This window comes from Lolium perenne, chromosome 4 (assembly GCF_019359855.2).
Source record: "Lolium perenne isolate Kyuss_39 chromosome 4, Kyuss_2.0, whole genome shotgun sequence".
NCBI classification, from domain to species: Eukaryota; Viridiplantae; Streptophyta; class Magnoliopsida; order Poales; family Poaceae; genus Lolium; species Lolium perenne.
In genome coordinates this window covers 107,668,328-107,738,455 of record NC_067247.2, presented here as the reverse complement: position 1 = coordinate 107,738,455, position 70,128 = coordinate 107,668,328, and the positions used below count along the sequence as shown (strand labels likewise).

At 44.9% G+C, this 70,128-nt stretch overlaps 6 protein-coding genes across 7 annotated transcripts; 4 read left to right on the top strand and 2 right to left on the bottom strand.

Annotated features, from left to right (window-relative positions):
• The first annotated feature begins 27,402 nt into the window (after positions 1–27,402).
• LOC127293586 (ferredoxin C 1, chloroplastic) lies at positions 27,403–28,058 on the top strand. The gene has a single exon (XM_051323229.2). It carries the CDS (start codon positions 27,483–27,485, stop codon positions 27,936–27,938), a length of 456 nt encoding a protein of 151 aa, XP_051179189.1. The 5' UTR covers positions 27,403–27,482; the 3' UTR covers positions 27,939–28,058.
• A 112-nt stretch (positions 28,059–28,170) lies between these two features.
• Positions 28,171–31,063, bottom strand: LOC127293587 (uncharacterized). The gene is made up of 3 exons (XM_051323230.1): positions 30,598–31,063; positions 28,623–28,712; positions 28,171–28,400 (listed from the first exon to the last, which is right to left on the bottom strand). Exons 1-2 carry the CDS (start codon positions 30,974–30,976, stop codon positions 28,669–28,671), a joined length of 423 nt encoding a protein of 140 aa, XP_051179190.1. The 5' UTR covers positions 30,977–31,063; the 3' UTR covers positions 28,171–28,400; positions 28,623–28,668.
• Positions 31,064–32,911: 1,848 nt separating this feature from the next.
• LOC127293585 (uncharacterized) lies at positions 32,912–38,382 on the bottom strand. Of its 2 annotated transcripts, XM_051323227.2 has the most exons (8): positions 37,753–38,382; positions 36,456–36,552; positions 35,831–35,971; positions 35,683–35,741; positions 34,957–35,352; positions 33,936–34,758; positions 33,749–33,793; positions 32,912–33,706 (listed from the first exon to the last, which is right to left on the bottom strand). In XM_051323227.2, the coding sequence occupies exons 1-8, from the start codon at positions 37,937–37,939 to the stop codon at positions 33,196–33,198; spliced, it is 2,259 nt and encodes a 752-aa protein (XP_051179187.1). In that variant the 5' UTR covers positions 37,940–38,382; the 3' UTR covers positions 32,912–33,195. The 2 variants fall into 2 exon arrangements, with proteins under 2 accessions (XP_051179187.1, XP_051179186.1); XM_051323226.2 differs by having other exon boundaries at positions 32,912–33,793.
• Positions 38,383–46,255: 7,873 nt separating this feature from the next.
• On the top strand, positions 46,256–48,835 carry LOC127293583 (uncharacterized). The gene is made up of 4 exons (XM_051323223.1): positions 46,256–46,610; positions 47,366–47,457; positions 47,868–47,981; positions 48,392–48,835. The coding sequence occupies exons 1-4, from the start codon at positions 46,415–46,417 to the stop codon at positions 48,566–48,568; spliced, it is 579 nt and encodes a 192-aa protein (XP_051179183.1). The 5' UTR covers positions 46,256–46,414; the 3' UTR covers positions 48,569–48,835.
• A 1,191-nt stretch (positions 48,836–50,026) lies between these two features.
• On the top strand, positions 50,027–53,854 carry LOC127293584 (uncharacterized). Its single transcript, XM_051323225.1, has 4 exons — positions 50,027–50,407; positions 52,225–52,316; positions 52,434–52,547; positions 53,402–53,854. The coding sequence occupies exons 1-4, from the start codon at positions 50,212–50,214 to the stop codon at positions 53,573–53,575; spliced, it is 576 nt and encodes a 191-aa protein (XP_051179185.1). The 5' UTR covers positions 50,027–50,211; the 3' UTR covers positions 53,576–53,854.
• Positions 53,855–65,381: 11,527 nt separating this feature from the next.
• On the top strand, positions 65,382–68,276 carry LOC127293582 (LOB domain-containing protein 4). Its single transcript, XM_051323222.2, has 2 exons — positions 65,382–66,043; positions 67,656–68,276. Exons 1-2 carry the CDS (start codon positions 65,813–65,815, stop codon positions 67,995–67,997), a joined length of 573 nt encoding a protein of 190 aa, XP_051179182.1. The 5' UTR covers positions 65,382–65,812; the 3' UTR covers positions 67,998–68,276.
• Positions 68,277–70,128: the final 1,852 nt, after the last annotated feature.

The following is a 70,128-nucleotide window of genomic DNA, read 5'->3' as shown; positions in this document are numbered from 1 at the left end:
CATTTGAAATAGCTCAGAGCGCAATACATTGTTTATTGTCTGCAAAATAATCAAGATATCATATGTTTCTTGTACGGGGAGGCTGACATCGGGGACCCATGAGCCAACAACGTCGTCAACGTTTTAAAGGCGGCAGGGGATGGAAAGAAAAAATAAACCATAAATCTGTTGGTAAAAAATCCAAGAAAAGAAACATTTTCGTTCTGAGAGGATGACATGCGGGACCCATGAGGCAGCAGCATCCTCAGCGTTTATTGTTCATAGAGGTTGACATGTGGGACCCGTGAGCCAGCAGCGTCCTCAACGTTTTAAAGGCTGCACGTGATCGAAAGAAAAAATAAGCCAAAAATCGTTTGGTCAACAAAATCCAAGAAAATAAACATTTACCGTTCTGAGAGGATGACATGCGGGACCCATGAGGCAGCAGCATCCTCAACGATTCCAAGGCGGCAGGGGAAATATCCAGAAATTAATTAGGGGTTTAAAATAAATCCATCAAAGAAAACTTTTATTGTTCATAGAGGATGACATGTGGGACCAACCTGCCAACAGCGTCCTCGTCGTTTTAGAGGGGGCAGGAGATCAAAAGAAAAAGGCAAATAGCCAGAAATTAGGAGTAAAAAATAACTCCAAGAAAGGAAACTTTTATTGTTCGTAGAGGATGACATGCGGGACCCATGAGCCAGCAGCTTACTCAACGTTTCAAAGGCGGCATGAGATCGAAAGAAAAAGGCAAGTGACAAAATATCAGGAGCCAAAGATAATCCAAGAAAAGAAACTTTATTGTACGTAGAGGATGACATGCGGGTCCCATTTAGCAGCAGCGGTCTCAACGTTTCAAATGCGGCTTGAGATCAAAAGAAAAAGAAAGTTGATTGTACATAGAGGATGACATGCGGGTCCCATGAGTCAGCAGCTTACCCAACGTTTCCAAGGCGGCAGGGGATCAAAAGAAAAAGGAAATAGCCAAAAATCAGAGGGTGAAAAAAAAATAAAGAAAATAAACTTTTATAGCACATAGAGGATGACATGCGGGTCCCATGAGCCAGCAGGTTCCTCAACGTTTCAAACATGGCATGAGATCGAAAGAAAAAGGCAAGTGACCAAATATGAGGAGCCAAAAATAATTCAAGAAAAGAAAGTTTTATAGTACATAGAGGATGACATGCGGGTCCCATTTAGCAGCAGCGGTATCACCGTTTGAGAGGCGGCAGGGGATCAAAAGAAAAAAGAAATTGCCAAAAATCAGAGGGTGAAAAAAAACCAAGAAAATGAACTTTTATAGTACATAGAGGATGACATGCGGGTCCCATGAGCCTGCAGGTTCCTCAACGTTTCAAACGTGGCATGAGATCGAAAGAAAAAGGAAAGTGAAAAAAATATCAGGAGCCAAAAATAATTCAAGAAAAGAAAGTTTTATAGTACATAGAGGATGACATGCGGGTCCCATTTAGCAGCAGCGGTATCACCGTTTGAGAGGCGGCAGGGGATCGAAAGAAAAAGGCAAGTGAAAAAATATGAGGAGCCAAAAATAATTCAAGAAAAGAAAGTTTTATAGTACATAGAGGATGACATGCGGGTCCCATTTAGCAGCAGCGGTATCACCGTTTGAGAGGCGGCAGGGGATCGAAAGAAAAAGGTAAGTGACCAAATATGTGGTGCCAAAAATAATTCAAGAAAAGAAAGTATTATAGTACATAGAGGATGACATGCGGGTCCCAGTTAGCAGCAGCGGTATCACCGTTTGAGAGGCGGCAGGGGATCGAAAGAAAAAGGCAAGTGACCAAATTTGAGGTGCCAAAAAAACTCCAAGAAAAGAAAGTTGATTGCACATAGAGGATGACATGCGGGTCCCATTTAGCAGCAGCGGTCTCAACGTTTCCAAGGTGGCAAGGGATCAAAAGAAAAAGGAAGTAGCCAGAAATCAGGGGGTCAAAAAAATCCAAGAATAGAAAGAATTTTGGTTCATAGAGGATGACATGCGGGACCCATGATCCTGCATCGTAAACGGCTCGATCGGAGAACGTTGAACGAGATGGCGCGATCGAGAAAAAAAACAATGCCAGAGAGGCTGCCATCTGGGCCCTACATCCCTCGGTGGTGCGGATTTGCGTTGACTCGGCCGGTGAACCCGAGATTTCGAGATGCACCACGTCCCGGGCCACCATACGCGACGTTTTGGCCGCTTTCGTCGGGCTAGGTGGCCTCAAAAACGAGAAAAAAAGTTTTGACATGCACCACGGAGGGACCAAAAATTGTCGGCCATGGTACACCAGCAACCACGGCGCGACTTCAACTTCGTCGGCCATGGCAACTTTTCTTGTAGTGATTGTGGAGCTTGTTAACTCCGGCATTGAGGGTTCGTGTAATCCTACACAGTTAGTGGTGTTCATCATCCAACAAGAGGGTGTAGAGTCTAGCATCTATCTATTTATTCTGTTATGTGATCAATGTTGAGAGTGTCCACTAGTGAAATTATGATCCCTAGGCCTTGTTTCCAAATACTGCTATCGCTGCTTGTTTACTGTTTTACTGCATCTTTACTTCCTGCAATATTACTACCATCAACTGCACGCCAGCAAGCACTTTTCTGGCGCCGTACTACTGCTCATATTCATTCATACCACTTGTATTTCACTATCTCTTCGCCGAACTAGTGCACCTATTAGGTGTGTTGGGGACACAAGAGACTTCTTGCTTTGTGGTTGCAGGGTTGCATGAGAGGGATATCTTTGACCTCTTCCTCCCTGAGTTCGATAAACCTTGGGTGATCCACTTAAGGGAAACTTGCTGTTGTTCTACAAACCTCTGCTCTTGGAGGCCCAACACTGTCTACAAGAATAGAAGCACCCGTAGACATCAAGCACTTTTCTGGCGCCGTTGCCGGGGAGGAAAGGTAAAAGGCACTCATACTCCGGTCCCAGGTAACTAAGCACTTTTCTGTTGCCGTTGTGTGTGTGCTCGAAGCTATTTCCTTTAGATCCTGCAATTGCATCTTTTTGTTTCTTGTTTACACTAGTTAGGCATAATGGACAACAATGAGCTTCTTATTCTATTTCCTGATTTAAGACATGGATGGTTTGATGCGAAAATTAAAAAACCTATGGAACATATTAGTATGAACGCTTTGAACACCATTGTTGCTAATGATATGGAAAATTCTAAGCTTGGGGAAGCTGGCTTTGATGAGCATGATATTTTTAGTCCCCCAAGCATTGAGGAGAAAATTTACTTTGATGATACTTTGCCTCCTATTTATGATGATTATAATGATATTTGTCTTTTAGTACCGCCTACTATGGAGGATAAGTTTAATTATGATTACAATATGCCTCCTATATTTGATGATGAGAATAATAATGATAGCTACTTTGTTGAATTTGCTCCCACTATTACCAATAAAATTGACTATGCTTATGTGGAGGGTAATGATACTTTTATGCCTGTGAATAAAGATGTTTTATGTGATACTTATATTGTTGAGTTTGTTCATGATGCCTCTGAAAATTATTATGAGAGAGGAAAATATGGTTGTAGAAATTTTCATGTTACTAAAACACCTCTCTATATGCTGAAATTTTTGAAGTTACACTGGTTTTATCTTCCTATGCTTGTTACTTTGCTCTTCATGAACTTGTTTATTTACAAGATTCCTTTTCATAGGAAACATGTTAGACTTAAATGTGTTTTGAATTTGCTTTTTGATGCTCTCTTTTGCTTCAACTCCTATTTCTTGCGAGTGCATCATTGTAATTGCTGAGCCCATCTTAATGGCTATAAAGAAAGCACTTCTTGGGAGATAACCCATGTGTTTATTTTTCTACAGTACCTTTGTTTTATATGTGTGTCTTGGAAGTTGTTACTACTGTAGCAACCTCTCCTTATCTTAGTTTTGTTGCATTGTTGTGCCAAGTAAAGTCTTTGATAGTAAGGTTCATACTAGATTTGGATTACTGCACAGAAACAGATTTCTTGCTGTCACGAATCTGGGCCTAATTCTCTGTAGGTAACTCAGAAAATTATGCCAATTTACGTGAGTGATCCTCAGATATGTACGCAACTTTCATTCAATTTGGGCATTTTCATCTGAGCAAGTCTGGTGCCACTTTAAAATTCGTCTTTGCGGACTGTTCTGTTTTGACAGATTCTGCCTTTTATTTCGCATTGCCTCTTTTGCCGTGTTGGATGGATTTCTTTGTTCCATTGACCTCCAGAAGCTTTGTGCAATGTCCATAAGTGTTAAGAATGATTGTGTTATCTCTGAACATGTGAATTTTTTATTATGCACTAACCCTCTAATGAGTTTGTTTTAAGTTTGGTGTGGAGGAAGTTTTCAAGGGTCAAGAGAGGAGGATGATATACTATGATCAAGAAGAGTGAAGAGTCTAAGCTTGGGGATGCCCCGGTGGTTCATCCCTGCATATTTCAAGAAGACTCAAGCGTCTAAGCTTGGGGATGCCCAAGGCATCCCCTCCTTCATCGACAACTTATCAGGTTTTTTCTCTTGAAACTATATTTTTATTCGGTCACATCTTATGTACTTTACTTGGAGCGTCTGTTTGTTTTTGTTTATGTTTGAATAAATGCTTGTGTGGGAGAGAGACACGCTCCACTGGTTCATATGAACACATGTGTTCTTAGCTTTTAATGTTCATGGCGAAGGTTGAAACTGCTTCGTTAATTGTTATATGGTTGGAAACGGGAAATGCTACATGTAGTAATTGATAAAATGTCTTGAATAATTTGATACTTGGCAATTTTTGTGCTCATGTTTAAGCTCTTGCATCATATACTTTGCACCCATTAATGAAGAAATACATAGAGCTTGCTAAATTTTGGTTTGCATATTTGGTCTCTCTAAAGTCTAGATAATTTCTAGTAAAGAGTTTGAACAACAAGGAAGACGGTGTAGAGTCTTATAATGTTTACAATATGTCTTTTATGTGAGTTTTGCTGCACCGGTTCATCCTTGTGTTTGTTTCAAATAACCTTGCTAGCCTAAACGTTGTATCGAGAGGGAATACTTCTCATGCATCCAAAATCCTTGAGCCAACCACTATGCCATTTGTGTCCATCATACCTACCTACTACATGGTATTTCTCCGCCATTCCAAAGTAAATTGCTTGAGTGCTACCTTTAAATAATTCAAAATTTATCACCTTTGATTTGTGTTAATGTTTTATAGCTCATGAGGAAGTATGTGGTGTTTATCTTTCATTCTTGTTGGGCAACTTTCAACAATGGACTAGTGGCTTCATCCGCTTATCCAATAATTTTGCAAAAAGAGCTGGCGCGGGGTTCCCAGCCCCCAATTAATCAACCTTCATTAATAATTCTCTTCACATGTTTTGCTCTGATTCATCAGTAAGCAACTTAATTTTGCAAATAGACACTCCTTCATGGTATGTGAATGTTGGAAGGCACCCGAGGATTCGGTTAGCCATGGCTTGTGTAAGCAAAAGGTTGGGAGGAGTGTCATCCATAAATAAAACTAAAATACATGTGTAAACAAAAGAGAAGAGGGATGATCTACCTTGCTGGTAGAGATAACGTCCTTCATGGGAGCCGCTCTTTGAAGGTTTGTCTGGCAATGGGGTTAGAGTGCCCACTACCATTCGTTGACAACAACAAACACCTCTCAAAATTTTACTTTTATGCTCTCTTTATGTTTTCAAAACCAAAGCTCTAGCACAAATATAGCAATCAATGCTTCCCTCTGCGAAGGGCCTTTCTTTTACTTTTATGTTGAGTCAGTTCACCTATCTCTCTCCACCTCAAGAAGCAAACACTTGTGTGAACTGTGCATTGATTCCTACATACTTGCATATTGCATTTGTTATATTACTCTATGTTGACAATTATCCATGAGATATACATGTTATAAGTTGAAAGCAACCGCTGAAACTTAATCTTCCTTTGTGTTGCCTCAATACCTTTACTTTGATTTATTGCTTTATGAGTTAACTCTTATGCAAGACTTATTGATGCTTGTCTTGAAAGTACTATTCATGAAAAGTCTTTGCTTTATGATTCATTTGTTTACTCATGTCATTACCATTGTTTTGATCGCTGCATTCATTACATATGCTTACAATAGTATGATCAAGGTTATGATGGCATGTCACTTAAGAAATTATCTTTGTTATCATTTACCTGCTCGGGACGAGCAGGAACTAAGCTTGGGGATGCTGATACGTCTCCGACGTATCGATAATTTCTTATGTTCCATGCCACATTATTGATGATATCTACATGTTTTATACACATTATATGTCATATTTATGCGTTTTCCGGAACTAACCTATTGACGAGATGCCGAAGGGCCAGTTGCTGTTTTCTGCTGTTTTTGGTTCCAGAAATCCTAGTAAGGAAATATTCTCGGAATCGGACGAAATCAACGCCCAGCATCCTATTTTTCCACGAAGCTTCCAGAACACCCGAGAGTCGCCAGAGGGGGGCCACTGGGCCCCCAGATGACAGGGCGGCGCGGCCCAGGGGGGGGGGCGCCCCCCTAGTGTGTTGCCGCCTCGTCGCCCTTCCGACTCCGCCTCTTCGCCTATATAAAGGTCCCTGACCTAAAAACCACGAGACATTCGACGAAACCAGAGAAAACCTTCCAGAGCCGTCGCCATCGCGAAGCCAAGATCTGGGGGACAGGAGTCTCTGTTCCGGCACGCCGCCGGGACGGGGAAGTGCCCCCGGAAGGCTTCTCCATCGACACCACCGCCATCTTCATCAACGCTGCTGTCTCCCATGAGGAGGGAGTAGTTCTCCATCGAGGCTCGGGGCTGTACCGGTAGCTATGTGGTTAATCTCTCTCCTATGTACTTCAATACAATAATCTCATGAGCTGCCTTACATGATTGAGATTCATATGATGATGCTTGTAATCTAGATGTCATTATGCTAGTCAAGTGGGTTTTACTTATGTGATCTCCGGAGACTCCTTGTCCCACGTGTGTAAAGGTGACAGTGTGTGCACCGTGTGGGTCTCTTAGGCTATATTTCACAGAATACTTATTCACTGTTATGAATGGCATAGTGAAGTGCTTATTTATATCTCTTTATGATTGCAATGTGTTTTGTATCACAATTTATCTGTGTGCTACTCTAGTGATGTTATTAAAGTAGTTTATTCCTCCTGCACGGTGTAATGGTGACAGTGTGTGCATCGTGTAGTACTTGGCGTAGGCTATGATTGTGATCTCTTGTAGATTATGAAGTTAACTATTGCTATGATAGTATTGATGTGATCTATTCCTCCTTTCGTAGTGTGAAGGTGACAGTGTGCATGCTATGTTAGTACTTGGTTTGGTTATGTTGATCTGTCATGCACTCTAAGGTTATTTAAATATGAACATTGAAAATTGTGGAGCTTGTTAACTCCGGCATTGAGGGTTCGTGTAATCCTACACAGTTAGTGGTGTTCATCATCCAACAAGAGGGTGTAGAGTCTAGCATCTATCTATTTATTCTGTTATGTGATCAATGTTGAGAGTGTCCACTAGTGAAAGTATGATCCCTAGGCCTTGTTTCCAAATAATGCTATCGCTGCTTGTTTACTGTTTTACTGCATCTTTACTTCCTGCAATATTACTACCATCAACTGCACGCCAGCAAGCACTTTTCTGGCGCCGTACTACTGCTCATATTCATTCATACCACTTGTATTTCACTATCTCTTCACCGAACTAGTGCACCTATTAGGTGTGTTGGGGACACAAGAGACTTCTTGCTTTGTGGTTGCAGGGTTGCATGAGAGGGATATCTTTGACCTCTTCCTCCCTGAGTTCGATAAACCTTGGGTGATCCACTTAAGGGAAACTTGCTGCTGTTCTACAAACCTCTGCTCTTGGAGGCCCAACACTGTCTACAAGAATAGAAGCACCCGTAGACATCAAAGACCACTATCATTATGATCATCATATATGGGAGGCATATCATAATCAACATAAACTTTCTCCTCAATACCCGGAGGGCTAAAGAGATCATTTTCATCGAAACCGACCTCCCCAAGCTTAGAATTTTCTATATCATTATCCACAATGGTGTTCAAAGCGTTCATACTAATATTACTACTAGCATGCAAATAAGGTTCCATAGGTTTTTTAATTTTCGCAGCAAACAATCCATGTCTTAACTCAGGAAATAGAATAAGAAGCTCATTGTTATTTTCCATTATGCCTAACTAGTGTAAACAAGAAACAAAAAGATGCAATTGCAGGATCTAAAGGAAATAGCTTCGAGCACTTACAACGGCACTAGAAAAGTACTTAGTTACCTAGGACCGGAGTATGAGTGCCTTTTACCTTTCCTCCCCGGCAACGGCGCCAGAAAAGTGCTTGATGTCTACGCACGCTTCTATTCCTGTAGACAGTGTTGGGCCTCCAAGAGCAGAGGTTTGTAGAATAGCAGCAAGTTTCCCTTAAGTGGATCACCCAAGGTTTATCGAACTCAGGGAGGAAGAGGTCAAAGATATCCCTCTCAAGCAACCCTGCAATCACGATACAAGAAGTCTCTTGTGTCCCCAACACACCTAATACACTTGTCAGATGTATAGGTGCACTAGTTCGGCGAAGAGATGGTGAAATACAAGTGGTATGAATGAATATGAGCAGTAGTAACGGCGCCAGAAAAGTACTTGCTGGCGTGCAGTTGATGGTAGTAATATTGCAGGAAGTAAAGTTGCGGAAACAAAGAAACAAGCGATGATTGCAGTATTTGGAAACAAGGCCTAGGGATCATACTTTCACTAGTGGACACTCTCAACATTGATCACATAATAAATAAGTTCTCTTCCTTTGTGCTACATATACTCTTGTTTGATAATGAACACCATTCGTTGTGTAGGGCTACAAGAGCTCCCTCAAGCCGGAGTTAACAAGCGCCACAACATTCGGCATTCATATTTAAGTAACCTTTAGAGCATAATAGATCTTTGCAACTTAAACCGAGTACTAACATAGCATACACACTGTCACCTTTACACTATGAAGGGGGAATAAATCACATCAATACTATCATAGTAATAATTAACTCCATAACCTACAAGAGATTATGATCATAACCTACGCCAAGTACTACACGATGCACACACTGTCACCATTACACCGTGAAGGAGGAATAGACTACTTTAATAACATCACAAGAGTAGCACATAGACTAATAGTGATACAAAGCTCATATGAATCTCAATCATGTAAGGCAGCTCATGAGATCATTGTATTGAAGTACATAGGAGAGAGATTAACCACATAGCTACCGGTACAGCCCTTAGCCTCGAGGGAGAACTACTCCCTCCTCATGGGAGACAGGAGCGTTGATGAAGATGGCGGTGGTGTCGATGGAGGAGCCTTCCGGGGGCACTTCCCCGTCCCGGCGGCGTGCCGGAACAGAGACTCCTGTCCCCCAGATCTTGGCTTCGCGATGGCGGCGGCTCTGGAAGGTTTCTCGTACCGTGGCTTTTCCGTATCGAGGTTTTAGGTCGAGGAGGCTTAAATAGGCGAAGAGGCGGAGTCGGAAGGCTGACGAGGAGATGACACAATAGGGGGGCGCGCCCCCCCTTGGGCCGCGCCGCCCTGGCGTCTGGTGGCCCTGTGGCCCCCCTCTGGTTCCTCTCGGGTGTTCTGGAAGCTTCGTGGAAAAATAGGATGCTGGGCGTTGATTTCGTCCGATTCCGAGAATATTTCCTTACTAGGATTTCTGAAACCAAAAACAGCAGAAAACAGCAACTGGCACTTCGGCATCTCATCAATAGGTTAGTTCCGGAAAATGCATCAAAACGATATAAAGTGTGAACAAAACATGTAGGTAATGTCATAAAACTAGCATGGAACATAAGAAATTATAGATACGTTTGAGACGTATCAGCCATCATGTTTTCCTCTTATATATGTGAACCAACATGTCTTCTAAGGCTTATTCTATAAACAAATCAGAGGTAGTCTCAGAGAACATAAATTGAACATTTAAATTTATTTTACAAAAATAAATTTAAATGACCAAATTTAGGATTTGGTGTCAAAATTTTCAAAAAAAAATACTAAGTCGACATGGCTTCTGATTGACTCAACCCATCCCAAGGAGCAGATAAAAACCGAAAGGAGCCAAGTCACTCCCATTTTCAGCAACATGTGGGGCATGTCTCCAGAATTTGCTTGAACTAATTCAACACTGCACATATCTTTAGTATGAAAAATTGAGATCATTATAACCAACAATTTCAAAGTTTGGAATTATTTTTTAACTTAATTTTAGCTAAATTAATAAATACAACTTAAAAACTCACACAGTTCCAGCGGTTCAATATAGCTTACCTGAGTATTCTTGGAAATTTTGAGATCATTTCGGAGAGTCACTTAAAAGGTTGGACTAATTTTGAAGCTTTGATCAATTCGGATGAACTTTTTGAACCTTATGATGAAACAAGTTAGTCAACTAAGGCTTGTGAATGGCTTGAGCCAAGCTACTCTCGTAGTCAACAACATGTGGGCCAATTGCCAGTTTTTTTTGTAACCGACTAATGTACTTGATGACATCTTCTTTTAATTTTTACTCCTGGAGTCTATAGTACTACCGGTTAAGAATCCCTAGAGTCGATGACATAGCCGGTTGTCCTTATTAAGTCCTTTCCAGTTTTGAAGGTATATCCGCTCACCGTCTTGTACACTGATTCCAATAACTTCCTTTGTGGCAATGTTTATCAAGCAAAAACATTACACATGAGTATGTGACAAGCCCATTTCTCTAACACTATGTTGGGAAGTCAAATAATCCTTCTCGGAATCCAACTTTGGAACAAACATAATCTTCTTGATTTATTTTTTATTATAAATTGAATGAATCATTTGATGAAAGCTCTTTGGTTGTGTTACACGATATTTTGACGACACATCAACCCTTTTAGTACAATTTTTAGGAGATCTTGAAGATCGTTGGCAAATCATTTTACTATTGCTCACACAACAAAAAAAACCTATTTCTAGGAGGAAACATTTGCTAAAATCATGGAACAAAGGCATTCCATCTTAATGACCTTCTAAAATTCCTAATAAAGGAATTCTTGTAGGTCTATTAGGACCATACATTTGTTTATGTTCCATATCAAAGAAGTGATCTTAAGGCATATTCAACATAAAGACAAAAAATTACCCACAAAACGAAGTTTTCGGGAAAGGAGAGAAAGCAAATTTGAGAGTGAAAATAGTTCACCTTAGCAGACTACCAAAAAAGTAAACTCCAAAATCCGCTTATGCTCTCTCAACCTCAATATTTCACTACTTTGCATGTTGATTTCAAATAGATATGAGTTTCCCACATGGGAACGAACACGGCTAAAACATATACCATCATGGTACCAAAAGCCTAATTAAATAAAGTAGCGGAAATACTTTTGTACACCCACGCATGGGTGTGGGTGTTTCCATCATATTTCGTACAAACTGCTAGCACACTTCAACACAAATAAAATAGATAAATTATTATGTAAGCACAAATAGTAAGATTAATCCACCGAGGTGCTATTGTTTTCGTCTTGGTTATAAGAAATTTTGAACACTTTCCAACAATTGTATGCCACCTATGTCAGAGTTTTTTCACCTTTGTTATATAAATTAAAGTGGTTGTGGGTTCGTTTCCGATATGTGTTTGCAGTTTGCTCAACTATATTCCTCTCATCGACTATAATTGTTGAAATACATGAATAAAGGAGTTTACAACCAAAGAACGAAAAAATGAACAATGCGAACTATTGAGGATCAGAGTGGAAATCAGGAACACACCCTTATTGATAGCACATACACTCTAGAGTTTTCTAGTTACAACCAAGTTACACCTACGTCGCTACTCCATAAATATCTATGAGTATATTATCTTATGCTTGCACATTGGAAAACTTATGTGAACATATTTAAATATAAAAAATAGATGTGATTTTACACAAGCACACTATTATACATCTAAACTAACCACAAAATGTTATGGATGAATTTGATTTTGATAAAAAATAAATCCTACTAACTAAAAATAAAGATAGTTCCATGACTAATAGAACTATACTTCAATCTTATGCAATATATGTTAGTATTCTGTAATAGTGAACACTGATTTTTTAACATTATGTGTGATTAATGTTGTTAGATACAATCTAAGTTAATAGTGAAGGTTGTGTGCTAAAGTCTATTAGAATGAATAAAAAGATGATTACGATCAAAACTCATATTAATGTTGGTAGATCGAGGATAAGGTGTTCTACAAACAGTTGATACCAAAGCTAGAAGATCCTTTATGTGGGCAGCAATGGTACTCGCACCCGTATTAGGGACGCTTGTTGGTAAAAAAACCTTTGGCCATATAGTGACATAAAGATCACTGGAGCCAACTATCTTGGACAAGTAGATGAGGCTGAAGTACATGCCATAGAACACCCACAAAAACAAAGATAACAAAAAAATACAAACATTATGTGAACAATACAAAGGAGCTAATAATTTAGAAAATAAATCAACATGTTTTACAAAACCTATATTTTAAAGAAGAATTTTTGCTACTCATCGCATGTGCAAAGTTCGAGATACATCTAGCTCTCTTTGTTTGAAAAAAGAATTATGTTGGCATTGAGTAGGTATAATCTCAAGTGTGGTAGTTGAATGGGTAGGTAGGCGACTAGAGAGGGGGGGTGATAGGCGCTACACAATTTTTAGGATTTTTCAATTTTATGGTTGAGCGGAAACGTAAAGATGAGGGACAAAAAAGTAAAGATGAACTATATGATGATGCAATGAAATATACAAGCTATGAAACAACACAAGTAAAGAGAGCATAGTGAGGGAGACAAGACAACCGGCCTGTGGAGCCAAGACGCAATATGTTTCCGTAGTTCCTTCCCAATGAAAATACGTCTACGTTGAGGAGGAGTGGTACCACAAAGGTACCAACGCCACAAAATCCTCTCCTTGTTCCTCGATGAGCACCCCACAAAAGAGCCTCACCTTCAACACTAGGCAAGGCGGACGAGGTGGCAAACCTTCACAATGCGATGGGGCACAACTCTACATACAACTTGGAGGCTCCCATCATCCTCTAGAGCTATCACACAACTAAGATAGCCTCAAGAGGTTCTCTCAACAAGGATCTCCACAAAAGGAGATCTAGGGTTTCACAACTCCACAAGGAAACTAGGGGAAGTCGGAAATTTCTTTGGTGGATAGGTAGATCAGGTCCTCCTCGATCGATTCCCAAGATTTGGTGAATTTGATTGGATAGGGAGAAAGATTCGGGCGATTTGAGCTCCTGAGCAATGGAGGATAGAGAAAGGTCTTCGTCTTCAACATATAGATTTGAGGAAGGAGAAGGCTCCCCTTTTATAGGTTGGACGCGCGAAGTGGCCGTTGCAGTCTTGTAGGGGCCAGCTCATCCGGGGTAAGTGACCCTCAGATGATCCCCTCGATGATCCGGGTCTCCTGCTATTGATGATGGGGCCGAATGATCCCTCCCCCCCCCCCGGATATTGGGAACTTCCGGGGGTCGGATGAAGAATGCTTACGCCCCTGAATCTGCGAGGTGCGCACAACCCGGCATAGGGGCCGGATGTATTTCCATCCGGGGGTTGGGGGGATGGAAAAAAACATCCGCCCCTGCTTGCGCACTGCCCAACATAGGCGCCGGCTGTACTTTTCATCCGAGGGTGGATGGAATAAACATCCATCCTTGCTCGTGCACTTTGACACTTGCCGTCGTTGATGTCTACTTCCCCCTCCTTTTCCTGTAGACAGTGTTGGGCCTCCAAGAGCAGAGGTTTGTAGAACAGCAGCAAGTTTTCCCTTAAGTGGATCACCCAAGGTTTATCGAACTCAGGGAGGAAGAGGTCAAAGATGTCCCTCTCATGCAACCCTGCAACCACAAAGCAAGAAGTCTCTTGTGTCCCCAACACACCTAATAGGTGCACTAGTTCGACGAAGAGATAGTGAAATACAGGTGGTATGAATATATATGAGCAGTAGCAATGGTGCCAGAAAATAGCTTGCTGGCGTGTAGTTGATGGTGGTAGTATTGCAGCAGTAGTAACACAGTAAAATAGTAAACAAGCAGCGATAGCAGTATTTAGGAACAAGGCCTAGGGATTACACTTTCACTAGTGGACACTCTCAACATTGATCACATAACAGAATAGATAAATGCATACTCTACACTCTTGTTGGATGATGAACACATTGCGTAGGATTACACGAACCCTCAATGCCGGAGTTAACAAGCTCCACAATTCAATGTTCATATTTAAGTAACCTTAGAGTGCAAGATAGATCAAAAGACTAAACCAAGTACTAACATAGCATGCACACTGTCACCTTCATGCATATGTAGGAGGAATAGTACACATCAATACTATCATAGCAATAGTTAACTTCATAATCTACAAGAGATCATAATCATAGCATAAACCAAGTACTAACACGGATGCACACACTGTCACCATTACATCGTGTAGGAGGAATAAAACTACTTTAATAACATTGCTAGAGTAGCACATAGATAAATTGTGATACCAAACTCATATGAATCTCAATCATGTAAAGCAGCTCATGAGATTATTGTATTGAAGTACATAGGAGAGAGATGAACCACATAGCTACCGGTACAGCCCCGAGCCTCGATGGAGAACTACTCCCTCCTCATGGGAGCAGCAGCGGTGATGAAGATGGCGGTGGAGATGGCAGCGGTGTCGATGGAGAAGCCTTCCGGGGGCACTTCCCCGTTCCGGCGGCGTGCCGGAACAGAGACTCCTGTCCCCCAGATCTTGGCCTCGCGATGGCGGCGGCTCTGGAAGGTTTCTGTGGGTTTCGTCGATCGTATCAGGGTTTTCGCGACGGAGGCTTTAAATAGGCGAAGAGGCGGCGCCAGAGGGTCGAAGGGGTGCCCACACCATAGGGTGGCGCGGGCCCCCCCTGGCCGCACCGGCCTAGGGTTTGGTGGGCCTGTGCCCCCTCTCTGGCGGTTCTCGTGTGTTCTGGATGCTTCCGGGTAAAATAGGAACCTGCGCGTTGATTTCGTCCAATTCCGAGAATATTTCTTTACTAGGATTTCTGAAACCAAAAACAGCAGAAAACAGCAACTGGCACTTCGGCATCTTGTTAATAGGTTAGTTCCAGAAAATGCACGAATATGACATAAAGTGTGCATAAAACATGTAGATAACATCAATAATGTGGCATGGAACATAAGAAATTATCGATACGTCGGAGACGTATCAGTCGTCTTCATGATGAGGGGGGGGGGGAGGGGGGTGATCCAGGCCATGGCAGTCCGGATTATCTGCCCCACTAGTTTCTCCTTTCTTCTTCAACAAGAACCTTGAATCTTCTCCAACTCTTATCGCCAATGCATTCCATCAGAAAACTCCAGGTTATCACCAAACACAAGTGCCCAGTGACAACCTTAGAATTTTGATGGGCTATCACCAACACACACTTGAGCACACTTGGGAAAATTCATTCACTTGTGTTGTTATCAAATACACAAAACCAAAGAAAACTGAAAATCCTCTTTCAGTAGTAGATAACATCACTAGTGTCACTACATGCAACCTAGCCGTCCCTACGGACACATTTATTTAAAAAATTAACGAATTGGTACATCAAGACATCTTGCCATACATACAATTATTCTTAACCATCAAAATCCTGGGAATGATATTTTTAATAGTTAAATATTAATAATTAAAATGAAACAAAAAAGGCAACATAGAACTGTATGAAATACTTTTGTACTTACACGCGTGGGTGTGAGTGTTCCCGTCACCGTCTGTTTTGCTTTGAGATTCGAATAAAAAGAGAAGAGAGAGAGAGGGTTGTTGTAACTTGTAACACAAAAAAGTGGGTTTTAACTAATACCTAGGCTCTAGGGGCATGTATAAAAAATAAACTGTAACCAAGTAGGTTAGTTTGTTGAAGCAAATTTGGTAGATGTTCCCCCCCCCCCCCCCCCCCATGTAATTCAAATTCGGCAATCATATCCCCTATGTCATTCGAATTCCTAGTCGTGTCCCCCATCTCAATGAAGCAAATTTGCTAGTCGTGTCCCCCATCTCAAAGACAACACGGTTATCTTTTAAATTTTTTTATTTATAATCTTAATTTTGATCAAATAATTCCTAAAAAATCCAAATAAACAGCAGTACTTGTACTTCAGTCTACTCCCTGTTTGTTTGTATACAAGGCCACTACAAGAATTAATTTTCTACGAATACAACAAGCCCACTAGCTAGGAGAATTGATGTGATTTATTCTTGGTACAATGGTGTTTATTATTTGAGTGTTGCATGACAATGAGAATGAGGCGCCACATGCAACATGTTTAATTAATCTGAGACATGCTTGGGTTTTCAAGCAATTAATCACACCCTTATTTGTTTCTTTTTTGCTATCTGGAAAATTATATAGTGTCCTTATACACAGACTGTGGGTGTATGTTCCCTGATAATACTAGAAACTTTTATATAATTTTGAGCAGCAATTTGAATGTTTGGGTTTCTTTTGCAACTTTTAGCTAAATTTCAATAAAATCAAATTAAAAAATCCATACAATTCCAGCAATTCAATATAGGGTATTTGAGTATACTGGATTTTTTTTTTGGATCATTTTGCCAAGCCATAAAATTTTGGACTAGTTTTGCAACTTTGGTCAAATCTGAATAAAGATTTGAACCTTTACAAAAGTAAGACAGCCGACTTAGATTCAGTTTGGCCGGAACCAGCTCATGTAACGGCTTGAACCGAGCTACTCTCATAGTCAATGACATGCAGGCATGTTGTCAGTTTCATTTCAGCAGACTAATTTGATGGATTGCGATTGCTTTACTACTTAACCACTAAAGTCTGGATTACTATCAGCTAATAACACTTGGGATTATAGTTTGGCATTAAATTAGTCCTAATAGTTATGTCGTCATGCAAGTTCCTTAAGCAAAAAAGAAGATGCCCAAAAGTGCACAATATACTCCATAGGCATACTGCATACACACACCGGTCTACTCAACAAGATGAATTGTGGAACTTCAAGATTGACGAAGTGACTATTGAGGTCTAACATCATGATCCTTCGAAAGCATGATATCTCCATATAATGAATATCAGACAATTCATCTTCAACAGGACGTCAAACCGCACCGCTAATTTGACTGCCATCCTTGCCTCGTGAAATGATAACGGAAATGTCTCGCATACGATAGTTTCTAGCTCCACTCGACTTGTTTAATCTCATTCTCTTGATCTCTCTTCTGCAGGGACGACCGAGTGCATCGATGCATGTGCAGCTGCGCGTCGTACAAAAATCGTACGGAAACTGTCGTATGTATAGCATCACTCAAATGATAATGGTCATGCACCATAATGTTAAAAATAATTTGCGCAACCAATCGTCATGTCTTAAGCCCTGTCCGGATTTGAAAGTTGGTTCACTCACCATCCTGTACATTGACAATGCTGATCAATCAAAAACACTAGATTGTGAAAATCGTCTCATTCTAGCGCACTTAGTTAGAAGGTCTGTTGTGTCTTTGTGGCGTTGCGTTTGGGCGCTTGCCTAGAACATTAATCTTTGTGGTTGAATTTGGGAGCTCTGTTTGTGTGGTGTTTGTCTGGAACCTTTGTACTCGTTGGTGTTAGTTTCATTAATTTAAAGCCAGGTCCTTAAAAAGGAAGTTAGAAGGTCAAACAAGCCTTCTGGAAATCCAAAGGAAAACCTAACCTTTCTTTCTCTTATGAATTAAACGAACTGTTTCATGAAAGCCGTTTGGGTATGTTGTTGCATGGTATTCTGGCTACACATTAACCCACCAACTTTTGTGGAGATCTTCAAGATGAAATTGGTAGTATATAATTTTTTTTCATTATTCACTATTCCTAGATTGAAACTAAGCCGATTGGTGAAGAGAGGCAACGTGTGCTAAACTCATGGAACCTGTCCATCTTACTGACATCCTAATATGTTTGATAAAGGAACTGCTGTAGACCTATTAGGTCAATTCCCTTTGTTCTGTTCCATGTCATCTCGCCGTTAACACCTCAGAGAAAAAAGAAACCATTCTCCAAATCAGAGACTTGTGGAATTCCATCCCGAATACCCTCAATCATAGAAATTCACTGTTGTTCGGCGAGCCAGAAATGTTTTCGTGGTGTGATGTACTCGTAAACTCGCACGTCTCCACAAAAAGTGAATTCCTGGTTGCGCCAAATTAAGACCGACCCACTCTACAGCATCATATGGCATGCATCGCATCGATCTGCACATCGACTGTCCGCAGAAACTAGTCGTGTATGGCTTAAAAAATGATGATAAAAGTATGATGAGAGTGACATGCGGCGCTGTGCGCTTTCTGCCGATCTCCTCTACAGGACAAAGACGAAGACGAAGAAATCAATCAAGGTGAATAAGATTCCAACCAGACTGTCTATTACGGTAGTACTAGTCGCGTCGTTGTCAGTTTACACTTCATTCTCCCTTTCTTTTGTTTTCTTCCATGCACTCGATCGGAGTCGATCTTCCCCGCGATCGTGCTGCCCCCGCCGACGCCGGCCGGCCGGCCGGCCGGTCGTCTCGGAACAAAACCAAGCCTCGTTTCCTCGCTGCTGCCGGGCGGCCGCTTTTCTGCGACGGAGAGAAATCGCCGAGAAGCTCCGCGCGCGAGTCCAGTCGTCGATCGGAGTCAAGCGGAGGTGTCGGCTTCTGCTCCCTCTCCGCGGGCGACGACGCCAGTGCGCTCGGCCGGGGACGCGGCCGAAATGGTGTGGAAGAAGCCAGCTTTTTATCGTCTGTCTTGAATCTTCGACGCAAGATGGCGATCGAGAGTGTCTCTCAATCGATCGTGGCTAGGTTGCGAGTCGTGTTGCAAGTAGTACGTGTCCCTTGTCCTGCTACCGCCTGCCGGGCATGCCGACTTAAAAATGATCCCCGCCATAGCTGCACTGAAAGGAACGCCGGTTTTCTCTGTCTTCCGGCGAAAGGTCCGGTCAGAGTGCACGTGCGATTGAATATGACAGTTAGACTGAGAATGGTGGCATCCACTGAGCTCGATCGAAATCCATTGGAGTTGGTGCAAGGAAAACTAGCACGACAGTGAATGAACTCGTCCTCTAGTAGAACTACTTTTGTCATGACGGCCGACACTCGATCGGCAGTTGAAGTTGCAGCAAGGGAAACAAGAACAGTCAGACTGGCCACAAGAGATTAAGGCTAGACTTCGTGTGCAAATGTGAATACATGAAACCAAATGGAAAACTTTTAACACATATAAATATACTTTGGAGCTATTAGAAACGGAAATTTGGTTCAAAGGAGCAACAACAAATTTAAGGGACATTTCACCCAGCAACAACTATGTGAGTGTAACATCCCATCACGTAGGACAAAACGAGAGGTAGAAATAGAATATGTGCATCTACATTCATGCATTTGAAACGGAGGGAAAAAATTCGCGTCTAAAGCTCGGAGTGATTGAAATTCCTTTCGACTCATAACGAGGTTTAGGTTAACAGTTGTTTGCGATGAATTTCTACATGACTTTTGTTCACACTAGAGTTTTTGAGGGAAAAGTATTTGAATTCATTTCAAATTTAAAACTTAGGAATTCACATTGAATTGCAATTAAGATTAAGATTACAATTTGAACTAGGGAAATACAAACAACATTTGAATTCATTTTCAATAATACAAGAATAAGAAAAAAAAAGAGTTTCTTTGATAGATAAACACATTACATTGTATTTACATTAATTCAGCAGCAAAATAATATTACAATACAGAAAGTTTACAAGAATGTCTTCGAATACAGAAAAACCTATCATAAACTAGCTATTAGCTAGTTCTTTTCTTCTCTATCTTCTTCTTTTCTTAATCAACCTACAAAAATCATTAGCAATCCCAAGCAAGTGAAATTGACAAGTGAATTTCAAAGTTAAACCTAGATGTTGATAAATAATACAGTAGCCGATCCTGTCCAATCTTGCTTTGAAACAAAACAACCAGTAACCACACGGGCTGCTCACACACCCATGCGTGTCATGAGTTGTCGACCAGAGACACACCAAAGGGGTGATATACAAAGTTTACAACACTGCTCAGTTGCACAAGCAACGCAACCATCAACCAAAGTCACCAGAACTAGGAACAGCAAGAACAGTTCACTATTCTAGACACCAAAGTGTCAAGTGATAGTCCAAATCATCCAAAAAAAAAATAGTACATCTCAAAATCTCAAGCCAGCACCAGTAGCATGGTCACCTAGAACTAGGAGAAGATACCAACAAGGAAGGAGAAGGGAAGCAGCTGACCAAGAGCATCATCAACACCTTAAGATCAAGCAAAAGCAATAACCATCTAGGAGCTAAAGTGAGGTATGCCAAATCGTGGAAATAGATCACTATGATCTATTTTCCAAACACATAAGAATCCAAAGTATCAAATGGAGAAAGACTCTGAGGCTTACTGGTTAGTACATGTGAAGTTGTACTAAACAGCCAGAGTTCGAGACTCACCACCTCCTATATCAAATACAATGGTGGTTCCTCCCACTGTTGGTTTCACCTTTTTGACGACGTGGGCTTAGCCCAGTGATTGGAGTCACAGTGGCGCACCCCAAATACCGGAGTTCGATTCCTGTCAGGGACGAATTTCAGAATTGTCACGCTAAATCCCGCTTCTACTATATCAAAAAGTGTCTAGTTCCTCCTATACACGGTTTCATTTTTTTTTTCAAAGTATCAAATGGAATATGTTTGATTCATGTTTAACATCATTTGAATAAAAGCAAGGTACAAGTTTGCAAATTAAAAGTGGAGCAAGAGTATCAAATATCAATTTTGTTAGCTTAAGATAATAAGCAACCATCAGGGGAAATTTCTATAAACAAGAGCATCGCACAATAACACCAGATAACCTTGACCTTCAAAGTTGCCTCGGTCATCCAAGCTTCAAAACCATCAGTTCATATGTTATTAGCAACATCTATTTCTTTGTAACCTATTACAAGTTTCTACACATATTAGGACATGGATATATCATAGTGGCAATCCAATGGATCACCTACCGCAACAATATCTAGTCTATTAAAAGCCAATGTAATTCTCTTTGTATACTAACATGGATTTCCAAGCCTATACCCATAGAATGGAATCAACCATTCAATAACGCAGACAAAGAAAACCAGAGAAGTTTGCTCTGAAACATTTTGAACCATAGCCACAAATTAATTCAAGCATTCTCTACTTCCCTTACTTAGTAAAATACTAAGGAAGAGAATGTATAAAATGACCAAATCAGGTCTGACATGATCAAGCAGATATCAATGGAGACATATCATCAAATCTTTGTCAAGCAATCTTAGGCATGTTGATATGCACCGACTTCGGGGAAGAGGTGCTTGATGATTTGGTCCGATCTTCACGCAGTAGGATCAAGGATATAAAGGAGATAACTAGCTGCAAGCAGCCAAAAACGAAAATAAGAGATTATGACCGGGTGGAGAGGATGCCAACCATAGCCTGCAATCCGAACAATCGCATATCCACAATCCGCGAACTAGCCCACACAGCCACGCTCAAGTCATGAAGCACGAACTAGGTGCAGTACGCAAAGGAGTCACGGACTCTAATCCACACAACCACGCTCAAGTCATGGAGCACAAATTAGGTGCAAATCCGCGAGGAACCACGAGAATAAGGGTAGCAAGGTCTCTCCAACCCAGGAAGAGCTTTGTCTTTGTTCTGAATATGGAGTGGCTAAAAGTCTCCCACAAGAGGAAGCACTAGGGTATTTATACTAAGGGACAACCCCCTGGTTAGGTATGGAAACATGTGAGGTAAATAACAGGGTGAAAAACGTCATCAAAGGATAGTCAACTTGAGGGGTTATTGAGAGGCTTCTCGGGAATTCGTGAAACTTTAACAGCCTAGACATCTTCCACCAAAATAGCAATAACTTTGGCTCCAGAACTCGAAATGATGCGAGACTTTTTTTTGTTGGAAAGATAATTTGATGAAGCTTCTTTTGGTATAGCCCACTTGCCCCGTCTCTCCAGTATATGGCGTTGCCATGACGAAAGTTTAGAGGCAAAACTGGTGGTAGCAGATATTTTCGAGACTTGTGTTGATGTCTTGAAACTTGTTGTTGATGACTTTGTTCTTCATTATTGTGGGTAACCTTCAACCTTGTTTCTGAATACAAACAATGACAAAGTGGATGAAAGCATATCCATCTCATTAAGGTAGGTAGTACAAGATAAACTTAGGTTAGCGTTCACCTGATCGCATATTTGTTTTGCGCGACTTCTTGTGATATGTCCATTGATGTTTTGCGCGACTTCATATGCTTTCATCTCTTTTTCTTTGGCTGAGTTTTACAGCCACTTTGATTGACCCGTGAGTGGGGTGTAATATCAGTTTACTGGATGTTTGATACTCTACAACTATGCTTTAATAAAACAGCTGTGTGCATCTTCTAGATGCAGAGGTTGGGGCTATAAGCTCCCATTTTGAAAAAAAGGTCCATTGATGTTTTGTGCATTGTTGATGGCTGGGATGTCCTCATCATCCTCCCCCTCTTGAAAAGGAGTCATCCTCGACTCTAAAGGTTCAAAGTAAGGGGAGAGGTCGAAGATATTAAAGGTTATACTAACACCATACTCCGTTGGAAGGTCAATCTTGTAGGCGTTGTCATTTATCTTCTCAAAAACTTTGAATGGACCATCTCCACGTGGATTTAACTTGCACTTGCACTGGTTAGGAAAACGGTCCTTCCGCAAATGTATCCACACCAAATCTCCTTCCTCAAACAAGAGCTTCTTCTTTCCTTTATTTGCACGAGTGGCATATTGTTCAGTCATCTTCTCAATGTTCTCTTTTGCCTTCTCATGGAGCTTCTTGACAAATTCAGCACGGTTACTTGCATCAAGGTTGGTTCGTTCCTGCAATGGCAAAGGCAAGAGGTCTATGGGGGCAATGGGGTTGAAACCATAAACAAGTTCAAAAGGGCAAAATTTTATGGTCGAATGTACCGCCCTGTTGTATGCGAATTCCACATGAGGTAGACATTCTTCCCACATCTTCAAATTCTTCTTTAGGACTACTCGCAACATCATGGACAATGTGCGGTTAACAACTTCAGTTTGTCCATCAGTTTGTGGGTGACAAGTAGTTGAGAATAATAGTTTTGTTCCAAGTTTTCCCCACATGGTCTTCCAAAAATAGCTCAAGAATTTGGTGTCTCGGTCTGAAACAATGGTGCGTGGGACTCCATGTAGACGAACAATTTCCCTGAAAAATAAATCAGCAATGTGTCAAGCATTTTTTTTTGACCTGGACTACGGCGGGCTTACGCCAGCCTGAACTTTTCATATCATCAAAGCAAAATTGTACAGGGGAACATTACATGCAAAAGAGGTATGGGATGTGTGAAGCATTGTCGCTCTTGTGACATGGAATAAAGTATGCCATTTTACTGAATCTATCGACTACCACAAATACTGAATCACTCCCCCTTTTAGTACGTGGCAATCCCAGAACAAAATCCATTGATATATCCTCCCACGGTGTACTTGGAATAGATAGAGGAGTATAAAGACCATGGGAGTTCAAACGGGACTTAGCTTTGTGGAAAATCTCACAACGCAACACGTAGCGCTCCACGTCTCGCCTCATGTTGGGCCAAAAGAAGTGGTCGACCATCACACTCTCAGTTTTCTTCGCTCCAAAATGTACCATGAGTCCACCGGCGTGAGCCTCCTGCAAAAGCAATAAACGCACCGAACACTCCGGAATGCATAGTTTGTTAGCCCGAAACAAAAACCCATCATGCAAGTGAAACTTTTCCCAACCCTTTCCCTTGCTGCATTTTGCAAATGGTTCAGAGAAATATGAGTCTTTAGCATATAGTTCTTTGATGCTCTCTAATCCAAGAATTTTGGCATCTAGTTGGGATAGTAACATATGGCGTCTAGATAAAGCATCAGCAACAACATTATCCTTCCCTTTCTTGTACTTGATAATATAAGGAAAATACACTATAAATTCACTCCATTTTTCATGTCTACGGTTCAGTTTTAGTTGATTCTTGAGATGTTTCAGAGATTCATAAACTCTTTAGGTCATAAGTAGTGTTGTCATGTTTCTAGCGACCGCACAAGAGCATACAACTCCTTATCATAAACTGAATAATTAAGTGTCGAATCACCTAGTTTCTCACTGAAATATAATTCTCGCCGTGGAAGACGCACATTTTTTTGAATTTTTAAAATATTTTGCATTTAATTTTTTAAGGGCATCTCCAGTGGCGCGACGCAAACGGACGCTGAGCGACCGTTTGTGTCCGTCGTGACCGGAAATACGTCTGGCACCACCTCCAGCGGGGCGACGCAAAGTGACCGGGCCATCCGCGGAGACGCAAACCTGTCCCAAATATGCGCCAGGTTTGCGTCTCCGCGGACGCTGGACGGTCGCGCGGAGCGTCCTCCATTTCTTACCCGGTCCCGCATGTCAGGGACAGTGAAATCGACCGCTTCGATTTGCTTCTTGTTCCCCTTCTTTCCTGCCCTAGTGCGACGCCACCACCCCAACCCCACCCGCCGCCGTCCGGCCGCAGCGCCGCAGTAGTCATAGTCGGCTCCGTTCTTGCCGCGCGGGAGAACAGGAGCGTACTCGGGCTTGGCTCCGCCGCGTACCTGCCGGCTGTTTTCGGGCGAAACGCTCCCGGTTGCGCCGCCCTTCCGTGCCGCCCACGACCTGTTCGGTCAATTGCATCGGTAGGTTTCTTACTCGTGTTTTCGGCACTATCGTGCGCGGCCATTGATCCGCAGTTTGTACCCACGTAGATGGACATGTGGCAGATGTTGGACAAGTTCCGCGCGGAGGTCGTCGACTCCTCTTCCGACGAGGAGTCCGATCAGTCGACGCAGACTTTGGCAACTATTGCGGCCTCCATGATCCACGAGTTCACCTCTAACCCGGGGCCGCAGCACCGGGGCTCTGTGAAGGGGCGCTCCAAAAACCTGCCGCGCAACAGAGTGGAAGGGCAGGCCCGCCTCCACAAGGACTACTTCCACCTCACCAATCCGATCTTCCCGGAAAAAATGTTCCGGCGTCGATACATGATGTCAAGGGACCTGTTCTTGGTCATTCTACGGGGCGTCAGAAACTACGACCCCTACTTCCAATGCAGGCGCGATGCAACAGGTGCATTAGGCTTCACCTCCTACCAAAAATGCTCTGCGGCTATTCGCATGCTCTCATATGGAATGGCTGCGGATATATTCGATGAGTATCTTCGAATGGGTGAGAGCACCTGTCTGGAGGCCATGTACAGGTTTTGCCGAGCCGTGATTTCCGTGTTCAGAGAGTATTACTATAGGGAGCCAACTGTTGAGGATACAATGCGGCTCTTGTCTATCAACGAGTCTAGAGGCTTCCCAGGAATGATTGGCAGCATATATTGCATGCACTGGCAGTGGAAAAACTGTCCATTTGGATGGCAGGGTGCGTACAGCGGGCATGAGGAGGAAAAAACTGTCATTCTTGAAGCTGTCATATCTCAAGATTTATGGATTTGGCATGGCCGGTTCCAACAATGACATAATGTGTTGCACCGATCACCGGTTTTCAACCGGCTCATGCAAGGCAAAGCTCCCCGGGTGAGCTATGAGATCAATGGAAATGCATATGACAAGCCATATTATCTTGCTGATGGCATCTACCCTGACTGGGCCACATTGGTGAAGACTGTCCGTAATCCAAACTCCGAGAGGACGAGGAGGTTTGCCAAGATGCAAGAGGCTTGCAGGAAAGATCTGGAGCGCGGATTTGGTGTGCTCCAAGCTCGGTGGGAAATTGTCCGTCACCCGGCAATAACATGATCGCTGAAGACCATGCATGAGGTGATGACATGCTGCGTGATCATGCACAACATGATCGTTGAGAACGAGGGTCCTGATGGCCGCAATGAGAACCACTGGGATTTCCAAGGTGAGCTGGTTGCGCCACTTCCTGGAGCTTCATCTTGGCAGGACTATCTACATAGGAATGTAGAAGTCACTGACGAGAACGTCTCCAAACAGTTGCAAACGGATCTGATTGAGCATCAGTGGACATTGGCTGGCCATGAAGATCATGCCTAGAGAAGTACTATCTTATTTTCATGTCGACTTTTAAAAACTTAAATGTAATAACTATGACTTTGTTGATTTCCTTATTTTGTTGTTTGAAAACTTTATAAATTGATGCAAACGCGGAAATGCGTCGGCCCGTTGGAGCCACTCCTAGGTGCAAACGGACGCCCGGACAAAAACGGTTTGTCGAGCGTCCACCGCGCGATGCAAACGGATATTTCGGACGTCTGAAATGCGTCGCGCCGCTGGAGATGCCTAAAACTAAAAATAAATGGCTACATGGAGCTTCAGGTGAACCCGGAGTCTTGGCTGCGAACTATCTTGCAAAATCTACCAGACCAAATGATTGACACGACCTTGTTGGTTCTATGGCGGGCATGGTATGCTCGCAAGGAGGTAACCCATGCAAAGCCCCTCCCGTCAGTCGAAGGATCAAAGCGATTCTTGTGCAGCTATATCAAGATCCTGCGTAACATAAAGGACCAAAGTACAGAAGAGCTGATTAAAGGAAAGCACACATCTGTCCTAGACCTTCCTCACGCCCGTGTTGTCTATCGGCCAAAGAAACCTCCAGATAAAGTATGGTTGAAACCAGCACTGGGATATGTTAAGCTCAATTGTGATGGTTCAGTTAAACTGGAGGATGGCTCTGCTGGTACTGGAATGGTGCTACGCGATGAAAATGGTCAAGTGATTTTTACCGCATGTCGCCATCTTTTGCATTGTGAGGATGCCTTGGAGGCGGAGGCGTATGCAGTCGTGGAAGGTTTGAAGTTATCCTTGCAACGAAGTAATCTTCCTATCATAGTGGAGACAGACTGTGTTGGCCTCATCACGGCGATTAACAACGGGTCTCAAGACCGCTCCTCCATCAGGCATATTATCTCTGAAATCAAACTACTAGCTAATGGCACTACAAATGTATCCTTTGTAAAAGTGGATCGCTCGCAGAATAGGGTTAGCCACTGTCTTGCAAATTTTGCAAGAACAGAATCTAGAACTATGGTTTGGATCGGCTCTGGACCTGACTGTTTGGCTCAGGCTCTGGTTTACGACCAAGATGTAATCCCTGCTGCTTAATATATCCTCTTTTACCCACAAAAAAAAAATGGCTACATGGAGCTGCATCGTAAGTTTCCCGTGTGTGACCTCCCTAATTCCCTAGAGCATTTCCGAGGACAAATCCAAAGAAACAAATCGAGAAGGGCAGCGTGGATCTCGAGGAAAACAATGAGCGGCTGAAGCGAGACAGACAGCGGCCCAGCGCCTTATCCTCTAGCACGGCTTCACGCTCCGTCACCACCTGCCGCACGCACGCGAGCATTTTGGCACACCATGGCTGCCGCTTCACTGCTCCACCTCGCCACCTCCGTCGCCTCCCCGCGCCTCCATGTCGGACACCGCGCCACCGGCCTTCTCCCCCGCCGGCAGAAACATCAAGAGGTGCGGCTCACGGCTGCGTCGGTGGCGCCGCCGCGGGCGTACAAGGTGACGATCGAGCACGGCAGCGAGTCGCTGGTGGTGGAGATGGAGGAGGACGAGAACATCCTGGAGCGCGCGCTGGACGAAGGGCTGGACGTGCCGCACGACTGCAAGCTCGGGGTGTGCATGACCTGCCCGGCGCGGCTGGTCTCCGGCAAGGTGGACCAGAGCGACGGCATGCTCAGCGACGACGTCGTCGCGCAGGGCTACGCGCTGCTCTGCGCCGCCTACCCGCGCTCCGACTGCACCATCCGCGTCATCCCCGAGGACGAGCTGCTCCAGGTCCAGCTCGCCACCGCCAACGACTGACCGATCTTATCTCGCGCCGGCGGCAGCCCCCATCAGGTCACCTCGAGCCGGCAGCGTTCATGTGCTCCGAGACTTGTACAATGTATTTCACGAGCGATTATAAGATGCTTTTTTGCCTGAGTAGTTGCTTCATTTGGGTGAGGATATAGCCTATTCGTTCATCTTCGTTATGCTTGAGTTGATTGGTTCAACAATAACTGAAACATTGCGGAAACGAGAGATTTGCTGGGCAAGAACAGAGCTAACAGAACTTGATATACTAGTAACATACAACACCATTCAGTGACAGATATACATATTCATCAATTCACGTTACAACTATGGGGACAGACATACATCAGCTCAGGTAGTAAGCCCATTATTTATTTGAAAGTAAAACATGATCCTGAAATGCTCCCTAATATTCTGCAGCTTCCATCATCTCAGTCTCAAGCATCACTCTGGCTGAACTCATCATTTTACCTGCAACCAAGCAAGAAAAACATATGAGGTGGTTAGATGTAGAAACAAAACGGACGTACTTCAGCATAGCAGATCCCTGCTTAATTTTCAGCAGCAGCAGAATATTGCCGGTACAGTGTAAACTAAGGAAGCACATTTCTGCAGTGAGAGGTGAGGGTGAAGGTGTGCAACTAGTTGTCTTGTGGATCTTCAATTTGAGACAGAGCTACATCAGTTACTTACACGGTTATTGCAGAAGTAGGAAGCATGATCATATGGTGCTACCACGTTACTTATCGCTTGGGCTTGAGCTTGTAACTTCTAGGCCATTACCTGCAATAGAACCACACTTTATTATAAATAATCATAAGAGGTATGGATGTTGTTGCAATGTTACAGTATAAGATACCACATGTAACAAACAAGAGGAGACAAATAAACATGGAAAACATCCGTCATCATAATTGCATGAGAACACAGAAGTGATATCGACAAACAGGAAATTCACTGCTTACTAAGTAACAATGCATAAACTTTTGAATTGAACACTAAAATGTGATAATAATCAGGAAAGGTGCCATATTTGGGTTCTGAAAAATATAGTCAACGATGGGTATGAAGAGATTGACAGATAAGCCACAAGTTCAAGAAAAAGAAAATCTGAAATACTATAGTGCATGATCAATCCATTCAAGCACAAAGCTTTGGAAAGCATACAGATACCAACCAGCAGACTAATCATCTCGGCCGAAAATATTCGGCGATTCCTCTCCAAAGGCTAGACGCCCAGACAAATAATAAAGTGACAGGCTTGAGGTACCAAATTTGCCCTAGTTATGGGCAATTTCCACCATTCACCAACTCTACACAGCTATCACACACATATAATTTTAATAAAATAATTATGGAAAGCAAATGTCAGTGTGACTACATGCAAAGCAAATGGCACCGCACCACACACAGGCCAAAACCAGTTTGTCTCTGGCTTAAGGTTTACCATCAAACTAAGGGTGGATTCCTATCTATTTGACGATTTTTCTACCTAGTGTCCATAACGAAGAATCTAGATGAATTTTGTAGTAACTCCCTGGAAATGATAGTTTTGCAACTATTTTAAAGATTGAACTAATTAGACTGATGAAAATGCATGCCTAACCACCCATAGTATGTTTATGTAGGGAAGGCTTAGCAAACCTGACTAACAAGTACTCCCTCCATCCCATAAAATAAGATGTTATTACAACCTAATATAAGATGTTCTTAAATTCAATATAGGTTGTAATAGGTTGCACTAACATTTTATATAACGGGGCGGAGGGAGTGGAACAGAAAAACATTTACCGAAGAAGTATCTTCATAAATTTACAAGCATCAGACCACATTTCAAATCTTGGTCCATAAGAAACAGATTGTATACATACGCTGCAGAATGTGAATAATTGAACTAACGATGTTACAAGAATTTGAGACAATTAGCTGCGAACAGAAGATCATGTCACTGCTACCCTATCAGAAGTAATCCTGAAGTCATAAAATGCAGAAACTCAGCAACAACTCTGCTCTTCAGCTGCAGAACATCATATGGACGATGCAAGCAGTACAAATAGCACAGATAATAATGGGTCGTGAACCAAACAAGCGTCAGCCATTGCTCATCACTCCAACAGAATAATGTTCCCATGTTAAGCCAGGCCTAGAAAGTTTCAGACTGACCTGTAGTTCAAGTCCAGAATACTCAAATGCATGTGCAGCTTAGGAGACTGTAAGCAACGTGCTATCAAACAAACTCCAAATTTTCAGGCAACAGGTGCACAGTTTTCTGAATTAGTTTTAAGGTCTGTCTGATATCCCGGACACCAGGTGAAAAGTGCAGATTGTACAACTTGTGTGAAGCTGCAGTCGTAGAGACTGAACTGTTTTTCTGAAGAAAAAGACGGTGGTATCAAATCAGCTGTTGCCTACCAACAGTACTGTACCTAAATTCCTGGGAAGTAAATACAACGAGCATTGGGACCCTCAAAACTTGGACAGAGCCGCAATTCTATGGCACGGTGCAAACAACAAAACGACTGGTTTTATTGCAAGTGCGACAGCAAGTGCAAATGAAACATATAAACGTCACCGGGGTCGGATTCAATCAACAAGCGGAAGTCAGTCTGTAACAAAATCGCAAAAACTGTAGACATAGTAAAGCAAATCCGAGAAGGGGTCCCCTCACCGTCGGGGTCGAAGAAGAAGACCTGGCGGGTGCGGCCGTCGGGCTGCGTCTTCTCGAAGACGTGGGTGCCGCGTGTCTTCAGCACGGTGACGAACCCGTCGTAGTCGGCGACGGAGAAGGCGAGGTGGTGCCTCCGGGGCAGCTGGTCGGGCGGGGCGCCGAGGGCGCCGGGGGAGGAGGCGAGCGCGGTGGCCGGGTCCCGCTCGATGATGTGGAGCGCGACGTCGGGGGTGCCCGGGAGGCGGAGCCATGCGACCTGGAAGCCGGAGTAGGTCGGGGCCGGGACGCGCTCGAAGCCCAGCACCTCCTCGTAGAAGGCGGCGAGGCCCCGCACGTCGGCGGTCTCCCGCGCGATGTGGTTGAGCTGCAGCGTGGCCATGGATGGGAGAAGTCAGAAGTCAGAAGTGTGTGCGCAGTGGTAGAGAGTGCAGGGGAGAGCGGTTTGGGTTTGGGTGAAGGAGGGGAACGTGCCGCGCGGCCGGCAGTGTGTAGCTTCTTCGTTGAGGCCACGCCACCGCACACGTGTGACCTACACGACGAGCAGGGCAAAACGCAAACAAATCTTTTTTTCTCCACGGAAGGTCAAAGTTTTTTTTTTTGAACAGAAAAAGGGGCCTAATGCCCCGATGCATTCATCACAGAGGTGGCAGGTACAAATTACACAAAAGCCCAGGCATCACTCGCCCTACAGAACCAAGTATTTGAAGATAGGGGCTTTCAAAATGCAAAAAAATACCCTACAAAGAAAACTAAAAAGCAATCAAGGAAACATGTGTCTCCGCTATAGCTGTGCATTTCTCGGGCCGGGCCGGGCCGGGCCTCGGGCTGGGCCGACCAAAGCCCGATGCAAAAAATACCAGCCCAGGCCCGGCCCGGCCCGACCGTCGAGTCGAAAAAGTGGCCCAAGCCCGGCCCATGTAGGAGAAAGCCCGTCGGGCCTCGGGTCGGGCCGCTTCAGTAAAACGCGTAAAACGACGGCCCAGGCCCGGCCTGGCCCAAGCATCGGGCCACAAAAACAGGTCTAGGCCCGGCCCAGAGACATGGTCGGGTCGGGCTTGGCCCGAGAATTTCGGGCCGGGCCGGACTGCCCATGGCCAGGTATGGTCTCCGCCACCAGTCGTCGGCGTCCTCAAGGTGTTGCCACCGAGGAACCGGAGCAGTATGCTCGCCAGCTCCATTTTCGACGAAGAATCAAGACCGTTGGTCGCCTTCTAATCACCGGGGACAAACCACTTGGTGAAGAGCTCCAGTAGCTGATTGGAAGAAGGCCTCCGCCGTGGAGGATGAAGTTTCGCCGCCCTACCGGCATAAGATCGCAGAAGCCAAGATGGCTCTTGCGAGGTTGAGCTCGAAGAAGTAGCACCACTTAGGCAACAACCTACTTCGGCTGGAGGTTGCTGCGGCATCTTCTCTTCTCCCAACACCTTCATGGCGAGACAGAGAAGGGGGGAAGATGCAAGTAGACCCCATCCGATAGCAAAGCTGGACGAACCTAGATCTCGTCGGAGCAAAGAGAAATCTTCTGCTTCCTGGCTCCCCCTCGCCACCAAGGCCGGCCGAGAGAAGGGCCGCATCCAGACACACCAAGAATCCTCCTTTCTCCTCCTCGCCGCCACGGCCGGTCGGGAGCAAATCCTCTTCTTGGCCTCCAAAACACGAGCAAAGATCCACCGCCAATTTATTGGGGAAGGTGGCTCTGGTCCTCCTCCCACTGTGCTCCATCCATAGGAGCTCGAGCAGCAGCAGAAACAGCCCTACAAGGCCCTGGATCTGGCGTCGATCCGGGCCACCACCTCCGCTACACGGCATACGCCCAGAACAAGGCATAAAGCCGAAAAACAACTAAAACACGAGAAGAAAACCTAATCTACCTACTCCGGCGTGTCATCGCAACCAACTCCGGCCGGCTATTCCGGCAAAGAGGTCTTGGATCGTCCTGGTTTAAGGAGAGAGACAAAGGGTGAGAATGAGATGAGGTCTTGGATCGTCCTGGTTTAAGGAGAGAGACAAAGGGTGAGAATGAGATGCAACTCCTTCTGAATTTTGCACCAATGTACTCGCACGTCACAATGTACTCGCGGACGCATGGGCTCAGTGACCACACCGCAAACTAAAAGGTCTGGTCTTGGATATACCACGTCTATTCTGAAAACGTGCGACAATATAAATCTACATAGCGCTCATAAGAAAAGAAAAAAAAAAGGTCGAATTTGCACAGCAAGTAATTGGTCATACCAGAAGCGAGAAGCTTAGCACAAGTAGGAGACAATCATTTTCCAGATAAAAGTGAGTTCCGAAATGCATAACACACAAGTTGGAGCATAATTTTATGTAAACATTTATTTCATCTTGCAAACATTGCATTACAGAGAAAGAGGGCTGCGAATGCTCATATATATTACAATCCAGTATAATAATGGTCAATAACTACGTTCCTGCCAGAGGAAAGTAGTTTCGCTCTACTTTCAGAGTTGCTCTCCGCTTTCTGATACATACAATCACGAGTAGTAAAAGAAGTCGTATCAGCAAGCATCAGCGCCTCAAGAGAATCCTCCGAGCCAGCTTTATTCAGGTCTCTGCGTCCATGGTGACTGGCTATCAGCGTCCCCAGGTCCTCTTGAAATTCTGCTCGTCATCGCTTGAATCGTCACGAGCTGCCAGGCTCCTAGAACTGTGTCTGGACCTCCGCCTGCTCTGTTTATCATCTGCTGGAGAAGAGGCACGCATTCTCTTCCTACTATGGTTATCCTCGTCATAGTCATTGGAAGCTCTGTCAGAACGTCCATGGTCCCTCCTCTCCGATCTCGTGTCATTGGAAGCTCTATCGGAACGACCATGGTCCCTCCTCTCCGATCTTGTGTCGATGGAAGCTCTGTCAGAACGACCATGGTCCCTCCTCTCCGATCTTGTGTCAACTGAAGCTCTGTCTAAACGTCCATGGTCCCTTCTCTCCGAAGATCTGTCAGAACGACCATGGTCTCTCCTCTCTGACCTTGACCGGGACCTGCTCCTTGAGCGTTCTGATGGCCTGGGCCTAGAACCAGTGTCTTCTGGCCTCTCGGACTGCCTCGAACGCACAGCAGCTTCAGTGTCCCGGTGAGAGGCCTGCCTCGAACGTGCAGCAGCTTCAGTGTCCCGGTGAGAGGCCTGCCTCGAACGTGCAGCAGCTTCTCCGTGCGCAGGATGGGTTTCCCGGCTATAAAAACCAACAGCATATCATTAGTACTGAAATAGGAAAAAAGGACAAAAGACCAAATTGTGCCACTAACTGGTTTTATGTCTGTGTTCATTTCTATTAGCAGAAGTGAAGCAACAAGTTTGATAAACTGATAATGTACCTTTGATAGTTTGCTGGGTAGCCTTGCATGTGAAGAGCCTGCGGTGGCATATTGCCAAAGGGAGCCTGCTGTGGCATATTGCCTAAGGGAGCCTGCTGTGACATATTGCCAAACGGGCCCGGTGGCATGTTGCCAAAGGGAGCCTGCAGTGGCATATTGCCGAAGGGATTGACACCAAATGGATCCATAGGGTAACCACCATAGGGCATGCCCATTGTGTTGTACATGTATGGATCAGTTACCATAGGATATCCACCGTTGAAAGGGTTGCAATATGCAGCATCAAATGGAACGTTGTACCCATAGTCAGCATTGTTTGGACAAGCAATCTTAGTTGAGTCTGCCTTCTTTCGTCTCTTCGTCTTGGCAACTTTTGGTTCCAGGGTCCCTGAGATCGTACTGCCCTTCAAAGTTGATTCGCTTACATCATTCAGCTTGAGGGGGTCAGCAATCGGTACAGCAGTTTGAACTGAACCTCCTGCAGAGCCTTCAGTTTTGGTCTTCTGCTGGTCCACATGATCATCTTCCCTGGCAACCTGGACAACACCAGCGTCAGGAGAAGCTGATGGTAGCAGGTGGTCCATAGATTGCTTCTTCATGTCCTTTCCTGAAGCAGCCGAGGTGGTTGGGCTCTGTAACTTGGGATCAGGGTTGCTGCCCGAAGAACTTTTGTGCTTCCCTGTACCACTTGCAGTGCTGCAAGCCCTTGCTCCTAACATATTGCTGATCGTGCTCCTGAGTGTGTGATTGGGAATGAGGTCATCTGCAAGCACCTTCACTCCACAAATGCACTTCGATTGTGTAATGATGTAATCTCGGATACCTGAGGGGAGAAACAGGCAGTTATTATTACTAATCCAATTTTAAGCATAAACTTGGCACAGAAAACGATAGTGCAGACTAGTGTTCTTTAACTAAAACAAAGTTGGAGCATAAACACATTTCAAATGTCTGAATAATACATTGTTCCAAGCACAGCAAAATTCTACATATACAGATGGAATACATGAAAACCGCTTACATTTATCACAAAAACTGTCGAAGCAGCACTTGCTTGTTAACACTGCATCTGCCATCACCTTGTTACACAGTCGACAGTGGAGTTCGGCTGGCAAGTCATCAACAACACTCGCAGATGCAGCCGGGGCAATTGCATATAGAATGTCATCAACAGGATTTACAGGTACAACCGTGGCAAAAGAACGAGACATTTTATCTTTGTAGTCGTCAAATTTGGGATCACCAATGGTTGGGCAGTGATGAATAAAATGCCCTGGAATTCGGCATCTGTAGCAGGTATAGCCAGGTGGAGGTGTCTGGTTTTCCCGAGGGCAATGTTGAATGAAATGGCCTGGAACTCCGCAGCTGCGGCACACATAGCCTGGTGGAGGTGCCTCCTTGTCCAGCGGTCCATGACCTTGAATTAGAAAGATTTGTCAGACAGCCATATGTTAAATAATATAAGAAAACCATATTACCAAAACAATGCAAACATCCTCTGCAGTAATATAATTCATGTATAGAGAACCATGGAAATGTACAATTTGTAGGCAAATCTGTTAAAATTTTGAAGGCTGTCATCATGACTACACATACTAGCAAAGCTTCAGCACCTACACGTACACCTAATATCATAACTGCAGCTTTCACTTTTTTGAGAGAATCTTTTAATGCTATCTGCTTGATCTTTAAACACAGTTGTAACTTAAAAGAAAATGATATTGAAGAAACAGAATTTCAGCATTACCATACTGGCGTCCTGGAAACCTTCCAACATGTTGTCCTCTCTTAAATGGTGGATCTTCCCTACACGCACCATTAAATATGATCATTAGAGAGGATACAAAATAATCTAGGCGCTGATTTATGGAGGTAAGGGAACTCTGTATTCTAACCATTTGACTTCAGCTGCATCAATCACAGCTGCGATTGCAGCATCTTCATCTTGCACTTCTGTGGAGGAACAAGATTTTGAGACTGATTCAGTAACCACTGATTTATTTGAAGCAATAGAACCATCTTCTATGACTTTCCGCCTGCAATTAGTTGGGTAATATTAGAATATACAAGAGAGAGAGAGGAGAGAGAGAGAGAGAGAGAGAGATCTATGTAGCATATTATTTTCAAGTCAGTTTATTTCATTATTCAAAATGAGATGGGCATAAAAGAGAGAGAGAGAGTTCCTTCAACTGTTTCTATTTGCAGTACATACAAATTTTTAAAAGCAGAAATTTTCACATGTAATCTAAGTTCCAGCCCTTAAATTTCCTACTACGAGTCAAAATATTTCTCTGCTGACCTTTCTCCTCCAAACAGGGGAGTAGTGACTCAGCTAGAAGCAGAGAAGATTTTCTTAAGCATCTAAAGAAGTAGCTTAAGGGCCAAAAATTTCACATGTAATATCCATTCCATTGCTACATTCCTAGTAGACTCAGACTGAAATAACTCTCTGCAACCTCTCTCCAAGCAAGGTAATAGTGTCTCTCTCAAAAATAAAAGCAAGGTAAAATAGTGACTTACGAGGAAAATACGACGATGTTCTCTGACATTTGCCCAGCAACCCGGCGGACCAGCACAGTTACGTTCTGTGGTATCATGGCATTATCATCTGCATACTCTGCATTCAAGAACAAAAGCAGAAAGCATAAATGTCAAAGCATTTCAATAAAACAATATACTTCTTAGCTTTCAAGTGTGAAAAAAAGACCTCATATATAACCAAAACTAAGCAACAACACTATGACGTTTTAGTTGAAACTAAGATCTTCAAGAAAACAATTTGACAAATCACAATAACAGACTGAATTATGTTTAGGAAGCTGGGAAACTGAGAGCTACTATGATGTGCAGGTGCGGAAAGAGAAGAGCATGAAATGATCGTAATTTGCAAAAAAAAATCATTGCCCACGGGACTTAAAACAATGCCCAGATACATATGGGAGATCTCCAACTCTATGAACCATATCCCAAAAACATGCCAAGGAACATGTATAGTAGCTCTTCCACGGCAATAAAAGCTCCTAATTATTTAATTGATCACCGTGCCAGTGGGCATGCAAAATTCACATCCCAAAAATTGACCATCAACATGTACAGAACCATAGCATGAACAATGAGCATACAGACTGAAACGAGGTATGTCAAATCATTGATCGATAAAAAACGAAATGCAACAGAACATTCATCTGGACATTGCTTTGTCCAGATCTACACAAAATATACATCCATTGCTTTGTTTAAAACTACAGCTTCACTACTGGATTTAAACCCCACATTTAGACTACAAATATGATAACGCAGATATCCTCGAAGAATTGTCTTTAGATTCCACATGCGTTGCAGAAACATCTGTGTATCTTACAAGAGGCCCCTAGTATCCTACTTGATCTTAAATTAGATGAGAGCACATCTCACTTTGCAGATGGTTTGACTCCATAATTAAAGGAGATGGCGTCAAACAATATATGCTGATGAATGCACTCACTGTTCCTGATGGTAAAATAGGTCCTTACATTCCAAATGTCACCTTAACCTAGCTACAACACAAATCATAATACCCGCACACACCTGAGAGCCTAAAACAACATAATCGACATATAGTAATAAAAAAACTTAATAGACAGATCTCAAAACGCAAGGGCCTGACTTGATGGCCGATGCTGCAATCACGATATGAGGGGTGTAATCTTACATTGCACAATTTTGATGGAAGAAAAACTGTTACCCCAACTTTTTCTCCAGAATTTTAAATGATATGATTGCTCTTGTACATAAATCATGACCTAAATAAAGCTAATCGGCGGCGTTTAATACGAACCTTCGCCAGTCTGTGCGTTGGAGAGGGCGATGTCCTCCCTGGGGCCTCGGCCACGGGTACGGCCATTGCCGTGACGGTTACTCGACAGGATGAGCTGCTTGAGTTCAGAAACAGATATAAAAGAATAGGGCAATGGCACAGAATACGTTTCCTTTGCACTCTTATATTTGTAATACACAACACCCATGACTGGAGAGTCTCTCCTTTTCTGGTTCCTAAGGCCTCTCTTTTGCACAAAAATATACGAGAGAAGGCCCGGAAATTTTCTCGGATCAAATATACAGAAAACTGCAACACCAGACAATTGTAGATCGGATCCGATCTAAGGCGGGCGGGCGGCGTCGACAGCGGCTTCGAAAGGCCGCGCGCGGAGTCGAATCCCTCGGGCGGCGCGGCGCGGGGCGAGTCCTGGCGGGGCCGCCGGGTGGAGGACGCCGACGGGGAGGTTGGGCCGGGGGAAGGCGAGCAGCGCCGCCGACGACGATGCCTGGCGCCGGGGAAGGAGACGACGGTTCCGGCGGCGGAGGGGCGTCCCGATCTGGAGGCCGCGCCGGGGCTAGGGTTCCGCCGCTTCAGCAGAGGTTGGCGATTGGGGAATTTTGCGACGGGCGTAGTGGGGAATCGGGGGCGGCGGGGGCTGGTGCTTTATAGGTAGGAGAGGAGAGGACGCGGTGGCTGGATATGAAACGTGTGACCGACGCGGTCACGCTTTCCGGCCCGTTTCCGTGGCCACGAAGTTTCCGGGTTTCCCTCAGCTGGAAACCGTTCCGGATTCCGACCCAATGTACGTGGCTGACCTAATTCAGGATGTTTTCTTTAAAAAAAATGAGGAATCATATTTTCTGATATTCGAAGTAAATAGTAAGAAGGTTCGATCCAATTTTGGTGGTGTTGATTTTGTAAGATGTCTTCGGTCAAATAAGAATTTCAAAAGATACAGTAGTTGTGTTCCACTTCATCTCAAATTTTTCGACTACTGGTTATATTTTTTTTTCATAAGTACTCAAAGGTGTACTATATTTTGGTAGAAGACAAAGGTTTGAGTATGAGAACACTATCGCTCGTTGCAAGCAACGAGCGTAGCAATAGCTCCACGCCGGCTAGTACAAAGACAACCAACACCGACATTACAACTCCACCACAAAAGAGTATATCCTACGCTAAGCAACAAACTTGTATCTCGCACGACGTCTCTAACGACAGCTTCACCTAAACTTCCTTTTGATGTCGAAAAGGGGGTGACAAGTGAATTGCGGGACTTGGTCGGTCTCGAGAAAGACATCGTCTTGGACTTCTCACCGACGTCGTACATTGCGTACCTGTGGATCAACCTTGGACAACGACAAGCACATGAGGAGAGCAAACAAGGAGCTCCTAGTCGTGTCTCCAAACGTGATGCTCCCAACGGAGAGACGACACTGAGGATGTCGTCATCATGCCGATCCAACTCCAAATTAACGCTTTCGTCTGAAGACATCTACTAAATCAAAGTGGGAGAACAACAACGGTAGGCCAACAATTATTGGTGAGACTCTCTCTCTATGCATGCGCACTTGTGCATGCAGCAGCAATGGTGAGATTGAACTATGGCGGCAGAAGGGAGTGGAGACAAATTCAGTGTGCACATTGCAATTTTCATCACATCATATTAGTATGTTGTGGCAAACCACATCATGTAGTAGGACTTTGAACTGAGTCATACTTACGTAAATTTGAAACAAGTATTTGTTTTTATAGATAGTGGTGGAAATTTTAGCATGTTGTGGCAAACCACATCGTATTAGAAGATATTGGAATTGGGCTAAAAGAATATCGTGCTTGAGTAGTCCGCCCGTGACTTAATTTTTTTTATTTTTCAATTGTAGCAACAAAGGAAAATTCCAAAACACATAACAAACTATAAAACCATAATTTTTTTTTCATGTTCGAATCAAAATCAAACCATGGCCAGTCACTTTCGGTATAATTTGCAGAACTGTGTAGTTTGTTTTTCAGGGGATTTTGCTTAATTATAACCTTACTAGTTAGGTATATGTGCGTTGCTACGGAACAATAAACTTATACCCAATGACACATAGGCATCCATTATTGTCTCTCAAAATATAAATCTATATATGTGTAGGATGTGATCTATGATTGTGTTGTGACACATACCATTGATTTTCCTACATGAAGATCACCACAAAAACCTTGATGTTTGTTTCATCATAATCATAATGCAGACAAAAAAAGAGTGCATACATGTATTCAAACTCCTTGCATGATGAACATTGATACTATTCAAAATGCCTTTCTATTTATCTAACATGGAGTCTAGTGGTTTGACACGGCATCACCTCCATCACATCATCCACCTCTAGGCCCCTATCCACCTTGTATTTCTTCGACTTCGGGTACCCATTATTAGTATACCTGGCTCGGCTCGGCCCAATACCGAGAAGGCCCAACAAGGCAATTCGAAGAAGTAGTCGACTAGAACTCTTGTAAAACCCTAGGCTGGTTGCATATATAAAACCAACCAGGGCACCTGATAGAGGAGAGGCCAATATATAGATAACAGATAGACAACATAGCTCCGCTACGGCGGCACCCTATAAACATACTTATGATCATATACTGGATTACTAGCAGCACGTAAGGATCCTCCGCCGAGGGGACCCGTAGCTGGGTACGTCGTGTGCCTAATCTCGCTACCGGAATCTCCATCGTCGCTCTTTTCCGAAACCCAAGTCTACAATACGTAGACATTGGCGAGGTGATCCCTGATACGTCCAATTTGCATCACTATTTTGTATCATAATTTGCTGTTATTCATTGATATATTTCATATTTGGACATAATACTTATGTTATTTCATCTATTTTGCATGTTTCATCATTATTGGAGGATCGAGCACCGGAGCCAGGATTCTGCTGGAAAAAGCACCGTCAGAACGCAATATTTCGGAAGATCAACTGTGGAAGAAAATTATACCAAAAATCCTATTTTTCCAGATGACGAAGGAAGCCAGAAGGGGGAGCCGAGGGGGCCCAAGGTGGGCCCAGACCACAGGCCGGCGCGGCCCATGGCCTGGCCGCGCCACCTGGTGGTGAGGGGACCCCACAACCCCTTTCGCCTCCTTTTCTTCGCGAAATCCTTCGTCCCGAAGACCTAAGCCACAGAGGGTACCTCGCGAAGAGTTACAGCCGCCTCTGCGGGGCGGAGAACACCAGAGAGAAAAGAGCTCTCCGGCGGGCTGAGATCCACCGGGGAAATTCCCTCCGGAAGGGGGAAATCGACGCCATCGTCACCGTCATCGAGCTGGACATCATCTCCATCACCAACATCATCATCTCCACCATCATCACCGCCGTCTCCACCGCTGGACATCGTCACCGCCGTAGCAATTTGGCTTTGATCTTGATTGTTTGATAGGGGAAACTCTCCCGGTATCGATTTCTACTTGTTATTGATGCTATTGAGTGAAACCGTTGAACCAAGGTTTATGTTCAGATTGTTATTCATCATCATATCACCTCTGATCATGTTCCATATGATGTCTCGTGAGTAGTTCGTTTAGTTCTTGAGGACATGGGTGAAGTCTAAATGTTAGTAGTGAACTATGGTTGAGTAATATTCAATGTTATGATATTTAAGTTGTGGTGTTATTCTTCTAGTGGTGTCATGTGAACGTCGACTACATGACACTTCACCTTTATGGGCCTAGGGGAATGCATCTTGTACTCGTTTCCGGGTTTCCCTCAGCTGGAAACCGTTCCGGATTCCGACACAATATACGTGGCTGACCTAATTCAGCAAGGTACGTATATTTTCTAGAATAACAAAATTGAGGAATCGTATATTTTCTAAGATTCTGCTGATTTTGTAAGATATCTTTGTCAAATAAGAATTTGAGAACCTAGAGAATGCATGCAGTAGTTGTGTCCCCACTTCGTCGCAAAAAAAGCTTTCGGTTGCCGTTGGGACTAAACTATGGCATCCGAAAGGAGTAGAGGAAAATTCAGCATACCCAATGCAATGTTCAAGTGGAATGGAGATTGTCATTTTGTTTGACAAAAAAAGAGGTTGTCATGTGTGTGTGTGCAGTAGGATTTTGAGCCATACTTAGGTAAATTTGAGCCAAGTATTTGTTTTTGTATGCATAAAGTAGTGGTGGAAAACCTAGGATGTTGTGGCAAACATCATCATATTAAAATATTTCAAAATTAGGCTAAAAAAATCGGTGCTTGAATAGTTCGGACGTGTGACTTTAGATTTTTATTTTTGTCTTTTTCAGTTGTATCCAAACGACAAAGCCAAAATCAAACCACATAGCAAACAGGGAAACCAAACAACATTATAATTAAGATATAGTTTACGGTATCAAATGTTCATGGTATGGTAGAAAAAAAGAACAAAAATTATGCGAAGCTTTGTTGACCAAACATAACCATCATAATTTATCGAAAACCAAGCACATTGTGATACATAATGAGTTTTTTTTTGTAGTCCGATCAAAATCATGCCATGTTCAGTCACCTTCGATCTGATTTGTGGAACTATGTACTTTGTTTTTTACTAGGGATTTGTTTAACTGTAATCTAGTAGTAGTTAGGTGCCCTTGAGTGTATACAGAAAAATAAACCTGTACACATCGACACATAAACATCAATTAAAACATCAGTGCAGTTCACAATACTGTTGTCTTGCGAAAAATATCATTGATTCTCCTACACGTCAATCACCACAAGCTCCTGAAGTTTCTTTCATCACAACCATAATGCACACGCAAATCTGAGCGTATATCCTTTGCATGATATACATTGACACTGGTCAAAATGTGTTTTCGTTTCGCTAACATGGCATCAGCTCCATCGAATCAATGAACATATCCACCTCCAGGCTCCTCTCTGCCTTGGTGAGGCATGTGCCTGATTCAAGTTAATAAATAAGTTACATGTAAAAGATGGGTAGCCTATAGCTTATTAAGCACCGGCATCTTTTTTTTTTCCGGTGCTCTACATACTTAAAAAATTAGTGCGCTCTCCACAATAGAGTCACGATGCTTCTCTAAACAAAAATAGCCTGCTCAACAACCATGTATGGAGTATCTCTTAATCTTATCATGAGTCATGACACATGATATTATTTTTCCACACAGTGGATTTCCTTGCAACCCATGTAGATAAGAGAGAATTCCTTATTTGGCCCTGTCTGAAGTTTGCCTTCCTTTTTTGGCCCTGGCAAATTTTTTCTTCCTTTTATGACCCACAAAGTTTAGTTGGTTCCTTATTTGGCCCTCTAGTACAATTTAAGCACTAAGATGACCATTTTGCCCCTGCAACAATATGTGACAAAATTGCACTAAAAAAGCTGTGATATACTAGTTGATTTGTTAAAAAAAAAAGCAACCCCCACTGTGGCTGGCACCAGCGCACCATTTTGCCCCTGCTGTAATTTATTCCGAAAAATCTTAAATTTATTCTAGAAATTACTCAAATTTTTTTCGTATTTCCACAACTCCAAAAAATTTGATATTAAATAGGCACAAACATACAGACAATCCGCAGGCACGCCAGAAATTTCAGCCCAAAATACATTGTATTTTGGAAGATACAAAAAAAGACAAATTTCTGACAGACTATACGTACACTATAAGACTATATAATGTCAGATTTTTGTTTTTTTCACAGCCTAAAATCAAACGTGTTTGTGCCCGAAACATTGCACGTACGTCCCAATCATATACATGTATTTCTGGAATAAATTTTAGATTTTTATGAAACTCAAAAATTTGCTAGCATATTATAGCAGGGGCAAAATGGTCATCTTAGTGCTTATATTGTACTAGAAGGCCAAATAAGGAATCAACCAAACTTTGTGGGTCATGAAAGGAAGAAAAAATTTGCCAGGGCCAAAAAAGGAAGGCAAACTTCAGACAGGGCCAAATAAGGAATTCTCTCTGTAGATAAATACAAAGCTTATCTGTTTCTGGAACTTCTACAAGCATTGGTCTCTTTACAACAAAGATATATCAGTCTCCTTTAATTTTCAGAAAGCCTTCACCAACAGGTACTATTTATGTGCAAACTTGAGATTGAGATTTCAGATGAAGCCCTGAACCAGTATTTAATTTTGAATAATAAACTTGTCATATGGTATCCCGAGTAGGTAGAAAAACATTTCTTCCTCTCTTTATAATTTAAATAGTACTAGAATAATTATGTTTAAAATGTTAAAATGTTTTTTTAAAGGGAAACACTAATGATCAGCCGGGGGATCCACGACTTCCCGTCCTCCTGCTTCTACAGGTGACACCTGTCCCATGCGGAGCCCACATACAAGCAACCAGCCTTAGGGCATGTACAATGGTTGATAAGACAGTCTTATCTTATGACTTTTGATATGACAACAAAACATGGTATACAATGGGTTATATTTTTAGTCTTATCTTTAGCCTCGTGTATTCCTAAAAATATGGTGAGACATATTGTGCTAAGAGATGATCTCTTAGCCAAGAGAAGACAAAGATCTTTTTTTGTTTCTCTCTCCTCCAACTCAACAATTATCCTATGTGTCATTCCTAAGATAAGACTAAGATAAGACCATTGTACATGCCCTTATCTCTTCATCCTCCACCGATTCCTCTCTCTGTCCTCGTCTCTCCGTAACCGGCAACACCGCAGCGCCATCCAGCTCCTGCCCGGCGCCGTCCCCTCCAATCCACACCAAACTCGCCGGATTTCCCGCCAGCGCAACTTCTGGCGCCGAACATGTCCGTCGCACCAGCGACGTTCTCATCCCACAACGCCGCCGGTGCTGCAGGGAGGCCTACGACGGCTGCAATCTCTCGATTCTCCCGTTGCCGGCGGCGCACTGCCGGCGGAGCTTCAAGTGTTGGGGCGGTGGTGCTGGTGCTGCTACTTGAGCGACGCCACCTGGGATGCGAACCCAACGACTGGTGTTCGAGTGGTGCGCCTCCCGTGCTGCGAGACGGCATCGGCGAGCACCGGCGCGGCGCCGGCTAATAGGATCCAACGCTGGCGCTGCAAATCAGGCCGCCGGATGCTGCGTGCGGTGGACATAGTTGCTCCTAATGGTGGTATGGATGCTACCATCTGGCAGTCCCGCCGTCCACGCCTGACAGCGCGCATCACCGACAACCACCGCCGGTAGCAGCGCCCGCCACCTGTTGTAGCAAAGGCCACCCGCCGGTTGCAGCAGCGCACGCCGCCGGTGGTAGCAGAGGCTACCGACGTAAGTAGCAGCAGCGCCCGCCGCCGTTGGTAGCAGAGGCCACCTCCGTAGGTAGAAGCAGCACCCGCCGCCGGCCGTAGGTGGTAGCAGATGCCCCCGCCGGTAGCAGCAGCGCCCGCCGCCGTAGGTAGCAGCAACGCCCGCCGCGGTAAGTAGCAGCGGCCACCGCCTTAGGTAGCAGCGCCTGCCGCCGGTTGTAGCAGCGATCAGCATCATTAGTAGCAGCGGCCACCGCCATAGGTAGCAACGTCTGACGCCGGTTGTAGCAGCGGTCATCGCCATTAGTAGCAGCGCCTGCCGCTAGTCGTAGCAGCGGCCACAGTCATTAGTAGCAGCGCGCGTAGCTGTGCGGGCGAACGGCAGCAGCGCCTTGCGAGTACTTTTGGGAAGGAAACGTGAAGAGGTGCTGCTTCATCGATGAAGATCTTTTCGGACGACTCTGGGATGCGCGGGGATTGAGCGAGTAGTGAGGACATACGGGGAGAGAAAAATAGCGAGCGATTTGCAGGAAACGTGCGGAGGTTAGTTTCTAATGAGAAAGGTCAAAGAAAGTGAATGGCTGATGTGGGACGATCGGACGGCTGTCCACCCGGGGGATCGGGGGATTTGATCCCCCGGGGGACGCCCAGCGCGGCCCTTTTTTAAATCAGTGCAAGAGTTTAAAAATTTGAAAACTACCTTTGATATTTTTCAACTTTCCCCAAAACCTCATCTTCCCTTTCCTTTCTAGTTCTGAAAACATAAAAGAGTGAGTTCAGAAAGCTTATTTGTTCTGTTTCTGATACTTGTACAAGCATTGATCTCCTTACAACAAAGACATATCAGCCTCCTTTAATTTCCAGAAAGCCTTCACCAACATGTAATATTAATGTAAAAACTCGAGATTGATATTTCAGATGAAACCACACACCGGTATTTACTTTTGAATAATACCTGTCATATGGTATCTCGGATAGGTAAACAAACATTTGTTCCTTTATTTTGTAATTTAAATAAATCATGTTTAAATATGTTTACATATGTTTTTTAAAATACTTTAAAATCAGTGCAAGAGTTAACAAATGTTGGAACTGCTTTAGGGTTTTTTTTTCTTTCCTTTCTAATTCTGAAATAAAATAGAGAAGAGTTGAGAACAAAAAAATAGAGAAGACATACCTGGAGGGCTGGATCGGGCCAGCCGAGGCACAACCAGGCCCAGCCGGACGGCCCCGAGGCTCCCCGAACCCTAATCCCCACGTTCCTCTCCCCGAACCCGCCGCCACCCGCCCTTCGTCCTCTCTCGCTCGCCCTCTCTTCTGCGCGCGCAGGCTGCTATCTCCCCTAGCCCTCGCCTCCATTCTTTGCGGCGGAAGGAGACCTTCGCTTTCTGTTCCAGATAAACAGTCCAGAGAACTTCAGAAGGCCGAACTCCTATCCGCCTCCCACCATGTCGGCATCCACAAGCGGCGGCGGGCCGCTCTCGCCCCAGGCGGCCGCGGCGCTGCAGGAGGGTATCGGGCTAGTGTTCGGGCGGTGGACGGCGCTGCAGATGGCGGTGGAGAACGAGTGGGGCGGCCGCGACTCCCGCGCCAAGGCCGACCAGCTCGCCGCCTCCATCTTCTCCTGGTTCGCCAACTCCAACGGTATCATCTCCTCCTCCCCTTCAACGTCCTCGTATAGTTGTGTCGGAAGCCCGTGTCGGGATCTTGTAATAAAGTTGTATCCTTGACCAGTTTTAGGCTAGCCGTGCCATGTCCCCTCTCGCTGGGGTTTTGGGGCTGAATTCGGTGATAGAAAGATGGCTCCTTCGATCTATAGGCGTGGCTCAGTTTTTTTTTTACTTCTTGAGAGGATTTGAGTTGCTTTGGTTCTGTGCCAATTTCAGCTCAGAGTCCTACCAACTCCAAAATCTGATATAGTTGTAGTATTCGACGGAACAATTCAATTTAGGTAAGATATATTGGAGCCATCTTGACTAATAGGAATGATGCCTACCGTTGCATTTTGTAATGGTCTGCATTTCAGCTTTGAGCTCGTGTATTCCTGTTCACCGTTTACACAATGCCAAACCGTTGCCTAATCTATGGTTTTCAGGAACAAGTTCTGATGCGATAACTTGTGTTGGATTTTAGTTTTCAAGCACATCACTTTGTTACTTGGCATTCTATTTATTTTTTTACTATTATTTTCAGTTTAGAATCAGTTTCTGCTGTAAGAAAATGCCAATATATGCTGCATTCTCCTCTTATTTTTGAAAAATCAGGTGATTTCATCTACACCGCATGTGCAAATGTGATGTTACTTGTTTCTGTTGTATGTTCGTGTGCTTGATTTTATATTATTTTTACTTGTTTGTTATGTTTCCCTCTGTGTTTAATATTAATTTGCTTCATCACAGGTCCATTTTATTACGATGACTTGGAGCCTATGATGTTTGACAGCATATCTGAATCCCTCAATGCTGACTTTGAGGACGGCAGCGTTGGGGAGGTAATTATTTTTTCAATCTGTTTAGCCCCTGAACTAGGTCTGTATCTATCTACGAGAGTATCCTCCATGGTAAACGTGCAGAAGTAATAATGAATATCCAAGAAAGTACTTGTTGTGGCTAAAATGGTTGGTCCGTTCTGACTAAGGGTCTTCAGTTGCTTGTCCCAGTTCACCCGTTGTATATGAGGGTCTCTATTTTGCCCTTTCGTCCACTATTTTACAGATCAGCGGGTACAGGGGACAACCCCCCACATTCCTGTCTCTAGCTTATCCAGCAGAAAACCTGAAACTTGTTAATCAAATCAAATCAAAATGTATTGCTTCTGTCAGTTTATGTAAAAGTTGTTTTTTCGTTTGCTTGTGCATTTACAATGTATGTTTACTAATTCAATGGGTTTTGTGGCAAACAGGTTGCTGAGCAATTATTGATAATGCATGAAGAATGCGTGCAAAACAACTTCTCGTCAGTTGAGAAGATAAGGAATACACGTCCTCAAGGAAATGCTGTCGCTCTAAGTAGACAGGTACCCTTTTCGTTGATTAAGTGCTCCTTTTTTTGTGCATGTAGTTTGTGTGGTTTCACTTCTCACATCTGAGTTCACTACTGCAGCAACCTAGACTCAATGATATTCTCCCTGCTGTTTTCACTTCCAAAATCCATATGACAATTTGCTCTTAATCTTCCAAGGCGCTGTCTTTTCTATATGATTGTTCTGTTTGCATAGGGGTAATTTGGACTCTAGTATACACTTGATCCAGCCATTAAACTGACAACGTTAAAATAAAAATCCAGAATCTCTACTTAATATTGGTCCCATCTTCATGTTCTCCTTATTTGAGTGTTTTTTGGTAAACTTCGATGGTACCATTCTGGCTAATATTAGCCATCTTTAGAATACAGCACCTGTAACCATTTTTTTTTTCTTATGAGCAGATTGCAAATGAGGATGACAATGACAGCTCGGACGATGATGATGAGCAATCCATGGGGGGAAATGAAGCAGCTAGGTCAGAGGATATGGCTGTGGATGAGCCAAAACCTTCGAAGCCTACCCCTGATGCCGATGGGTGGACTACTGTGCCATCTAGGCGTGGACGAGGCAAGAATTAAGCATAGAAGCAAAACCTTGGGAAGACAGATGCCACTTCGAGGCTTTTTGTCTCAAAAGGCTTTGAAGCGTACCTCCTTGCACAACTCCTGCTACCTGTGCTGCTTTGGTCTAAAGCTTTTGAAGTATTACACTGTACTTGTATTGTCCTGATATTATCAGGGGTGTTGTCTATGTTATCTTTGCCACTTTCCTTGTGTTTGACATGGCAGCAAAATGATTCTGGTTGTAAACTATTATAGGTCCATAATATCATTTATTATGAGATATGAGCCAATCTTCCACTCTGATTTTTGGTATTGTTTGTTTTTCTGAAATAATATTATCGATAGATCGAGAGTGCTAACTAGAGGCTGAGCTACATGTAGACATTTATTTTAAAACATTCAAAAACCATGTTTTGAAGTTTTTTTGAAAAAAATGAAAAAATCGTAGAGATAACCAATAATGTATACTATAAATGTGTAAAATCTCAAAATGAGCTTCTTTATATTCTAGGAAATAAAAAAATACAATTTTTATTGTTAGTTTTTGTCGTTTTTTTTTGGTGTTTTCAAAGTGGTGATGTATTGTAAATTTGCATGTATTTGGGGTTGCCCGTTTAAGTGTGGAGATCAAGAACACAAACTTTTGAGTATTTGAAGGAAAGAATATGGAAAAAGATTTAGGGGTGGACTGAACGGTTGATGTCTAAGGCAGGGAAAGAAATTCTGATTAAAGCTTGTGCTCAAGCATTCCGGTCTTCGCGATGTCATGTTTTGATTTGACCAAAACTCTTTGTGATCAGATAAGTACCATGATTTGTAGGTACTGGTGGGCACAACATGATAAGGAGAACAGGTTGCATTGAGTCAGTTGGGAAACCTTGTCAAAATCAAAAGATGAGGGGGGGATTAGGATTTAGAGATCTGTATGGGTTTTAACTTGCGATGCTTGCTCGTCAAGGATGGAGGATGTTGAGCAATCCAGGATTGCTGTGTGCTAGGGTTCTAAAGGCAATTATTTGCTAAACCCCAATTTGTTCTGTTAAATTATTCTAGGGCTTATAAAGCCATGTTCCATTTCTCATATTTGAAATAAAACCAATATGTTAATGTTTAAATAATTTTGGAAAAGTTTTTTTTTGTTTTGTAGCGATTTATTTTTTTAAAAATCGTTGAGTTGTTTGGACCATGGAAATTATAACAACGTTGATATAAAGAAATCGTTGAGTTAACAACGTTGATTTTTTTTAAAAAAATCGTTGAGTTGTTTTGTAGCGATTTTTTTTGTTTTTAAGCACTTTCAAAAAATACCTTGTCCTCTCATTTCCTTCTTTTTGTGAAACTATTTTTTTAGAAGGCAGAGAAGCCCCTAACCAGCCCGGCTTGCTAAGCCGGGCCCATAGCCCATCTAGGCCACCGGCCTGCCGCCTGCTCCTCTTCCCTCCTTCCGGTTGCCCCGTCCCCTGCGATCTCCTCTCGCGACGTCTTCGTCGCCTCCCTCTTGTACACGCGCCGCTCGTCCGGACGCCACCCATCGCCGCAGCACCCCCGCCTCCGCCGCTGCAGTCCGGCCAGCGCGCAGGCCACCTCGCGAAATCCACAACCTAGAGAACCAAAAAAGCCCAAAACCCTAGCCGCCTCCGTAGAACGCGCGCTGCACCATGTCGGCATCCACTAGCGGCGGCGGGCCGCTCTCGCCCCAGGCGGCCGCGGCGCTACAGGAGGGTATCGGGCTGGTGTTCGGGCGCTGGACGGCGCTGCAGATGGCGGTCGAGAACCAGTGGGGCGGCCGCGACTCCCGCGCCAAGGCAGACCAGCTCGCCGCGTCCATCTTCTCCTGGTTCGCCAACTCCAAGGGTATGCGGCTCCTCCTTCTCTTCAACATCCTCGTAATTCGTGAAATTGCGTCCTACATGACGCAAGTCCCAGGTGTATCCGGTAGGAGAGGTGGCTCTTCGACCAATTTTAGGGTAGCATCTCGATGTTCCCTCGATTCGTTCATGTCGGGGGCTGAACTCGGTGACAGGAAGATGGCTCATTCTGTTTCTAGGGGTGGTTAGTTCGGATAGTTCTTGAGAGAATTCACCAACTCTAAAATCTTAATACGCATAGTATACGAAGAAACAATTTAGTTTAGGTATGATATATATTCGAGCCATGCTGACCAACAGGAAAAATGCCTGCTGTGATATTTCGTATCTGTCTGAAATTCAGCTTTGAGCTTATGTATTCTGTTCATCATTTACTTATGGCTGAATTTTACTTTTCAAGCACGTAATTTTTGGAGAGAATTGCCACTAAGCCACTAGTTAAAACCAAGAGTTCCAAAATACCACCCAAAAAACCAAGTTTACCAAAAAAAAAAATACCATTACAACACAGGTTTTTATGGGTGTGCTTCAGTGTCCTCCCCCCTCCCCCTCTCAACCCACTAAAATTGAAGCGATAAGTTAGCCCACGAAGAGGTATCGGGAGATCCTGGCCGATCACATGGAGGCAAAATTTAAAGAGGGGCGGACACCGAAGCAAAAGCCGGTTTTTATTGCCAAAATAGCACTACCATGAAATAGCAAACGTTTTCTGTTAGTCAAGCTGTGAAGTGCTTGTCAGATATTCCGAAATTCCATACCCTTGCCTCAGCCTACCCCCTCTTCGTGTAGCTCCACCGCGCCTCCTCTCTCCTGCTCAGCTGGCCGACCACCTCGCCCCTGCACAGCGCTCGGCCACCGCAGGCATACCGAGCAAGGGCGCAGTTGCGGTTGCGGAGAATAGCAAATTAAAGGTACACCGTGTACCTGCTTGATTTCCTGCCTTCCTCCGTGAATTGGCAAGAACCAGACCAGATCAGGCGATCAGCAAACAAGCTCTCCTCGTTAAACGTGCAAGAAAATTGTGGCGATAGTGTGCACCATCCTCTATACACGTGCGTGCCAATCGAGTTGATGAATCCGTGTCTTCTTTTGCATTCCCAGTGAGCTGAATTAGATGAGAACACACGGCGCACCAGGGCAGGGGGCACAGAGACTACTGACTCGTCAAAAGGCACACACACGTATTGGAACGTTCGATGCATCTGAACACAATGGGATTCCTGCAGGCTGTAGCAAAAGCGTCCAGAACCGATCGGCCACAAAAGCGTAAGAATTATACAGAAACAGCAGAATAGCGATGGCCACATTAGTCTTTTTGTGTGGGTGTTACTCTCAGCAAGGTTCAAGAAAGCGTTATGCGTAATCGGTGCGGTGGCCTTCCGGTTAGCGCTTCAGCGTGCATAAGAGACGCTTTTCCCCTCTTTTTTCCGCTTTTTTCTGCTTGAGCGCTTATGCTATCGATGCGGAAGGCCTCCGCATTGCGCTTTAGCGCGCATAAGCGACGCTTTTTTCCGCTTTCCTGAACCTTGACTCCCAGTTAGTGGATAGTGGTATTTTGGCTTGAAAAGCTGGATGGAATGGTATTTTGGCAAACTTAGTTTTTTGAGTGGTATTTTGGAACTCCCGGTTTTAACTTGAGGTTTAGTGGCTATTCTCTTTACGCATGTTATATGTTTACCCTTAATTTCTGCCGTTGGCATGGCATACTTTTTTCTGCCGTATGTTTGTAGGTTCGACTTCTTTATTAGCTTTACTTGTTTTCATGTTTTTTTGCGCCTCTAATATTCATTAGATTAATTCCAGGTCCATTTTATTACGATGACTTGGGGGATATGATGTTTGACAGCATGTCTGATTCCTTCAATACTGAAGTTGAGGATGGTAGCGTTGGGGAGGTAATTGTTTTTTTTCCCTCTCTGTCGTATTTATCCTAGCTATAGGCTCTGACCTTTGTGTTGATTGGCTTGTACATGATGTACGGTTATTGGTTCAATGGTTTTTGTGGCAAACAGGTTGCTAAGAAATTATTGGAAATGCATGAAGAATGCCTACAAAACAACTTTTCATCAATTGAGAAGCTAAGGAATACACGTCCTCAAGGAAATGCTGTCTCCCAAAGTAGACAGGTACCCTTTTCGTCGATTAAGTGCTCCTTTTTTCTGCTATGTAATTTGTGTGGTTTCTCTTCTCACATCTGAGCTCACTAATGCAGCAACCTAGACTCAATGATGTTCGCCCCGCTGTTCACTACCAAACTCCTTTTGATAATTTGTTCCAAGATGTTATCTTTTTATATAATTGTTCTGTCGCTTCATTGGTGGATAATTGGTAAAGGCTAGATTCAGTGGGTTTTTGCTCTTAACGTGTGGATGTTAACGTTGTTTTCTAATTAGAATTGGGAGATGGTAATTTTCAAGACATATCTATATGTTGATAACCATATGTATATACGCTTGTTCTGCGAAGTGGTGCTTAATGATTACCACTGTTTCCATGGGGATCCATGTCGTACTTACAGTATTGACATTGCATACGCTAAAAGTGCTTAGTTTTACCTGTTTCTTTGACTTCTTGGTACGTTTCTTCCCCATTGAGGTCCTGTTAGTTGGGTACATAATCCGTGCAGATGTGAGTATATGGAAATTACGTTAAACCCCAACCTTAAGTTCATAAATACTGAAAATTGTGAGATAGTAGTAGTGAGTCTGTGTTTTACATCTCTCAGCAACAGGGTCCTAACTCATATTTTGCGCTGTCTATATAGGGGTAATTTGGACTCTAGCATGCTCCTTGATCCACCCATCTAACTGACAAGATTAAGAAAAATCCAGAATCCCTGCCTCTTAATACCTGTCCCATCTTCTTGTTCCCTAGCTGGGATTATTATTTTTTGGTTAACTTTGACGGTATCATGCTGGCTGATACTAGCCACCTTTAGAACACAGCTTCTGTGGCTAATGTATTTTCTTCTTATGTTCAGATTGCAACCGAGGATGATGATAGCTCGGATGATGATGATGAGCCATCAATGGTGGAAAATGAAGCTGCTAGGTCAGAGGACATGGCGGTGGATGAGCCAAAACCTTCCAAGCCTACCCCTGATGCTGATGGGTGGACAACTGTGCCACCTAGGCATGGCCGAGGCAAGAACTAAGCAGATGCAAACCTTGGCAAGACACATAGAGGCTGTTTTGTTCTTTTCAAGTGTGATTAGCAAAAGCTTGGGTCAACTCCTACCTGTACCGTTCTGGTCTATAGGTTTTTAAGTTTTATGCTCTATGTGTGCTCTCTGGAGTTTTATTAGAGATGTTGTTTGTGTGTTGCAAGCTGTCTTGACCACTCTCGTGGTGTTGGACATGGCAACAAAAGATTCTAGCTGTAAACCAGGTCTAAAATATTACCTCCGCTTCAAAATATGATCTTTTTTTATAAAGCTAAGCACCTGAACTGATTCGTATGTGCACTGACCAATTTTCCTGTTTGAATTTAGGTACTGCCTCTTTTGTTTTGCCTAAATAATACTACCACTAGATCTATCCATGTAAATCATATATTACCATGATTCTTCCTCGTTTCCCTGTATATGTGTGCTGTTTATGTGTAACTCCAAATTATTATGGCAATTCTACTACGGAACACCATAATCTTTTGAACGAAAACCTCAAATGTAGCCTAGGCTACATGTAGCCCGCGGGTTTTGTTTTTCTTTTTTCAAACTTCAAAACTTTTGATTTCAATGTTTTGGATTTTTTTTAAAAAAAATAGAAGTAGAGATGTTGTCATCTATCAGTATGTAAATTTTCATCAGATTGAAATACATTATATTTTTCCCTTAGTAAAAACAATAAAATCTCACAAAATGACAAAATCTAGATTTTAGTGTACTGTTCACAAACGATGAAATCAAGATTAGTTATTGTTGCTGAGCCCAAAATACAACATATTTCATTCTAGAAATTTACACGCTTGCAGATTACAATGTATTCTAGTATATCACAATATTTTTTCGATTTTTTAACATGTTTGAAATAAAATTTCATAGGTTCAAAAAAAGGTCTACATGTAGAGCGAGCTATAAAAGTCCATTCTCCACCTCTATAGTGTTAACAGCTAGCTTGCCAGGCAGTTATACAAACAAATCAGGAGTAGTGCAATCGACATTGTTTGTTTCAAACGAGGCAACATCGTCCAACAAATAAATTTCTATCGAAAGTACTATACTATATTTGTTGGAACTGATTGTATAACTATATTACCTCCATTTTAATGAATAAGGTTTATATTATTCTAGAAAAATCAAATAATGTAAAGTTTAATCAAATTTTATTTGGCTTGACTTTCAAAGAAAAATATAAGCCTTGTCTATTTTAACGAAGGAAGAAATTACCTTTACTGTTTAGAGTTATCTAGGGTTTAGGGTTATCTGCACATGGCCCCATCCATTTTAGCGGCGACTGTCAAAGGCTCAAATCCAGGTGATGTGCTTGCAAAAGCTCAAAAGTCGATGGCCGACCGGCGGCCGTCCACGCAATTGATCGTGCACGTAGGTACGTTGCCTGCCGCCGATGCCGCTGCCAGGGCCGTCGCGTCCGCCGCCGCCATTTTGGCTTCGATGTCGTCGAGGATCTGGCCTTTGAAGAAGTTGTGCGCCGCTCGCGTCCGGGGAGACATTCCCTCTGTCGACGTTCTCAGCAGGGACATGTCGTCCCTGCGTTTCTTGAGCTCCAGCTTCTCCTCTTGCCTCTTGAGCAGCTCGGCCCACCTTTGGTCGGCCTTCTTGTCGCGGGAGATAAAGGTCGAGGAGACGTCGGCGAGGCATTTCGTGATCGACGCCTGCGTCTTCTCAGACGACGCAACGTCGGCCAAGGCGGCCTTGGCAGCCTTGTTGCCAGTAGGACGCCCTGTCGAAGTTGCCAGCGGCGCGTCCAGATCAATGGCGTCCTTCCCCTTGGACAGCGACAAGCGCGTCAACCGCCATTTCTCATTCATTTTGAGCTTGCCATAGCAATGCATGAGCACGAAAGACTTGTGACCTTCCGAGTTCCTCGAGTACAATTCCATGGCCCTATCAAACTAACCAAAGGAAGCAGAGTCATTTCATCGAACACAATGTAGGTGCTACGGATTATGGAAGAAAGAGTCGTACCAGTTGGGCGACGTCGGCGCCGCTGTCGCCTCTGGTCTCTAAGTCCTGATGGTACCCATGGAAGGAGTTCACCGACGCCTGGATGATGGCCCATCGCGTCGACATTGCCTTCTGGCTCCTCTTCATTGGCACTTTCTTGTACTCGTTGTTCTTGAGCTTGCGCTCATCGAACTCGGCCTTGATCCTCGCCCAATACTTCCCGCTTTTTTGGTTGGCGCCGATGATGGAGTCATGGCTCACCGTCGCCCACGACTCGCACAGACAAAGATCTTCCAGAGGCGTCCACTTCGGGCCTCGTGTGCCCGACGCCTTCTTCTTCTTCTTCTTCTTCTTCTTCTTCTTCTTCTTCTTCTTCTTCTTCTTCGTCCTCACGCCGTCCGCGTCTACCTCCACGAGATCATCGTCACCGGCACCCTCGTCGTCCTCTTCCTCGCCGCCCTCTTCGTCCTCATCGTCATCCTCATCGTCGTCCTCCACCCCGTCCTCTTCCTCGTCGTCCTCCTCCTCAACCCCGTCGTCCTCCTCAGCACCGGCGCCGTCGTATTCGAGCGGACCCCTGCGGCCGGTGAAAGGGCCGCCGTCCGGACCGGGTCCTGGCTCGCGCTGCTCGTACGCCGGGGAGTAGAGGTTGTTGGGGTTGAAGCCGCCGTGCGGCAGCGCATCCTGGTAGTGCGGTGACAAGTTAGGCGTCACGCACCCGGGAGTGCCGGAGGGGCCGTCGTTGTAGAAGGCGGATGACGACGGAGAGAAGACTCCCGGAACGTACACCGACACGTTCGTACTATATGGGCTCGCGTTGGTGGCGGCGATACACCCGGCCAGTATGTGCTGGTGCTAGCGCGCCGCCAGAGCCTTCTTCTCCAGCTCCGCCGCCCTCTGTCCTTTCCGCTCCGCCGTCGATAGCTTTCGGCGCAGGCAATCTTGCTGCCATTGATCGTCGGTCCATCCTTCAGGCTTCTTCTTCAAAGCCGGCGCCTTCCGCGGCCTCGCGAACGGCGCTGTCACCCCTTTCGTCCCATTGCCCGGCGGCTTCTTGGCCGCTTTCTTCGCCATCTTTTTGGGGGCTGTCGGCGGCGCCATGTGGAGAGGGTAGCGCCGGCGGGTGGACGGCGGGTGGACGGCGGGAGGGAGAAACAAATCGGCGGGATAGGAGAATTGAATCGGCGGCGGGATATGTTTTGGGAGGCCTGAAATGCGCGGCGGTATAGGCGCAATTCGGCGGGAGCGGCGCGATTTGGCGGGAGTGTGAGACGAATTTTCCCTATGCCGCTGACGGGTCGGCCCCGCCACTCCCCGTCTCGCTTTTCGTTGTGTCCGGCGTCCCGGTGCGTCCCTTATGGGACGGGGACGGGCTCGGGGCACCGGACACCGTATCGGGGCGCGCCGGACAAAAATGGGCTTTGGGGGACGCGGCTGGAACGCATTTTCTGTCCGGCGCGCCCCAAATCTCTTTGGGGGACGCTTTGGAGGACGCGACTGGAGATGCTCTAATGCACTTCCTGTTAAATCGCCAACACCAACAATGGGAGACGGACGGGCAGACCACCGGCATCGACATATGGAGGTGTTTTTTTTTTGACAAATCTGAGCCCTCCAAAAACTAATGCATCATTGGAACCTTGGGCGAAACGAGGATGGAGGCCAATGTTTGCAGGTCGGCTCAAAGTATTTTCGGCACAGAATGATCTCATGTGTTCGGCGCCAGTGCCGGCCATTGGCGCCGATCTTGCTCCACCGACATGTAAAATTTGGCTCCATCCTCGTTGGCGCTAAACTAGAGGTCAGATTTTAAAATGGATTCGCCTAAGCCATATGAGGTATTAATTTTGCCCAAGAGTTAGATTTGTCGAAAAAAAAAACCACCCTAAGGCTAAAACGTTTTCTTGAGTGAAACATGAGGACAGTTAGACTAAACGATACCTATTCGTGATTAAAGGTAGAATGCCAGATATTAAACGATGCCACGATATTTGTGTGTGGGGTTTACACTGTTTTAAAATTTGGAGGTCTATGAAAACGCAAGCTAAACTACTGCGGGGGTGGTTTGCCTGACGCATCAACACCGCAAGTTACTATAGCTCCTTCCAGCATTACGCGTCCACTCGCTTCCAGACTCGCCGTGGGATGCCACTGTTCGTTTTAGAGACTGCAAGTCCTTAAGACTGGTCATAGTGCATAGTATCATATACTAGTATCATGCATATGATATTTGTCTATGACACTACCTCTGTAGTGGGTGGTATTATATAGTAGTATCATAAACTTCTAAATTTATTGTTTTGTAGAATCTCAATGTAAATCTACGCACAAGATTTATTCTCCATTTATTTTTCTCGTAACATGCGCTATGATACAGTATCCACCTATGTTACTCTAATCTTATCTATCCTCCTTAATTAGATGCCACATCATCATTTTTGTGGGTCTAAAATGCATGATACTACCTATGATACTACCATTATGACTAGCCTAACAATACAGAGTGTGGAACATTCCCCATTGATTTCTCCGGTCGCCGGAAAGATCATGAGCTGATTCTATTGCCAAGCAGTGCAAAGAGTGTAGCTCATCAATGCCAATGTCCCCCGCATAGCGGCCAGCAACTCCACACATAGTAGGCGCTAGGCAACAATTTCATCAACTAGTAAGCCTAGTAGTACCAGAAAAAGCAGCAAGCCGCGGCTCCCTTTTTCCTCACTTCCGCAATCCATATGTCCCAAAGGCCAAATGTGATGATTGGGCTCCATGATTTGGTCAGCACCGTGGGGTTCTCGTGTAACCTTAGCCACTTAGTATGGCTAGTAAAAACGTTCGTCTTTGAGCCTTTTCGCTTTGGAGTCACAAGAGGCTTCTTTCACCTTTTGTAGGAGTAGCAAAGAATGAAGAAAAGCAGCTTGTCTAAGAATTATCTACGGTGCATGTGAGATTGTGAGGCGAGAAGATTGCTAGGCAAGGAAGAAAGGTTTCTATAAAAGCATTCAAACCCAAGTTCCTAGCAGTACTTGTCAAGCGCCAAAGAGGTACTCTCTACTATTGCTAGCTCGGCTTGGCCGCTTGGCTACGTGATACTCTACAAGCAGCCGTGAATGCGAGGAAAATATCTACTCCGGATTTTAAATCAAAAACTTGTAGAGGTTTGGTGAAATGGAACCCTGAACTTAAAATCCATTTCGTTTGTATCTAAATTTACGAACCCCGGTTTAAAGCAAATCCTGGAATAGTTTTTCACGCGAGGTTTTTTTCTTTTGAACAGAAAATGCCCCAAAGGGCAAGAGAAGCTGCATTAACAAAAAGACAGGTATAAAATTACAACAAGCCCCTTGTAGTCATCCACACCACTGCTATTTCTAGAAATTAAGAAAAGGGGCTCGTAAAATGCAAAAAAGACCCTAGGGCTAAAAGAAGAAAATCAATCAGGCCCTTGGTGTCCTCCTCTGTCTTTCGCCGGTGACCTCAAGGCAGCAGACGCGCCGAGGTTAGAGAAGACTCTGCTCGCTTGGTTCTTGATGCCGGCGAGTAACCCTTGCCTCCTGCCGCCTTCACATCTCCGGGGATGAACCACTTGGAAACGAGAAAACGTTAAGCACCGGCGCAAGGATCCAGGAAAGCCTCCGAACTGGAGGTTAACTTCATCGGCCGCCATTCGGCCAGAAAGGGCAGAGGTAGGACAGCAGCCACCGTCGCCAGGCCTCTTTCTTGGAGCAGGGATTTGAGCGGCAGGTTCTCTTTCGACTGCTTCGACGCTGTCATGGTGATGGAATTAAGCAGGCGGTGAGTCCTTCCTGCTGGGCTGACTCCTCTGCTCCCCAAGCTGCTCTAGAACAAAAGTTTATGTAAAAGCATTCAAACCCAAGTTCCCAGCGGTACTTGTCAAGCCCCAAAGAGGTACACTATTATTGCTAGCTCGGCTTGGCCACTTGGCTACGTGACACTCTACATGCAGCCTTAAATTCGAGGAAATAATTCTATTTTAAACTTTGAACTTGCAGAGTTTGTCAAAATGAACCATGAATTTTAAAATCATGTCGGTTTTATCTTGAATTTGTGAATCTTGGGACTCTTTTCCGCACGACAAATTTTGTATCTTAAATTGACACTATGGTTCCATCTGTTATATCCGTCTCTTTCCCCATCTTTCTCTGCCCCCGATCCATGGAGGTCAAAACACGAATCGTGAGCCACATGAACATCATGCATGCATGGACCAGAAAACCGCCACCACAAGGCCTACGCATTGCTAGGACCTCACCCTGCTCAGCCACAATAGTGTCCAAGCGCCCGCCGCCGTGCTGCCACAACCGCCGGTTGCTCGTTCGCGAAAGATCCAAGCCGCCGTTTACCGCCGCCCGCTCGCGCACGACCTTGCCCCTACCAGCGCAGTGATCGCAGTGATGGTTGAGCTGTCGTTGAGCTGCCGGAGCTCCTCTACCTCGAGATGGTTGTTCAACGGTGGCTCCTTCAAGCGCTTCGGCTACCCCACCTTGGTTTTGCTCGGTCCCGACGTAGGTACACTCGAGTCGGCCCGGTGGCTACTTGGCATTGATTGGGAGTAAATGGAGGAAGAAATTTTGGAAGAAGATGAATATGACATGTGGATCTCACTGTTAGTGAGAGTAACCTATAATCCCGGTTCGGATTGTTGCTTTTCCAGTGCACCAAATAGTTACCGAGTTGATTTCAACCGAGGGTTTAAGGTACAGACGGCGGAAATTTTGAGTCGATGGTTCATATTGCCAAACCTGCACAAGTTTAGTGTTTTAAATACTCCATTCATTCCGCAAAGGTTCTCTAAAATTTATCAAAATTTAGATAGATCTAAATTTTAACAAATCTTAGATAACTTTTTAGGAACAGAGGGAGTAGATTTCTTTTTCCTAAATGCGACTGTCCTTCTAATCGGGGTACTAATGAACTCGTGATACTAGGCGAAGATACTGGAGTAGAAGTAGTACGAACCTGTGGCAACTCGCGTACACGGACAGGCACGGTACAGTGCACCACACTGCCGTGCGTGCCGCGGATCGTGCCGACTGTCGGGAACCGGAGCCCGGATGTTGTGTGGCTGCTCCGGCCGCCGCGCCGCGGCCTACTGTCGCGCACAGGGTTTTGACCAACTGCTCGTGGCGCCTCCCCCGGCACGGCGACGTGTAGGCCTCCGGCGTCTCATCTGAACCTGATCTCCCTGCCGCAGATCGGATATGATCCTGTTCTTTTCCCTCTGGGCGACCTTCGTCCTCTCCGTACCCTGCTGCGGTGCACTGTTGTCCCCAACCCCAACTGCTCCGGTCAGTTCCGCGCGCCATGCTCGTCTCCTTTTTGCGCGGTCGTTGCAAGTTGCGAGTTTGCTGCGGATCCACTGTAGATCAGGGTTTCAGTGCAGCAAAACGGGAAGAAGAATCTGAGGTTGGGTGGTTAGGAGGATGGTTGTATCCCCAGCCCACCAGAGTTCAAATTCCAGATTTGACATCTGTGTGTCTCATAAAGGCGGCGGAATATTCATTCAGTTGGAGGCGACGTTCCCGTCGACAGCGAGGCGCCTGTGGTGATTTCGTCAATTTCAAGATCCAATCCGTCGGCTCAGTCTTCCGAAGGTGCTCATAGGGGTAGGGTGTGCGTGTGTGCGTTCATAGGGGTGAGTGTATGCGCGTGTATGTGAGCGTCTACGTTTGTACAGTGTTTCTCACAAAAAAAAAAACGAAGAAGAAACAACGCATGCCCAATGTTAGTCGATTTCCAGCGGCCATATTCATTTTAGACATCAAAGTATGTCTGTCTTGGTTTGTTTGAGTCGGATACTGACATAAATTCGGTCATATTCCTCCTTGTCCGTTCGGGATAGGTATACCTATGGGCCATACCTATGCTTATTTCTCCGTCAGGTGATATCATCAAATTTCAGTTGCAACTCATGTTACAACTAATAATTAGAATAAATCATAATACAAATTAATGGTGTAGACTTAAATAAGCATGAAGTTAATTCTCAGCTAGCTAGCTGAGAACTAGCAAATTCCTATTTAAAGTTGGCATTTTACGTTCTTTCTTCCCCTTTCTTCTGATTGGCCTAGAGTCAAGCATTGTCTTTCGCAAGCCTGGAGAATACCTAAGAGCGATGTACACATTGATGTTAGCGTGACAACCTGCCATGTCGAAGAAACAATGTGAAATCTGTAGATCTTGTAATGCATCATCCTCATCGAGCCCATGCACTGTGGCCTCTGCCTCTCGTTGTGCTCACGAATGAGGGCCAGCGCGACCATCATCAATTCAGAACCACCGTCCGAGTCATCATCCGACGATGTGTTGACGTCGTTCTCGTAGGAAAACTCGATCGAGCTACCGAGGTCCATCTACGCACAACAAGAGACAAATGGTCATATAATTGTCAATAGCCAATTTATATGTCAGCGCTCACTGTTGGCAGGTGGGACCGTGACGGCAAGCGGTGAAGTAAACCAGTACAAGTGCGCGGAAGAACGCCCACAACATGGCTAGCCTCAGGTGAACAACAGCCAATTAAATAAGTTACCAATAATGACGAGGTACGATTGTGTGTAGTTCGAGGGCTCAATTTTGAGTGTCAAGTGGCTTGTGTGCCGCAGGAAGGCGGGATAGGGAAGGAGAAGAAAGGGCATGCGTTGTTTCGGAAGATGCATTTCCAGCCCAAATTTGAATTGAAAATGGGTCTATCCATGCGTGTTAGTTTGTTCGTGTCAGGGCGTTGGGCTGGAATTTAAATTTTCTTGTCATTTTATCTGTGCGGATCGGAACCGGACATGCTATATCTGTTTGGTCGAGCTTGAGATGCCTTTAGCAAGTATCTGTTGAATATACTTGTCCATTCTTTTTGATAGAATTGGTCTTATGAGTTAACTGGCTAGAGCGAGGATTTAAACCCTAGCTAACGCAGTATTTAAAATAAGTATTGATGGCATTTCTAAAAAATCTAACGATACATGTCTAAGACCCATGCGAGATTAAAAAAGACACACCCATACGGTCACGCGTGGGTTCCAGCCCGCTGCTCCCGCACGACCCCCAGGCCCCAACCCTAGCTCCTACCTCACCCCCTCCTCCCGTCGCCGCCGGTGGCGCCACCGGGCAAAGCCCTAGTGGCATGGCGGTGGGGGGGGCCTCCCTCTACTGCACCGGGTAGCGCCCGGCCTAGACTCGCTCGGTGTTCTGGGACGGCGTCGAGATGGTGGAGGCGACGTCGCGTCAGAATAAGGTTGCTGGAGCTCGATCCCCATCTCGGCAAGGCCACTTGTGGTGGCGCTGACGAGCTGATGGCCTGGTTTCCTCTCAGATCTGCGGATCGTGGGAGGGTGGATTCCCCAGGCACGGTCGAATTTTGACCCTGCCGTGGAGTTTGCGGAGTCTGTTCTGGAGTCGAAGGAGTGCTGATGCTGTTGCCTTCTCCTCGGCCGGCCGTGGTGGCGAGGGAGAGGAAGGAGATAGCACCAATGTCTTCCTTTTTAGGGTTTGTGTTCTTCTGGTGGTTTGCGGCTTTCACGTTGTGCAGTTTCTTCCGGCCGGCCTTGGTGGCGAGGGGAGGAGGCGGTTCGACGTGTTGACGCCAAAATCGGCCAGATGGTCAAGGGTTCTGCTGGTGGGAGAAAGGCCCTTCTTCCTCCTTGTCGGTATGATTTGCTGCTGCTGTTCTTCTTCTTCCTCGGCGCTGATGCCGGAGGGAGTTCCTGGTTTGCCCGGGCGGATGGCCCGGCCGCTGTGCTGGACCGGTCGGTTGACTCGAGTTCCCTTCCTTCCGGAAGGGACACCTTTTGCGGTACTCAAAGCCAAAGATGGCGACGGCTGCTGCAGCCGTATTGGATTGGTGTCCATGCCTTCTCGGCGCTGGTGTCAAGGAAGGAGGAAGCAGCGTCGCGGCAATTGTACCGTGATCGAAGATGACGACCTACTTATGCTTGGTTGTAGTTCTTTCTGCAGGGGTCTTCTCTCAAGGTTATGGGATGATGACATAGGGCTCCGGAGATCTTCATGGGTTATGGTGGTCTTAGGATGTTCTAGATGTTCTTGGTCCTTTGTGTTTGTGTTTCTCTGTGCTTGAAGGGTCAACAACTCTGTATCTTTTCGTGATATGAATGCAGAGAAATTCTCAAAAAAAAAGTCTATTATTTTATCAGATCAATCTATTGATTGAACTGGTTAAAGCATGCAATTTCAGAATGTCCAGCTCTCTGTAGAAATGTGCATGTAGCGATCGAGTGCATGTAACCTTGGCCGCTCGATCACATTGCTTTCTTCACGAGCAAGCAAGGCGGATGTGCTACGTGTACTGTGTGTGTGTGTGTGTCTGCAGCACAGGGGAAGAAAGGAGAAAAAGGTTCCGATACGGCGAATGCAAAGCTTGGATTAGTGTCTCCCAAAGCGCGGAGGAAGGACGCACGGCTAATCAAGTAGCCATCACCGCGGTCCGTCTCGCCATCGCGGCCGATCAGACAAAAAGATCCATTTCTGTTGACGCTGGGGGCGCCAGGGCCTGCCGCCTATCTTGTCCGACCCTCCTCTGTCCATCGTCCATTGACCAGCGAACCAATCGATCCATCTCCCAAAAGCTGTTCCTGATGGCTGATGCACATCTCTCAATCGAACGGACGCTGAAAGAAAGAAAGAGAAAAACATGGATCGGCTGACATTTTGATGTAGCATCAATTGTCGTTCGTCAGTGGTGTAAATCCACCGACAAAGCACTCTGTCGACACCACTATGCATCGGCTGTTCAGCAACAGCTCAGGCAAGCTCTCGAGGTCTTGGAAAAGATCTGGAGCTCTCTCTCTCTCGCAGAGGTAACTGGCTGCAGATTCAGTTGCTGCTGGCTGAGAGCAGGTCAGATCCCTTAAAATGCCCAACCCCGTAAAATAACCGCCGATATACGGGGTATGGCTCTATCCGGCCGTCTAGCAGACCCCGTAAAACAGGCCCCCCGCGTTAATTTTTTACAGTTTTGGCTACGGGGTGGCTTTTGGCCCCTTACTTCTACGGGGCGGGAGGCTGAATACAGGGTCAACCCCTCACTCGTGGCGCGCTGAACTTTCAGAAAATCGCGACGGTTGGAGCAGCCGGGCGCGTGTGCACCCGATGGCGTCGGAGCCGGCACGGGCGGGGAGCGTGCGAGGCGCGACGCGGTGCGAGCTGCAGCTGCGGGTGCAGCCAAGCCGGAGATGCAGGGACGCGCGGGCGTGGTGGAGCGGACGGAGCGATGGCGGGCGGACGAGCCATGGCGGGCGGGCGAGCGGTGGGCGGACGGAGCCATGGCGGGCGGCGAGCGGCGAGCGGCGGCGGGCTGTGGCGAGGTCGGGCGGGCGGAGCCGTGGCGGGCGAGGACGGGCGAGCGCGGCAGCGGCGGCGGGGGACGGGAGGCTGGCGGCGAAGGCGGCGGTGGGCGGGCAAGGTGGCCGGTGGCGGCGGGCAGCGTCGCGTGGGGCGGCGCGAGGCGGCGGCCGAAGCGGGGCAGGCCTGGGGCAGGGGCACGGGGTGGTTGGAGGAGGAAGAAGGAGAGGAGGAAGAAGAGGAAAAAGAAAAAAAAATGATTTGGTATATTCTAGGAATATACCCTTTTACAGTTTAGGGATACGGGGTCTGCTAGCTCGTCCGAGTTTTCGGCCGGCGAAAAAGCCCTCTACTCGCGTTTTAAGGGGTGAAAAAATACGGAACCTGTTAGACATGCTCTGAGGATAGCTAGGCAGTAAGTGTAATAGTTACACTTACTATTTGGGGTCATTCTCGCATAATTCAGCGTAAAAGCGCCTCGCCGAGACAAACAAACAGACAGACAGAAAAACACTGCAACAAACTACTCAATTACTAGCATGCGTGCCATTGCACTGAAACAAACGAGCAAGAAACAGACGGGGTGATCGGGGTCAAAGGCAAGGAGACATGATAGACAGTGGGTGCTGCTGTGCTGTGTGCTGGGTAGATATATGGAAGAGGCAGCAGCAGGGAGCAACTCATCATACAACAGCCGCGGCACGATCGAGCCTCAACTGCCGCTCCTCCTCCTCCTCCTCCTCTCGATCTTCTCAAAAAAGGCTTCCAACGCCACCACCTGCCCCCGTCCTGCCTACACTCGCACGTACTAGTATAACCAAGCTCGGAGGGGGCAGCGCTGCTGCACCCAGCACCCACCTACGTGCGTGCGCGCGCCGACGGTGCACTTCTTCCATCGTATCCTCCCTCCCGCTCTTCTAAATTTGGGGACGACAGCTCCTGCGGCGGGCAAGCATGAAGGACGTCGTCGTGGCGGTGGCGGACGGGAGGGCGACCGGCAAGCACGGACATGGCGGCATGGGTGGGTCTCCTTCGTCGACGCCACCCTGCGCGGCGTGCAAGATGCTGCGGCGCCGGTGCTCGCCGGGGTGCGTCTTCGCGCCCTACTTCCCCGCCGGGGAGCCGCACAGGTTCGCCTGCGTGCACAAGGTCTTCGGCGCCAGCAACATCAGCAAGCTCCTCCAGGTACCGCTCTCGCACGCCACCCTGCTGCTCCGTGCTTCCATACCACGCTATCTGCTCACTGCTATCCTACTCTGTTCCAAGCTCTGCCTCTCCCTGGAGATGGATTTCGTTGATTTTGTATCTTTCTTGCATTTTCATAACTCGTGAAATGCCGAGCAGGTGCAAATTTCCCCAATATGCGACCGAGTTTTCTAGCTTTTACCAAGACATGCAAACATGTTTGTAAAAAGAAGTAAAGAACCAATCATTTTTTATTTTTTGAAAAAATACATTTATCGATAAAGGGAATATATTAATAATATTGAGAGATACCGGCTCCTTTTCTGTTCATCTACTTCGGTTTGGCACCAATTGAAGATTCAGCGTGAGGTGGCTTTGCCAAAAACACCAACCTTCTTTGCATACACAATTAGCAAGTTTCGTTAGTTCGAACTGGAGAATTCACACCATGTGATGTCTAATCACAAAGATTTTTTTTGTTGTTCCCATCAGTCGGGCATGTGACTGATACTAAGTCCATTTTCGTTGTTCTTACAAGCACAACACAATCCATCTCTTTACAGTTTTATCTTGAACTGATTCCGCAGAGAACAATGAAGCCTTAAATTGATTAATGTGGCTGAAGTTCACTTCGCATATGCACATCCTTTGCTATGTTTGACTACAATCTGCATACGCATGCGTGAAGGTCCATGGCGCATGGACAACTTTCACTGCTCATTTGGGTCACCCATGTCCGGCCCCTGAAGAAAGGGAAAATTGGATCCATACCATTAAAAGATTTTGTGTGCAGTACATTTGCCACAAATAGCACGCTTCTTTGCATGCATAATTAGCAAGTTTCGTTAGTAGAGATTATCACCATGTGCTGTCTAATCACACAGAGATTGTTCTTGTTCTCATCATACATGCATATGGCCGATAATCCGTCCAATTTTGTTCTTACATTACATACACTTGCTTGACTGCACAGTCAGTCTCTCTCTACAGTTTGAAATCTTGAACTGATTCAGCAAAAAAAAAAACGAAACCTTCAAAGTTCAATTCGCATGTGCACTTTCTTTTCTATGTTTGACTACAATATGAGCTTCATGAAGCATGGGCAGCAGCATCCTACTTTCACTGCTCACTGGGCTCATCGATCCCTGTCCCTGAAGAAAGCAAACATGTGTAGCGCAGTGCATTTGAACCAGATCAAATAATTGGATTGCTCAAGGACATGCCTAGATACTAACTAGATTTTGCATTCTTTCATCAGTATGGACATGCCTAGTAGTTACTACAGTTAATAGTTTTTTATGAAATCGACAGAGCCACCAAGTAAAAGCTTCTAGTCCCATGTGATGGATAAACCATCCCAACAGCCAGTCACTAGTGTACGGCCTACTTCTCTCTTTGCGGCAGTCATCTTCAGACAAGCAATGCACACTAGCCATATTATCTCTGAAACTTTCGGCTGCATCAATCATGCAAGGATGATCTTTGTTCTGCCTTTAAATTTCTTGCGAATCACATGATATTTGTTTTCTTGGACTGACTCCAATTGTGCACGTGTGAGTTACCCTGTAGTAATATGAACTGACTGAAACAAGCTGCTGAACTGAATCTGCAGGAGGTGCCGGTGGAGCACCGTGGTGACGCGGTGAGCAGCCTGGTGTACGAGGCGAACGCGCGGATGAGGGACCCCATCTACGGCTGCGTGGGCGCCATCACGTCGTTGCAGCGGCAGGTGGAGTCGCTCCAGACCCAGCTCGCCCTGGCGCAGGCGGAGATGATCAGGCTCAGGATGGCCGAGGCTTGCGCCGCCGCGCGCCGCGGCGGCAATGGCAATGGAAGCAGCTCCGGCGGAGGCTCGCCGTCCTCCATGTCAGACTACAAGACCACGCCGGACCTTCATGTGGCCGTGGACCAGCACAACGTGATGGAGCTGGAGTACGCCACGTTATGGTACTAGACTGACCACACCGACGGGAGCTGTTGTTTTGGTTGGAGCCGGGCAACGGGGCAATCGTTTAGGGCTGATTTAGTGCATCATCAGGTGATGGTTTCGTGTCACTGATGGTTTGGTATATATAGCAGCAGTAGTAGTAAGTACATGGTGATCAAGGGGTTTTTGGCTGTCCAGAAGGTAGAGGGAACACTGCTACAAACAGACATTGGCGTGTGATTTGTGTTATCCATTTCAAGAACCTTGTTGCTGTTGAACTCTGCTGTGGAGATTCAGATTGGTTCATCCATGTTTGTCTTATCTCAGTTGTTCCATACGCAGATTGCAAGAATAGTGTTGATCAGATAGCTATTGCGGTACGGCTATCTCCTTTTCTACAATGTTACTTTCTCCGTTCATAAATACAAGATCAGTTACACCAAATAAAAACAAGATCAGTATGTTTTCATGTCAAAATTTGACAAATAAATATAAGTGACAAGTTATCCAAAATTATATCATCGAAAAGTTTTTAAAAATATGCATCCGATCATATATTTTTAGATGACATGTAACTCATATTTAGTTGGCTAAATTATTAGTCAAAGTTTATCTCGAAAAACAAAGTGATGTATTACCGGAGGGGGAGTATTTTGTTCATGCAAAGAGCAGAATAGAAAGTGCATCCTTTCAGTTGAAAACTAGATCAGGTAAGCATAGCATCTGAAGTTATCACGGGGTTTGAAATAGTTCAAGTCTTTTTTGTTGCAGTTATACAATGCTGGCTAAAGGTGGTGTACCAAAGAAAAAAGGTAGTATGTGTTTTCGAGACCTCCTTTGTTTCAACTTGGCTATGTTGACCCCTTTTATGTAAACCTGAATCCCTTTGTGCGCAAGTGCAAAATATTATCCTACATGAGACTTGTTCAATGCTGAACTGAAGAAGGGTTCTTCCTATACTTGGCAGAGTATTTGGACAGGTATACAAACTTTTAATAAGGGTTATATATGGAGAGTGGGGAATGGCGAGGACATCAACATCTGGGACAATCCATGGATCCCTACTAGCCCATCTAGGAAGATACTCGCACCTAGAGGGAAGACAGTGTACACAAAGGTAGATCTTGAAGGTCCCTTTGGAAGTTGGAATGATGGAAGACTTTGTATCGTGGAATCTCACAAAGAATGGTATTTTTTTCTGTACAATTTGGGTACTTTGCGGAGTGGGATCGTCAGAATGGACCAAAATTGATTACTACCAATGCTTTGGGCACATCAGATATTAATCTGGTTTGGCCTCGGCTGTGGAAGTTAAAATCTTCTGCTAAAATTAAAAAAGTTTCCCGACGGTTGCTACATCTGCATGGTGTCATCCCATGTAACAGCGTCTTCGCCAATAGATACATTATCTAGAGCAGTGTATGTCCTGCTTCTAAGATCCATTGCCAAGATACACATCATCTATTTTTTTTGAATGTTCTCGAATAAATAATATTTGGGAAAACCTTGGGATCTTGACTACTATTGAAGATGCATGTACGCACTGACCGGGTAGGGTCAGCGGTCCTCGAATTTTGGTGAGCAAAAATGATACGGATTTTTCATATATGGAGGACTTGGAATTTAAGGAATTGATCACTTTAGCTTGTTAGTATATGTGGTGGGAGCGGAGAAGAACTTCTCGAGAAGAAATAGTTCAGAACCCGGCTAGAAGCTCACAGGCGATATTGGCCATGGCAATGAATTTCTCCAAGTCGTGCAAGAGAGCCTTGGGCATCAGGCGGTACGGATGGAAAAAACCACCGCATGGGTGGGTAAAACTAAATGTTGATGCGGCCTACTCAGCGGATTATTTTGCAGGCGCAACGGGGGCTATACTCCGAGATGACCAAGGTATGTTTATAGTTGGATAATGTTGCGGGATTCCAAGTATAGCCGATATTGCCACCTGCGGAAGCAAGATCTGTTTGCGATGGTTTGTTACTTGCAGGGCAGGTGGGGTGCAACAATTTAGTCGTCAGTAGTGATTCTATGGATAATTCTGTGGAAGGTGGTGCATCTATCTATAAGGAATGCTCCTTGTTAGCTCGTAATTTTGCTAGTGTTAAGTTTTTCATAGTCCTAGGGAAAGCAATATTGTGGTCCATATGTTGGCCTT

What these genes read in the sequence shown, in the direction of transcription:
- LOC127293582 (XM_051323222.2), top strand. Translation starts at nt 65,813, where the DNA reads ATGAAGGACGTCGTCGTGGCGGTGGCGGACGGGAGGGCGACCGGCAAG. An exon ending in ACATCAGCAAGCTCCTCCAG is followed by an intron (nt 66,044 to 67,655) that starts GTACCGCTCTCG and finishes CTGAATCTGCAG; the next exon opens with GAGGTGCCGGTGGAGCACCG.
- LOC127293584 (XM_051323225.1), top strand. Translation starts at nt 50,212, where the DNA reads ATGTCGGCATCCACTAGCGGCGGCGGGCCGCTCTCGCCCCAGGCGGCC. An exon ending in AGGATGGTAGCGTTGGGGAG is followed by an intron (nt 52,317 to 52,433) that starts GTAATTGTTTTT and finishes TGTGGCAAACAG; the next exon opens with GTTGCTAAGAAATTATTGGA. An exon ending in CTGTCTCCCAAAGTAGACAG is followed by an intron (nt 52,548 to 53,401) that starts GTACCCTTTTCG and finishes TCTTATGTTCAG; the next exon opens with ATTGCAACCGAGGATGATGA.
- LOC127293586 (XM_051323229.2), top strand. Translation starts at nt 27,483, where the DNA reads ATGGCTGCCGCTTCACTGCTCCACCTCGCCACCTCCGTCGCCTCCCCG.
- LOC127293585 (XM_051323226.2), bottom strand. Translation starts at nt 37,939, where the DNA reads ATGGGTGTTGTGTATTACAAATATAAGAGTGCAAAGGAAACGTATTCT. An exon ending in GTTTCCAGGACGCCAGTATG is followed by an intron (nt 35,353 to 35,682) that starts GTAATGCTGAAA and finishes TTCTAATTCAAG; the next exon opens with GTCATGGACCGCTGGACAAG. An exon ending in TACCCAGCAAACTATCAAAG is followed by an intron (nt 33,794 to 33,935) that starts GTACATTATCAG and finishes TGGTTTTTATAG; the next exon opens with CCGGGAAACCCATCCTGCGC.
- LOC127293587 (XM_051323230.1), bottom strand. Translation starts at nt 30,976, where the DNA reads ATGGCCACGCTGCAGCTCAACCACATCGCGCGGGAGACCGCCGACGTG. An exon ending in CTTCTTCTTCGACCCCGACG is followed by an intron (nt 28,713 to 30,597) that starts GTGAGGGGACCC and finishes GTTCTATTGCAG; the next exon opens with GTAATGGCCTAGAAGTTACA.
- LOC127293583 (XM_051323223.1), top strand. Translation starts at nt 46,415, where the DNA reads ATGTCGGCATCCACAAGCGGCGGCGGGCCGCTCTCGCCCCAGGCGGCC. An exon ending in CTGGTTCGCCAACTCCAACG is followed by an intron (nt 46,611 to 47,365) that starts GTATCATCTCCT and finishes GCTTCATCACAG; the next exon opens with GTCCATTTTATTACGATGAC. An exon ending in AGGACGGCAGCGTTGGGGAG is followed by an intron (nt 47,458 to 47,867) that starts GTAATTATTTTT and finishes TGTGGCAAACAG; the next exon opens with GTTGCTGAGCAATTATTGAT.